This window comes from Passer domesticus, chromosome 4, assembly GCF_036417665.1.
Source record: "Passer domesticus isolate bPasDom1 chromosome 4, bPasDom1.hap1, whole genome shotgun sequence".
Taxonomy (NCBI): domain Eukaryota; kingdom Metazoa; phylum Chordata; class Aves; order Passeriformes; family Passeridae; genus Passer; species Passer domesticus.
The window spans coordinates 33,039,181-33,110,879 of NC_087477.1; the positions used below are offsets into that span (position 1 = coordinate 33,039,181).

The 71,699-nt window shown below is 41.0% G+C and overlaps 1 protein-coding gene and 1 long non-coding RNA gene across 12 annotated transcripts in view; both read left to right on the forward strand.

Annotated features, from left to right (window-relative positions):
- Window positions 1-14,094: 14,094 nt before the first annotated feature.
- LOC135298870 (melanopsin-like) lies at window positions 14,095-59,002 on the forward strand. 11 transcript variants are annotated; one of them, XM_064416967.1, is made up of 14 exons: window positions 22,194-22,314; window positions 26,064-26,216; window positions 32,748-32,836; window positions 34,250-34,667; window positions 35,786-35,925; window positions 36,700-36,842; window positions 38,561-38,694; window positions 40,167-40,370; window positions 40,807-40,978; window positions 42,810-42,965; window positions 44,044-44,151; window positions 49,578-49,752; window positions 51,986-52,135; window positions 55,462-59,002. In XM_064416967.1, exons 6-14 carry the CDS (start codon window positions 36,709-36,711, stop codon window positions 55,846-55,848), a joined length of 1,620 nt encoding a protein of 539 aa, XP_064273037.1. In that variant the 5' UTR covers window positions 22,194-22,314; window positions 26,064-26,216; window positions 32,748-32,836; window positions 34,250-34,667; window positions 35,786-35,925; window positions 36,700-36,708; the 3' UTR covers window positions 55,849-59,002. The 11 variants fall into 11 exon arrangements, with proteins under 11 accessions (XP_064273033.1, XP_064273037.1, XP_064273034.1 ...); XM_064416964.1 differs by having other exon boundaries at window positions 35,786-35,917; XM_064416965.1 differs by having other exon boundaries at window positions 34,492-34,667; window positions 35,786-35,917.
- A 7,013-nt stretch (window positions 59,003-66,015) lies between these two features.
- The window catches only part of LOC135298875 (uncharacterized), a 7,159-nt gene continuing 1,475 nt past the window's right edge, over window positions 66,016-71,699 (forward strand). Inside the window, exons 1-2 of the long non-coding RNA XR_010360936.1 lie at window positions 66,016-66,776; window positions 71,089-71,303. This is a non-coding gene — a long non-coding RNA (uncharacterized LOC135298875). The remainder of the gene's footprint in view (window positions 66,777-71,088; window positions 71,304-71,699) is intronic.

A 71,699-nucleotide genomic window follows, 5' to 3' on the forward strand; every position in this document is an offset into this window, starting at 1 on the left:
ATCACAATGGAAACCAGAACTGGTAAATCCAACATAAATTCACAAAGGGAATGCTTGTATTCTTTGTCCAGATGACAAAACATAGCCAGTTCCACAGCCAGCCCACCTCTGAAACTCACTGTGTCCCCAGTGTATTGATATGGTGAAGGAGGTTAGAGGAACTATAATATATATTAAGAAACACTATTTAAAATACCAGATGACAAATTAACTTGTCTAGCTAAAATACTGGATTCTTTTGATTAAGGAGAAATTTGCATGAAGGATTAATGCCAATAGACTGAGGTAGTTCTTGGAACTTATTGCACAGACAAGAGGAAGAAGGAGTAAATCTTTGTGCACCAGAAACATATTTGAACTCAAAAACAGGGAAGCTGGAGTGTAGAAGTCATTACAAGATGAACAGAATAGAAAATTGCCATGAATTTATGAGCAAGAAAATTATTTACTTGTTCTTTTGTGCTTAAAGAGAAAGGAACTTCGCATGTTCAGCTTCTCAAATAAAAATAATCTCACATTTGGATTGCTAACTGTTGTTCTCCTCCCTGAATTAAACAATAGTCTAAGTTGTTTAAGCAGATGTTACTTAGGTGTTGTTTGTCTAAATTTCTACTGGCAATGGAAAAAGTAAAGTAGGTATGTTAGAGAGGTTTAGTCTCCTCTGTTCTTTGCTCCTTTCATCTCTGGGGTGGTTTCTGAAGCTCTTACACGAGTGCAGCTCCACCCCTGTTCTGCCAGATGATGTTACTGTGCTGTGCGTGAGCCACACGCAGCACGAGGTGACACTTCTGTCTAGCTGGGGCTCTCAGGGACTTCAGCTGACATGTGCTGCCCTGACCCACAGTGCAATCCTTGGCCTCAGCCTTTCCTTCACAGCCTTTTCTGGGGGGATGCTGTGTTCAGTCCTGCAGGCATGTCTTCAAGGGTGCTTGCTTCCAGAGGCTTGAAGCTCGGGGTGCAATCCCCAGGTAACTGTGTGTGGTAGACAGCTGAAATCCTAGTTTGCCCACAGAAAGCAAAGAAGCACAGAGCTAGGGGCAGAGACCTGGAGGCCATTTCTAAAGGTAGTTGTAAATATTTTACTTTTTGATCTCTGTCTTGTGCTTCTCTGAAGCAGTTGCAGGGCCAGAGAATAAAGCAGTGTCTTTTGTTTAGTGGTTTAAAGTGCAGCAGAAGGGAATGGGAGCTAACATTTGGTTGATGTTAGACAGATGTAAACTACAAAATTCATTAAAAATTAACAACTGGCCACGATTAGAATGAAAATCAATTGGGGGAAGTTCTTCAGGGAGAGAAACAGGGATTGCCTTTGGCTTTTTCTCAAGTGCCAGATGCCTAAAATAGCCACGGCAGCATGTTCTGGAAGGGTGATCTGGATCAAAATGCAGTTCTCAGCAGCAGTGGTGCTCCAGTGCTCCAACTCTGATAACCAAACATAGTGGTCAATATGAAAGAGCAGAGCAAAACTGCACTGTCTCTTCAAATTGCTTCTGTAGAGACAAAATGGAAAAAAATACTGTCTTTTCTAGTAATATGCTCGTTTTAGCTTTGGGGAGATATTTGGAGGTGTTATTAAGCGTGTGAAACATTGGGTAGACAAGATGTGTCCATCAGCAACAAGCAACCAGAGGCATTTACTCATAATTGGTGCAGTTTCCAAAGTGGCAGCGATGGCACTGAGCAAAGTGTCATAGCTGGTGGAAGTCTCTTCAGGGTAAAATGAACTAATCTAAAACCAGTTGAATTTCTATTTTCTACCAGTGCAAAATTATTCATCAACTTCAGTGATTTGAGATTTAATTCATGTGGAGACCCGAGCTTACTCTGTCAGGAGTCCTGGGTTTGCCTTCTTTTCTTCTCAACATAAGAGAAAATAATGTAAAATGCTTTCCAGAGATGGGACTTCCAAGGTTAACATGTACTTTTATTGCTTCATCAAGGGAAGCCTGAAATGAGCACGATTCCTGTGTGGTGAGTTGTTCCTAAAAGGTTTCTGGTTTTGAGTTCTTGGTACTCTGTCAATCATGATATTGTGAAAACATTTATTTCTGCCCGCCCTCCTCTTTCCAGTGTTTTTTTTCAGGAGATACAGATGGCATAACAGTCTCTGAGATATATTAAAACTTTCAAACAGCCACTGTTCCTTCAACTATATATTCTTGTCCTTTTCTGTAGACTTTTCGGAGTTAAAGTTAGTAGAGAGCCTCCAGCTTTTGACAGATGCTGCCATTTAACTGACTTCATCCTTCCAGCAAATGTTCACTGTGACACTGTAAAGGGTCTACACATATTTTGTCATTACATTTATAGAACTTTGTGTTCTTGTTGATTTCAAAATACAGAAAGTCTTAGTGATAAACTGCAGCGGTATTTGCAGAGCAGTTCCCCTTTCCTGTTTGCTGTAAGTAGCATTAAATGACTTAGAGGATGAGAGAAGTACAATTGCATTTCAACAGAAAAGTTCTGTGTTTGGGTGTGAATGCTTTGCTAGCAGAATGGAAAACAGAACAAAAATTGCAACTGCACTGAGTAAAAAGAACAAGCTCTATCCTATTGTAGGCTTTGATATTTTTGTTATTGTCTAATGCAGAAAGGAAAAAAATCTTTGGATGCTAAAGTACTTGTTTTGAACATATTTTGGACTATTCTGTCTATCCTCATAAATTGTAGGAAGATATAACTTGCTTGAACTACAAGTTTTTTATGTTTGTCCAAAATACTTGCTGTAATCTTAAGGCTTTTGCAACATCATCTTTATCAGTAAGTGTTTTTCTTAGCAAATGTAGATAATTTTTTTCCAAGAGTTTTAAGTACCTGTGTAAGTTGTCCTTTTCTCCATGATGGTTTTTTTATTTTACTGTTTTTATAAATAAGATTATTTCTTACCTGCAAATTGTTCTGATGCTGTGACCTATGTAGTGATATTTTACTGCTGGCACATCATTTGACACTTTGTATGCCAAGCATCAAAATTGTGAGTGTACAGCAGCCCATGAGCAATAGAGAGTCCCCCCAGTAGGCACTGTTAAATAATCACTGTACTTCTGCAAGGGCGCAATGAGAATCTGATAAGAGGTAAATTGAGACAGGAAAGTGAGACAAGATAATGTATCCATAGCTTTCCTGTTCCATTGTGGAGCTTTTCTGGGAGTCATCATGAAATGATTCACTTGTCCAGACAATGCTCCCTTTTTGTTTCCACTGATTCTCAGAGGAAGACAGGAGCAACCTGAAGGATCTGGCTGGGTTGTTGGGGTGGGGTTGAATGTCAGATGTAGGTCTGCATCAGCCTGCTTTTGTACCCAAAGGTAAAGCAGAGGTATTGATGCAACCCCAGACATTACACTGTCAGTCTGACAGGTTGCCTGTAGGCAGTTTCTTATTTTTTAATAATTTCATGACCTGTCTGAATGAGTGATCAGGGAGGTTTTGCTCAACCAGGTAGTCTCCTGAATTTCTTAGAAGTAACTTAAGCCAACCTTGTCTAACAGCCCTCTTGCTCTCCCTGGTGATCTACACATAGCAAGGGCTGCTGCTTTCCCCTCACACAGCAGTGGCAGCAGCTCAGACAGATCCCCACTGGAAGGGGGTGGTTGGAGTTGCAGAGTCACAGTGAAAGCTGAGGCATTTGAGAGACTGTGTGCATGCAGGGTTGCAGACTTGTTGTATGCCTGAGAGGGAGACCCAGAGCTCAGGTACTGCTGAGTCCTTTCAGGTCACATTTCCCTTTTATCCTGTCCTCCATTGCTGTGTTTCCCAACAGGAGAGGATGCTGTCACACTTCCTTCTGTGCCTTGTGTGAAAAGTGTTGAATCTTCTCAAGTGATGAACACTCTCTCTTTATCATTGCAAAATATGGGCAGAAAACATTACCAAATGTGTTCACCACACTGTGTACATCTCCTCCTCTGTATTAAAATACTCCCTGTTTTGAAATTTCTACTTTTGATAAGATTTTGCTAACCTTACTAAGTCCCTTTCACTTTTTAAACCTGCCTGTAAACAGGCTTCCAGTAATACACTGCTGTTGTTCCTCTAAAGAAATAACAAAATCACTGGAGAGTTCTGACTTTTTAACCACAATATTAAAGAAATGAAAGTAGCTTTGTGTTCTTGATGTATCATACTTTGCAAATTTTTGAAAGGTGGTGCGTTAGTAGTTGAAGTAGAGGAAATAGCTGAAATTAAATATATAAATTCATTTCAGAAAGTTGCTATAAAAGCAAGAGGAGCTCTGTTGTTTGCTTACACTTATTACTGCTGATCTCTTACCATAATCAAACATTATTCTCATGACAAAGGAGATCAGAGGAGTCCACAGATTATGAAATCAAGCTAGTGAGGTAAGGATCCCTCTTTTCGGAGTTGTCTGTGGAGGTTTCTATCCCCAGTAGAAGCTGAAAAGTGACATTTCTCGTTCCAGCCTGAGATGGATCAGTTAGCTTCTGATACAAAGGCCTTTAGGGACCCGACTTGAGACACAGTGCAGTCCTCTGGAGTAAAAGTACGGTAAGAGTTTACCTGGAAGTTGCTGTATGTGCAGGTTAGTGTTTGAAAGCAAGGTAAAATTTTGTCATCTTCAGAAAAGGTTGTTGATTTAGTTACTCAGTGGCTCAGGAATGCATTTATTTGCATTCTTAGGGGGGGAAATTAAGGGAACAGATTTTAGTTCACATTCTCAAAGTGTAGCACAGTTTATACTTTCTCACAAGATTTATTTTGCATAGATTCTTCTACTCCTGAGCAGAGAACTGAACTGAAAGCCATCACAGGCAATGCAAGGATTATCTCTTTTAGCATCCTGGATGGAGGATTTGGCCTTTGTATGACTTTGGTTGCAAACACTTCAGCTGACCACTAAAGCAGATGACATGTTTGTTCCATTGCTGAAGCTATCTTTGACCTCATTTTCTCATGTTATCCCCAACTAGAGGGTAATTGATTTGAACTATTTGGCATTACTTGTACCCAGTGAAAACTACAGACCAACCAAAAATGATGTGACTTGTGCAGGAATGTAGCACTAAAAAATTACATTTATAGTGTTGCTGCTGCAGGTTATGGTGTTGATGATAGAGTAGCTCAGGTTGGAAGGGATCTGTTGAGATCTGCTAGTCAAGTCAGTCTGCTTGAGCAGGCCTGTGTCCAGTTGGGTTTTTAAAAGCTCCAAACCTGTTTCTGTGTTTTACCACCTTTAGATTTTAAATGGTGTATCCTTGATGGAATACTGAGAATGGAATTTCATGTGCTTTGCTGTATATCCACTGTTTCTTCTCCAGGCTGACCAGTCCCAGCTCTTTCATCCTCTCCACACGACAGGTGTTCCAGTCCCTTAGATACTTTTGCTACCTTGGTCTGGTCCCGCTCCAGTAAGTCCATGTCTTTCTCAGACTGGGTTGCCCAGAACCGTGACTGGGGCTGGTGAAGGTACACTCACACTCACTGGAAGCAACAATGTTAAATTGTTTGTGGACTTGTGCTGTTCTCTGGGCAAAGTTGGAATACCTAAGTAAATTATGCCAATGTTGGACTTATTATAGGAGGATGTTGTGCAATTTCCTTTTCTGTAGCACTTGATATGAGCTCTCAGCATGAGACTTTTGAATGCTACACAACAGAAATGTGGAAACAATATGGCCTCATCATGATTAAGTTGGATTTAAACCACTTATTCCTACATTACATCCTTGCAGTGCCAAATGGTGATGTTAATTTTTCATAAATTAAATAGAGAAGACAGTTCATCAATGTTAAACTCACTGGCATTGTGACTCATATTTTCTCCTCTTCCCTGTTGGGGCACAGTCCTGAAAGTGGCCTTTTCTCTTGGTTTGAAATTGATGACTCTCTTCCCAGTCACAGGATGGGAGAGTTATTTAGTGAGTCCCGAATTCCTGAATCACTCTTTGATTCCAAAATAGTGAGGGCAGGAGTCTGGAAACAAAGTTTCACCTTATTATGGGTGATACACATGAGGAAATGTGATTCTCAGATTATGAGTGCTGTATATATTCAGTGTGATGAAAGTTCATTAAAGTGGTGTCGTAAATAGATTTACCAGAAGAAACATTTTAACTTATTTCTAGCAGTAAGTATTGATCAAGCAAAGAGATCAAAGAGTGCTGAGTAAGTAATCTAGCTATGTTAGACCTCTATACCTCAGAGAAATATTGGAAATTGATATTTAAAAAAAAATTTCTTCTAATAGCACATAGATTTTTAAAAAATAGAAACTTAAAATATCCCTCCTAACTCAATGGAAGCTATCAGTAATTTGGTGAGTCCAAATGTTTACTTATCCTCATTCCAGAAAAATAGTTTTCCTCTTGCAGAAGCTAAGGACCTGCCAAATTGGCTTATCTAGCCTCAGATGTTCAGAGCAAGACCAGTTCTTTCAGACTGTGTTTTCCAGTGCTTCCCATCTGGCATTTACTACACCGTTCCTACCTCCCACTACCAACATATCACTCCAACATGGTAGGTAGGGCTTTAATCAACATGCCAAACATGCCAGGCCCCTTGGAGAGTCAGGGTGTGAGCTGGTGTCCCTCGAGAGCAGGCTGGCAGCACTCAGGCACTGCAGTGTGCTCCTCACACGGACAGGGACATATCTGCTGCAGGAGGTTTTCCTCCACATGACCTCAGCTTACACTTGGGGTTTTCAGTGGTCTGACGGGTTGGATTAAGGCAATTTCTCTCAGGTAAGCAGTGCACGTAAATGCAGCTTCTGGGGCCTTGTGCTAACACTGAACAACAGAGTAATAGTGAAGAAGTTACAAGAAATGGAGCGTTTATGTCAGGACCACTTTCCAGGAATGGCTAGAAATGAGGTCCTGACCAACAGACACAGACTTATCAGGGAGGAGGTGAAACACTGTGGACTTCAGCAGCTTCTGTGTAAAAGACAGAGGAACACCTAAAACATAAGACACTGTAAGCTGATTTGAGACTAATATTTCTGCCTTGAATACTTGAGTTCTGGGTAAATATTACTTGGCTTTTTGAAAAGCAGCCAGTCACTTGGAGTTCCAGCCATTCCCCTGATTAGCAGGAGAGTGCTTGCCAGACTAAAGCCAGGTCTGTGGGGCTGATCAGATTGACTGGCAGGAGATGTCCTGCCTGACAAAGGCAGTGGGGTGCCTTTGGGAGTGCCCAGGTGTGGTTGGATGTGCCCTGTACACAGGCAGGGCTTTAGGACTCAAAAAAACATTTTATGTGTTTTGAAATTATTCAACCATCAAAAGCTGCCATCATATCAAGTAAACAGGATAATAATGTGAGAGGAGATATAAATCTACTCTGAATTAAAAGGGGGAAAATGTCATTCTGTAGGCAGCAAGCTATTCCATATCTGCCTCTTTTAAGTCCTGGCGAATGTTCTTTGAAAGAATTATTGGCAGTCAGCATCAAGAGTGGGATACTGTGCTCTGGGTGGAGCTCAGCTCTGAGTGCAGCTTCTACAGATTGGGTATGAATAAAGAATGGTTTCAAAATAGCTGCAAGACAGGCTTCTGTCAATCATTGACACCTTTGTCACCAATTATTTGCAAAAGTATGGCAAGGTTAATGTCATTGTGCCACTGCTAAATAGTGTTTATAAATCACAGAAGAAGAGAACATGACAGGTTATCAAGGAATGAGTGTAAGGAATATTGAATAAACCTATACATAATTAAATCCAGGATTAAATAAAAAAAAAATTTGTTATAGGTGCACTTAATCAGGAAGGCTAAGACAAACTACTCTTTGGAATATGTCCATGGCAACTGGGACAAAAGTTAATATAAAAAGAGAAAAGCAGTTTTCCAGCCCACATCTCTTGCAATACTCTCTGCAGGGGGAAAGATATATGCATATTTTTGGAGGGTTGAATCTTAACAACTTCTTTCCCTCATTGCTAATGTTATAATCCTATTTGTCTGAAATTAATGTTTCTAATTATAGATTCATGGAGCTGCATCTCAAATTCATCATGGCTAAGTGTTTTACTGAATCTAGATGTAAATGAAAAGCTTGATAGAATAAACTGTAAATAACTTCCTTTAAAATCACCCTCATTAGGAAACTTATGCTTGAGTGAATGATTCCATTTTCCGTAAACATCCACTCACATTTATGAGTTGCATGGAAAATGAAATCATTATTGCACAGCCACAAAAGGACCTCATCATGGCCTAACTTTTCCACATGTCCAGCATGTTCTAATGTCTGCATTCATTAATTTGGTGCTTCATGCTTAGTTTCAGTTTCCAGAATACCTCACTGCTTCTGCTTTCAGCTCTGAGGAGACTGAGCTCTTGTGCTGGGAAGTGCTTGTGCACTGGCAAAAGGTGATGCTGAGGATGGATTTGTGGATGGCACTTGTCTCCTTGTCACAGGTCGTGAAGGCCCTGTGAAAGCAGGGCTTTTAGGCACTCAGGAAAGGCCCCCTGGCCGGTACAATTGATCACACTGCTTTGGATGGTCTGGTGAACTCATTCATGGCATTGGTTTACATGTGCTGCATCTCTTAAAAATAATGTTATTTTCCATTCTTACTGTGTGTGGCTAATACAAAATATCCTGTGCCTGCTATCTTTTGAATATCAACACAATATATTCCATAAGAAGTACATAAAATAACTAGGCAATGAAACAATTAATTGATTTTATAATGAAGCATGAAATCAAATAGACTTTGAGACAGAGTTGAGAGAAGCTGGTGTCTGATCTGATTAAGATCAATGTTATTTTCCGCTTGTTGGAGCCCAGGGGCCACTGGTGAAGTCATTTGGTCTTAGCTTAGTGGTCATAGAGCAGTTGACAGGTTTGACTTAGTGGTACATGAGTGACAGCTCAGTCTTAGTAGGGTCATCAGTGCAACAGGGATGTGGTTGCTTTCATGTGGCCAGATTTATATCGTGGGGAGGAAAATGGGACCACAAATAATTCAATGGGTTCTCTACCTTTTGATCACATAAAAAGCTTTTGCTGAGCTGGAGTGGGGAATTCATTGTTCCTTTGAGGTTAAGCTTTGTAGAAATGTTAGACATCAGTAGAGTCATGCATTTCTTGTGTTTAAATAATTACTGTGAACACCAGGTCCAAAGAAATTCAAGATGCTCAGCTGCTTTTGCTCTGTGGCGTGGCTTGGTTTTGGTGCTCTCCATGGTGCTTTCCATGCAATCATCAGCCTGGGAAAGATGAATTTAAGAGGGCAAGACTTCTCTGTCAGGGGGATGTTTTGCACCCACTTGGCTCCCCATAGACTTATGTTTGCACAATCAGGATGTAGTTGATAAATGTCTTTAAAAGACGTCTTTGATTTGTAGCCCAATAAGGACATCTCAGCTCCAGAAAACTGCGTTCAAATAATTGAGTAGTGGCCTAGGTAAGGAAACGTTCTTTACCTTAAAGTACAAGCAGAAAACATTAATAGAAGAATTTCTAGGAGAGTTATAATTGCACTCACCTGTTGCATGATACAGAAATCTCTCAGATTGAAGGGGACTATTATGAGAGCTTTGCAGGATTTAGAATTTACCCCTGTAGAAGGAAGTGTGGTATTTGCACAAAGAGCTTTGCTGATATAAATCCTCATGTTTCAAGGTTTTTTCCTGGGAATCAAAGTTCTAAAAGCCCAGGAATTTACCAATGTAGAAGCATTTTCAACATCAGCAAGATATTTTAATTCTTCAAAGTTCATAAAACACACATGACTTGAATTACTGAAAGGCACTTTTTAACTTCTCTACTCACACAGATTTTCCCATTTTCAGTGCCTTGGAGGGGTGGCCAAGGGGAAAAGCATTCTTTCAGAAAAAAAAAATCTTACAGCTATTCCTTTCTTGCCAATAATTTTCCAATTAATCTCCTTATTTTCTGTAACTCCCACTAAGTAGTAGAAGCAGAGAAATACTTGTGATGTCATCACTGGATGAGAATGGGAATCAGTATATTGTCTCTGGGTCAGAGGGAAAGGTAGTTTTCCAGTTTGTTAACTGCTAGGAATTAAGTCATGTCAGACAGCTCAGGAAAATGAATTACACTAATTTCTGTACAAGCCAACCTGAAATAAAACAGGGGGTTTGTTTTTTTAAAAAATATTCTAGTCTACTACAGTAAACTTCCCATAAAATCTGTGCTTTCCTGGAAAATCAAGAGCTCTTGTTAGTTCTGTGTGGTATATTGAAGATGTATTCAGTCCTTTGCTCAGTTCTTGATTTTAGCAAAACTTTGAATGTTGATTATATTAATACATCTCTGCAATATCACACTGATAGTTTTTTTCATTGCATTGCTAACTAAAGTTAGCAATATATCTATATATATTTATAACTAGTAAGCAGGATAAAATGCTTTGATTTTTTTTCCAGGATAGGAAATATGAAAATAAGCAACAGGTTAAGTAAAGGAAGTATCTGTCAGTACATTTTAGAAGACCGCTTGAGGGAGTTCTTAAGTGGGTAAGTGAAAGTGAAATCGTTTTCACACAATCAAATATGGTTGCAAAAATTAATCCATTTAAATAATTTCTAGCATGTTAATACCTGTGTATATACATTAAACTTATAGTGATTTACCAGCAGTATTTTAATGTGAGGCTAGATGGCATTTTGGCAGTGGGAGACAAGACTGTGACACTGACAGTGGGATGTAAACTACTGCAGGAGCCCCTCTGCTAAGGGAGGATATCTGTTAGCTAGCTAAGCATAATTTCTGAAGGGTGGATCATAGGGTGAGTAAGGTGTCAATTCCATTGTGAAATGTCCCTCTGGAATAGCGGCACTATTTTAAGGCCAAAATGTGGCAAACACTTTACTATGGGAGAAGCCAGCACTCCATAACTCATTGTCTCCACTTTTCACAGGTTTATCAAATTTCAGCAGTTCTCCATAGCCCAGTGAAATCAACAGAGATCCATTTTATTCAGCTGAGTCTTGCTGCTTTGTGTTCTTGTTTTGAGCTATAGGTGAGTGCAAAGTAGTAGGTGAGTGTAACACCATTTTATGAATATAAAACCATTTCATGCTAGACCAGACAAACAGCACTAGCTTTGTTGGCAGACTTTCCTTGTTCTTTATACTAAGCAAGAATCCTGAGGCTTTGAAGCATCATGTAAATCTGTTAGCTAATATAGGCTAGCAGATTTTGAGAAATCTGGCTTTTACTACAAGTTTAGAATGCTGTTCCAGTTGCTGAGAAGTCAGAAATCTTGGTAATAAAGACTCTTGGGAAACTGATCCATCAGTTTTACAAGTTTACAGTGCTGCTGGAAAAGGGCCAGCACTGTACCAACTGGTCCCTGAAATAGAATGAAATATGTCTGTATTACAAGTGTACAGTGCTGCTGGAAAAGGGCCAGCACTGTAACAACTGGACCCTGGACAGGAATGAAATATTTCTCTATTACCTCATATAGCTTGCAACACCGTGGTAGCTGAGTAACTTGCAAGTGTTACTGCATTCATCCTTGCAGTATCTGAATAATCCAGGGCAAGGCAAGTACAAGCAGCTATAAAAATATTTGCACCTCTCTTTTGTGAGCAAGGTTTCCACCACTACTAGCCCAGCAGAGGAATATCCTGAAAAGCTTCCCTTTCCTTAAAGTTGTAAGCAATTTTTTTGCTTTAGTTAACATAAAATTTTATGTATGGATACTTCTTTGGTTTAATCAAATTTACTTTCATTCTGCAAAAGGTACAAAATAAATCTATATGGTAAACTTACAGATTCCATAAATTTATGGAAACTATTGGTCACTTTTTGGGAATACTTTGCTTTCTATAAAATATGGAGGACATGCACTAGCTAGCATGCTCACCCTCAGAAATTCTGCTTTTATACTTCTCTCTAAAATCTACCAAACATCCTTTCCTCCAGACCAGTGAAGGTTTAGTAGAGTGTTTTTTAACTTCAATTAACCTTAAGCAAGAAATGTATCTTTTAGTTTAGGCATCCAAAAACCATAGTTTTGGAAATTAGATCTAAATCTCAGGCTACGTTTCCTGTGTACATATGTCTCATACTTGGGTGCCAAAAGTTTTTTGCAAGATATTTTTGGAGCAGCGTTTGTAAAACTAGAATTAGGAGTTTGCTGACACCTTGGTTGTTAAGGGTGCTGAATAATTATGAATCATCACAATTTTCTAAATCAAAAAGTAGTTTTACATATTCAGAGTTTTGACTGTAGTAAATCTTGTGATGAGACAACTGTTAATATAGATCAGTGGCTGTAATTGTTGCACCAAAAAGGAAAGGAAAAGATGCTTTCAACTCCTCTTCTTTAACTTGAATTCTGCTTTTCAGTCCTCACTGAGATGAGATGTATGATATGACTCAGAATGACCATGTTCAGAAGAATATGATATCAATTCAACCTTATGTTTCCTGTGCAGAGGTGACCACTTCGATTAGGTGGTTGTAGAGAAGCTGTGGGATCAGATAAGAGGTTACAAAATTCTCTGGAGAAAGCACAAGGCTCTCTAGGTAACACAGAGTCAGTGGTGATCAGGAAGCAGAGAAACAGTAATGCCAGGAAGTGGATGTAGAAATCATTATACGTGCCAAAACTGTTAAGACTTATAATTAGTACTAGCAGTAAGTTATACAGCTATCATCAGATCACAAGGAAATAGTGACAGCAAATTTAACAAGATGTTTATGTAGTTAATCCTTTGATTGATGTTTTGTTTTAAAGTGCTACAATGGTAATGAACATGTCATGCCTTCAGTGGGGTCAGTTCAGTGAAATAAGAACAAGTTGGTGCATGGCTAAAGTGGAGGCTGCACAGTTTTGCCCGGTGCCGCCCTGTGCATCATGCCATGTTCCTGTTACACCAAACCAGGGTCAGGGAGTCTGAAGCAAGAGGTGCTAGAAAGAAACAAGAAAAGGGAGAAGATACAGCCCCAGCTGCGGAGGGCAGATTTTGGCCTATTCAGGATGCTGATTCATGTGCCCAGATGACCTAGAAAGCCAATGGCATCCTGGCCTGTACCAGGAACTATCAGCAGGATCAGGAAAGTGATTCCTCCCCTGCTGTCAGCACTGGTGAGGTCTCATGTCCTGTGCCCAGTTCAAGGTGCCTCCATTCAGGAAGGACATTGAGGTGCTGGAGCATCTCCCAGGAATGGCAACAAATCTGGTGAAGAGTCTGGAGCACAAGTGCTACCAGGAGTGACTGAGGGAGCTGGGGGTGTTTAGCCCGTAGAAGAGGAGGCTCAAAGGTGACCCTATCACTCTGTACAACTCCCTGAAAGGAGGGTGTAGCCAGGTGGCCATTGGTCTCTTATCTTAGGCATCCAGTGACAGGACAAGAGGACACAGTCTTCAGCCATGCCAGGAGATGTTTAGGTTAGATATAAGGAAGAAATTCTTAACAGGAAGGGTGATTAGACATTAGAATCGGCTACCCGGGGGACAGGGGAGTCACCATCCCTGGAGGTGTTTAAGGAATGACTGGATGTGGTACTTGGTGCCATGGTCTAATTGACAAGGTAGCATTTGTTAGACTTGATAATCGCAAAGGTTTTTTCCAATCTGACTGATTCTGTGACTCACAGATTACAGCTCTGTGTTGGGAAGACTTTTAAAAAGTGAACCGAGTGAAGGACATAGAACAAGAAGGGCCAATTCTCTCAAAGTAAAGGCCAAATTTTGGTGATTCATGCCCAGAAATATCTCTGCCTAGAAAATAAAATAAAGGTGTTTTTTAATGCATGTGTGAAAATCAGTGTTGTAAATCAACTTCTGTTCTCGCTATCCTAACACAAATAGATGAGCCAAATTGAAGTTTGTGATATAACAGTAGAAGTTGGTTCCATGACTTAAGAAAAGTGATTTTTTTACTCAGAACTAAAGGCTGAAAGAGGAACTGGCAGAAGGAATAATAAAACTGTATTTGTATCAACAGCTTTTGCTGAAAAGCAACTTAATATTTCTCCTGTGTATTACACCAAATCCAAATTTGCCAACATTCAGCTCTGCAAGTCTGAGATGGATGAAGTGACTTTTGGATTTAATTTTTTAATTTAATAATAACAAAACAACTATGGCAAATCTTGCCATTCGAGCACAGGAACTTTTACCTCCATGACTTCTAAAGCTACACTCTCTCTGTGATGCTGAATGAGGTATCTCATCTGATTCCTCAGCATTAGCTGCTTGTTCTGGCAGAGCTGTAACACTGAACTTAATGGTGTAGCTGGAAAAATACTGCAATTCTAAACATACCTGAAAGCTCACAAACCTATTCTCTGCCTGACAGAATCTGCTACAGGCTGCTTTGATTCCTCTGAAGCAAATTGGGTTACTTGTTTCCAGTTAAATGGTTCTAATGATTCCTTGAATGTCATTATGCCATTCTGACTCATGGAGCTGGCAAGAGAGAATGGATGATCTAACTAGATTTTTGTTCTGTCTCTGAATTTTTGGTTTATCACTGTTCTACTCCTTGGTTTTCATCCATAAATAAGTTTGGATAGAAGCATAGCTGTTGCTAAAGTGTATAAACTTCAAAGTCACGTCCCTTGTTACCAGAGTGTAGCTCTGACAAAGAAACATTAATTCCTAGTCTTTGTGTCATTTGGAAAAAAGGTGGGAAGAATATTTAGAACTATTGGGAAAAGCTTAACAAGAATAAGGAAACTCAAGAATTTATTTAATACTGTTTATCTGTTGTAATATACAACTATATTTCATGAGTTTAACTGTAGCAAAGCTTACTTTACAATCTAACACCTCTTTGCTTCTGAAAGAATGAAAAAATGCTTTTTTTCTGTAGGCCAGCCTTCTCCTGAGCTGAGCAAATGGATGGAGAGTTCAAAATTGCAGCTGCCAGAATAAATGATCAGTAATGGTACAGTTCACTTCAGCAACAAGGACTGTTCCCTATATTAGGAAATATTTTTTGATTGTAATTAATTTTTATGAAAGTGTACACATGTGTGCACACATGTGCAGGCACTCCCAGAAACTGAGTGTGTGATCTGACCTGTCTATAGTTCTAATGTCAAATTTTCTGTAGTATTTCTAAATAAAATTATGGTTAAAAAAAAACCCAGAACAAAACAACCCTCTCTATATCAAGTGTTTAGGAGAAATACAAAACCTCTTTCAGTCATACATTAAATGGTCCCTTAACTTGTCCTATGTAATTTACCTGACAAAAACGTCCTTTTATCCTGCTATTTTAATATTTTTTTTCTGTCTGATTCTCTGCCCTGAAGTTTTGAGCAGAAGTTTTGGGGGAAAGGATCCATTCCTGAAAGTTCCTAGAGCAGATTGCTGTTTTTACATTCTGTGTACAGATTTACATCACTTACTATATCTCTGGGGGGAAAAAAAAAACAAACTCATTTCAAAGCTTTCCTTTGTTAATGATTTCTAGACTGAGCAAAACTTTGTTTCCCTTTCAGGAAACATGTACATTTGTGTTGTGGTTTCTGTGAGGAATGTGGGAAAGAAGCTACTTGTGGGAGTACCTGTTGCAAAGGGAAGGGGGACACCAGGTGGTCAAAGAAGCCCAGACTCCTGAGTCCCTCTCCAGCTTCCTTTGTGGTGCCTATCAAGTCTCCTCATTTGTATGCCCTGCTCTCAGACAAAGGGGTTTTGTCTGAAATGTTTCATTTTAGTGAAGTGCGGGGTTTTTTTTTAATAATACTTGTTTTGATGAGGAATGTAAGTGCCTCCTGATGGCTTCTGTAGCAGATGGGAGAGGGATTACAGAACTCATGTGGCATTAGACCAGGAAAGCTGAGAAATTATCTCAGTCTGAAAGAGAGGGAATTTTAGACCAGAGAATGTTTGGTGAAGGGAAGAACAGGGTTTTTATTAACGGGTTTTTTAATTATTATTATTATTTCTTCTGGAGGAAAACCAAGTGAATGTAAGTATTAAATATTTTTCTGAGTTATTGTTTTCAAATAGTGTTTCCTTCTTTTATTCCAGAAGAGAATTGAAATTTTTGAAGATAAAAAGTTAGAGAAGATCCCGTTTGAATGAAAGATTAGACAATTTATGTTTATTTTTCTTTACTTTTAGCAGCTGCATTTGAAAACCAGTCAGATTCACATGTGTGATTGTTATCCAGAAGGTATTAGTGATGGCTTCTTTTTCTATCAGAGATGAAATTCAAGTTTCTTCTCACCTCAGAATGAATGTAATACTACACATCTAATTCAGTTACTGGAATTGCTTCTGTTTTTTGAGGTAAGAATCAACAGTGATTTTGGTATTTGTCTGAGTCTTGGGGATATTCAAGTCAAGACTCAAGCTAAATTTTTAAACAAGTTTGTAGTTCAATTTTTTTTTCTGGTTCAGACAGTGATGGGCGATGTCATATGAGGAGCAAGTCAAACCACAGGATTATTTGGCCTGAAATGGCTGAAGAAATTATGGGGGATTTTTGCATCACGGTATCTCCTGAGATCTGAAACACGTTGCTGTCTCATGCCCATCATTTCAGTGGAACCTGGATTTTAATTCTCCTGGTTTAGGAGGTGGCTGGTGGGAATGGGTCACACTGAAGGTTCCTGCAGAGCTGGAGCTGGTGTCTGATCACTGAAAGGGTGAGGGCAGGGCTGAGCTCGGAAAGGTCACACCGCACGTGCTTCCCTCACCCTGCTCTGCAAAGTGCCATGGTTGGAACAGGGCAGAGCATCACCTGGAGCACACACAGAGCCCCTGTCACTGTCAGCAGGGACCATCAGAGCCATGTTAGGGGCTGGGCTGGAGCCCCTGGAGCCAGCACTTAACAGGGCACAGCACTTTCTGCTAAGTGTTCAGGGCAGTAGCACAGCTATTGCCTAACGTGTATTCCTTCTGGATTGGAACAGTTGTCCCTCTTGCTCTTCAAGGATGTGTAGGTCATAGCTGCTTTACATCCAAGTATATTTTCCCATCCTTTGTCATATAGGAACTGAATACCTATAAGGGCTTCCTTGTTTCAGTGTCTCTTTTAAAAAGAATGTCTAAAATAGGGATCCAATACCAAATGTAGGGTTCTTTTTTTAACCTCATTATTTGTCTAAGCATTGATAGGACTGATTCATTCAGCTGCAGGATGAAATCCTCCAGGCTGGCTTTTTACACAAAAGGATTTTCTTTTAAGCACTTAAAGTGTGAAAATGTTTCTATTTATAGAAATAAGTCACCTTTGAGCAGAAATGGGAAAACTTCAATATAGAAGATAACAAAACAACAACAGAATCTGTGTGACTGTCACTGCCATGACTTTGACAGTAAAAGCTGTGACTTTTAGGGTTTTTCCATAAGCTGTTGGAGAAAACTCTGTGATTGAATGAGGCCAGAGAAAAAACTTGTGAGTTAGTAGAAAATCAGAATGTCTTTCCTGTGGAAATCATGTGGTATCATGAATTGTGCTTTTAAACTGAGTGTTTAAAGTAAAAGAGATTGTATTTTGAGTAAGTTTACAGTATTAGTGGTGTAGCAAAATGTTAATCTGAGATTCCAGTTCTAGGACAGTTCCATTCCAGTTCAAACAGCCTTTCCAGAGGGCACACAGCAGTGCTGGGAGTGGTAAATAAGAGCCCAGATCTCTGTGCCCAAGGTGAATGTCTCCCCAGAGCATTATGAAGTTGAATTCCTCCTTTAGGTCATTTGACAGTTGCATTTCTTCCCCTGCCATTTTGTGTCTCCAGCAGAGATAACATTCCTTGGCTGTGCCTTGATGCTGAGGTCCCTCTCCTTGGGAGGCAGGACCTTCAAGGGCCATGAAGATTATAAGCCATGGTTAGAAATCCTTTGGTGTACCTGAGAAAATGAATGTCTTCAAATGAGGAATGAGATTGGGTGTGGATCTCAACTAGGTTGTTCTTTCCATGGGAAGGACTCTGGATAAGGGTAAGCCTGGGATGTAAAGTTGTGTCTGAGTCCTGATAACTCATTGCTGCTGGTGGAAAAAGGGAATAGGAGGGATATCAGCCTCCATGAGGGAAGGGGCTTGGATAAGGGGATAGGAATTATGCTGAAGCCCCTGTTCATGCAGGGACCATCACCTCAGGTGCCTTCAGGTTCTCACTCTCGGGATGAAAGCAAGCAAAACTTCTCTAGTCTTGGCAGAGGTGAAGGAGAAAGAAAAGACAAATGCCCAATTAATCACTGCCATTGGCATATGCTCTGTTAGTGGGGGACGAGAAGTAAAGAGTCAAGTTTGTACAGATTTACATTTTTGCTAGTGAGTGACCTGTGCATAAGATGTGTCCTAGATAAGCATTGTTGGGTCTTCTTTATCCCTTGAAAACTGTAACTGAGAGATTTGCATTCTAATTCTGTGCTTAAGTCTGACCCATACCTTGACTGCATTCATACACTAAAGCCTAGATTATACTGTAGAAGTTCAGTATTTGAAAAACTGTTGCTTGTCCATGATAACCCTACCTGAGAAGTACTTGAATAAGGAACTTCTAGAGTTTTTCCAAGCCCTAAAATTTCTACATTTGTTTCATTCACACTCAGCTGGCCTGATCCATGCTAACACTTTGTTTTCCTTTGCAATTAAAATATTTCAGCTGCCACGTGAAATATGTGAGACTTTTTAGACTTGTCAGAAGCTCAGCAGGATGGCACTGAGTGTTTGCACAGCATCTTATAACAGTTCCAAGAACAATTCCTGGATCAATTTTCTGGATATTTTTAAACCAGTGAAAAATATGAACTGTTGAATAAATCAATTTTTCTCCTTGGCATATGATTATTTTCCCTCTTTTTATTTCACTGTGGGTTATTTGACAGCTCAAAACACATTTCCAAACACGCCTCTCTTCTCTCCCAAAATGAACATGTGACTGTGGATTACCCATCAGACTTTGACAGTCTTTTGGTCCAACAGCACATCTGGAAAGGGATTTCTATGTAACTTCTTTTCTTTTTAAAGCTAGAATGTACCAGTTCACTGGCCATGTGTTTAGCTTTCAATTAATTTTTTTTCTTTCATCCAGTTTTTGTTGTTTTGTTTATAGTTTTAAATAATCATGCTGTACTCACCTTGTTTTTTGCTCTTCAGTGATCATAGCATCAGTAGCCATAAGTGTATCATCAATAGCCATTAGTGGACAGAAAGAGGAATGAGATCCCTGATGTGATTGTGAGATAAGGGGTCTGTGAAGCTCACTCCCATCCAACTGAATCTGAAGCCTGGAGGAGCTTTTCAGTGCAATTTTCCTCCCTTTGCCATTATAGATAGTAGTCTGTAACTGAATTTAGCCTGCTTTGCTAATCTCAGTGTTCAGAGACTTCCAAGGAGCCAGTCAGGCTGTTGTCAGACCCATGTGCCTTAGGAAGGAGCATGTGTGAACAGTCTGTTGTGTGTGAAATACCTTTGACACTTTGTGTTTCCAGAAATACAGCTGCAATGAAGGAAAGATGACCTTGGTGAAGGCTTAGATCAAAGTTGACTGTTTAAATCAATTAAAAGGTGGTTGGTTTAAATTACATATAAGAAAGAAATCTTTTGCAGCGAGGGTTGGTAAAGCACTGGAATAAGTTACCCAGAGAGGTGATTAATCACCTGGAAACATTCAAGGGCCTCTGATCTAGTGGAAGATGTCCCTGCTAACTGCACCTCTAAAGGTCCCTTTGAACCTGAAGTGTTCTATGTTTTTACATTTCTCAGTGTGCAGCATTTCTTGATTGACCACCGGGTCTGTTTTTGTGCCTGGATGTTCACAGTCCATCTCTGCTCTTGCTGTGTCTGGTGAATATAACACTCAAGTGTTGCAAGGAGGGGGACTGTGAAGGCACCTCATGCTGAGGAGGCTGCCCAGAGGAGCTGGGTCATGGGAAAGCCTGCCCTGGGCAAGGCAGCTCTGCAAGACCTGTGGTAAAGTTGTCATCACCAGTGATAACTGGAGAAATACTAGCAGACTTCTTCTAACTGATCAATCCAGGGTTCAGCACTAGCTCCAGCTGTTGACAATTATCCTCTCCCTGTGGCTTTGCTGAGGTGTGGTATTTGTCACAATAGCTCCAACCTGTTAAACAGGTACTGCTTTTTGCTCCACCAGGGATGCCTTTAGTGACAGATAAAATGATTCCAGTGTATGGAGGACAAGGTCCTTCAATTTGTTAAATTTGCCAACTGCATTGGCAGCCTGAGGGATGAAAGGTGTAATAGAAATGTGAAGTGCTATTACTCATCCAAAATCACTCTACTCTCTTTTCCTAAAAAAAACACCCAACAGCCATGTATACTTCTTCACACATTTTGTTCAGTGTTTGGTCGGTTCCTTTAAATCTGCACACCAAACTGCTACCACTTAGTGACTGGATCTTGACTGTGTCTCAGGCACTTTATCTGACCTTTTGCTAGGCAGTTATTTTCCTTACCTGTTTCTCCAGTTACTTGAGCAATCTGTTTTCTGTGACTAATTTTAAGACACTGATTTTCAGTGCTTTTATCTAAACTCACAGTTAGTTTAAGCATGCAAGTGAAGTTCATAAAGCTCAGTGAGTCCAAACACTTTGGTTGTACTCATTTGATAGGTTTACTGTATTTTCCCATGTCCTAGCATTAATTACAAACAGCTGAAATAGAAAGGCCTAATGAAGAGCTAATCTTGATGTGAGAGCAGGAAAAAGAGATGTGTGGGACAGGAATTCAGTAATCCTCTGGCTGGAGGTTTAGTTGTACCTAAAACACTGTCATTCAAGCAGCCAACTTAAATTGTCAGTCAAGAACCTGTCAGTCTAAACAAGTCTGAAGCATGAAGAAGTTTGCTTTAGTTGGCATTTAACTTTTCCCTTGGTGTCCAATTCTTACCTTTAATCAGAATATGTCACAGAAGATAGGGTTCAGTTTGATCCAGCTATGTGAGGTATTGTATGTAATGGCTTGTCCTCAGAAGTTTCAGCTCCAGATTTCAGTGGGAGTGAACAACACGAGCAAAGAAAACAGTTCCTCGGAAAGAACATCTGAGCAGTTATTCAGGTCTCAGGTTTCAGAGAATGGCATTGCCAGTATTTTACTTAATTCTGTAAGGAAAGGAAAAAAGGGAGCCCTCCTCTGCATGTTAGAGGGCATGATATAGATATATAGAGATAGATAATATAGATAGTAGGGTCAGATAGATAATAGGGTTAGATAATTTCTGTTGCCTAACAGAAAATTTAAACAACACTGGAGATAAGAAACAATATTAGCCAACAAATTATAAATTATCAGGTTCTAAAACTTTCACTAATATATATAGTAGCTCCAATATTGTATTTTCCTCTGAAAAGCAATATTTATGGAAAAAGTTGTAAGGTAACCAAAAAATGTAACTGCAACAATATTGAATGTACATGTCATTTGGTGGATTTGAACTTGGAGCTTATAAAGTAAGGAAAAGAACTGAAGTTCACTCCCAAACAGATCTACAGCCAGCAGATCACAGGAATCAGGTCAACAGGTACACCTAAAAGGTAAAGCATCAAGATGCCAACGTACAACTCACTGAAAGACAGCAGCTAACAACTGGGCATCTTCAGAGCAGGGAAGCAGAACTTATCAGGTCAAATGACTGAGTGGAAATAAGGTGTGCAGCAGGGAATGAAACCCAAGGATGAAGTAATAATGACCAACAAACAGTACTGGTGTCTAAATTATGCATGACAATGACACCATAATTTGACTTTTATAATACAATGCATAACACTATATTGTATTTTCAGCAAATAAGTTTGGTTTTTTTCTGTTCTGGCTGACTGTCCATTATATTCTAACATATTCTTCATGTCTTCGGATATTAAATGCCAAAGTAAACTTTGTTTTGAAATCTAGGCCTCTAGTCCAGGGATTTCAGTGTATTCTCCAGCATTTGCAGATTATCTATGTGGTATATGTTCACCATTCTTGTAAGTTTTATGTCTGTAGTTCAGTTTCTACTATCTTTAAAATCATCAGTTAAAAGGGTTAATTTGTGGGCATAAATAGTTTTAAGGTTCTCTTGAGCATCTGTGACCACTTTCATGCCCTAAATGGAAGGGACATGTAAGTTTCTTGAACTTTGTTTAAATTGTACTTTCTACCTCCTTTCTCTACTACTTTGCAACTTTTCTTCTCCAGAAAAAACTCTTTCTCACACATCCTTTCCATTCTATTTTTAAAAGGGGAACACTGAAAACAAGTATGTGGAAGATATTAATACATTGAAAATAAAAGTGATATAGAGATAGAAATTTAACTACTTTTCTGATGTCTTTCTGTCCACAGTGCAAGAAAGAAGCTCTCAAAGAACATGCCTGAAATCAGACTCCTGCTCCTTCCATCATGTTCTAGTGCCTCTGAAATACTCAGCTTTACGACCAACATGACACCCACGAGTTTCTGTGAGGTAAGAAATTCCTGTGACCTATTCACTGCTGCTCACTAAACTTTCTGTGACCATTCAAGCACCTCTGTGACAGGAAATTCTTGAGTGCTAAGCCATAATTCTGGGAATGAAGTTTTGGTAACTGCAGGCTGAGTTGCTGGGAAGTTTTATATCTTGTCTCTTGACAGCCTTGCAAGAAACCCAGCTATGGCTTGGGCATGTCGCTGCTCACTTGTGCAGCAGGGCACAGCCACCCTAACCTGGCCAAGGGGGCTCATGGGCCATGGGGATGGAGCACAGGGAAAGCTTTGCAAAGGGAAAGCTGAAGCCAAGTTTGGCCAGCCAGTAGAGGCTGGGGGAATGAGGGGTGGTGGGGGGTGCCCAGCTGCTGTTTCCAGTCCCCTAAAGAGGGGTTCCAGGGAAGGCAGAGCCAGGCTTCTTCCAGCATAACCATGAGAGGCCAGGGGCACGAGTTGCCACAAGAGAAATCCCAGGCAGTGCCCTCCATCCCAGGCTGCCTGCTCGGGACTGCAGGGCAACAGGCACAGCCTCAGGTACTGACTCTCAAAGGGTGCCCAGCCTCGGTGGTGGCACCGCAGGGGCTCCTGTGCTGCCAGGATGGGCTGGGCAGAGACAGCCAGCTGGGCTGCCCTGGAAACGAGCTCCTCTGGGTGTCCATCCTTTTAAGAAATATATGTATATATATATACATATATATATGTGTATATATATACACACATACACACATATACACATATATGTATGTATGCGTGTGTGTGTGTATATATTTATGTATTATTTTTTGAATTGTGAGGTATTTGGGTGTGGATAGGGTTTGTTTATTTGTTTGTTTCAAGTCATCTTTTTGCACTTAGAACAGCGGTGGTGTGGCCAGGGAGGGTGACTGGCAGGTCGTGTGGCTTGCTGGGGGCTATGCTGCGCTTCGATCGCTGCCGGAGCTGGCAGCCTGGCAGCCCAGGAGGGGCTTGCGAGCGGCTTTTTAAAGCCTGGGATTTCCAGCGCTCCTCAGGATGAGTCGCAGCTCGGCAGCCCTGCACAGAGCAGATGTGCGGAGGGGAGGGAAATGCTTTCGGCTGAACCCAAAAAGTACGTGCCAGGAGGAAGGCTTCAGGAAGTGGGAGCTGGGAAGGGAGGAGGGAAGGGAGCATTGCTCTTCTGCTTCGTTTTCTAAGGAATAATTTAAATGGATTGCCTCTCTTCTAGAAAGAAAATCTCACTGAAGTTGTTTTAATGTGAATTTTGATATTTATTTTCTCTGTGTGTGTGTGTATCTGTTTTCTTCGTGCAGTTTTGTTTAGATTTTTAGGACTAATTTGGAGTTTTGGCTGATGGGAGAAGTGGTTGTGCAAGGGGTTGATGTAGCAGGAGGTTGCTTATGATGATATTTGTTGCATCATCAAGAGATGACTGATTAAGCCTTATTGGATCTGATCCATAATAGCAGGAACATTTTTATGAGAAAGGAAATATAAATGAAGTCCTAAAGCAGATTTCAGAGCTGTTATCCTTTTGTGGAGCCGATTAATAGAATGTAGTGACCTAAATGAAGTGCTGTAGAAAGGCTTGTCAATAGTTTATACATTAAGCTAGGATTATTTGAACACATTCATAATGAAATGAGGATTTTCTTGTGCATTACAAATTAGTTATGGTGATTTGAGGCAAAAGACTGAGATAAGTCAGCAAGCTAAATAGAAAGAATTTGTGTACCTCTGTCCTCATAGAGCCCCATCCCTGTATATCTTGACCTTACACCATTACAATATTTTGTAGAGATTTTAGTACAGAAGATTTACTGCTAAATCTTTGCGAACTTGTGTGGACTTAGTTTTATTAGGCAGCCCAGCCCTGGCATTCAAAGAAGTCTACCAAGAATATTTGTTTCATGTCTGAAGAGTGGAAGAGAAGAGGTTATGTGAATGTTGTGGGAGAAACTCCAGCCTGGGAGGGAAGCTGTGGATTTTGTTTCATTGCAACAGGTCTTGGAATAAGTGAGACAAAAAGTTGGGGCAAGCTTTTTACAGAGTCATTTAAAGTAATAAATAAGTGCCAAGTGAAAAGGAATTTGAACATGTAACTCATAACTCCAAATTATTTACCAATATTGTGTTTTGGCACTGCTAAAGTTCTTAATTTTCAGTTTGTCTTTTTAATCCCATCTTTACCACAGTGACCCTTTTTGCTGTTAAATTTTCTCTAAAGTTTCTGAGGAAATACAAGTTTTGTTCCCTGTCATTATATACTCACCAAATTTTCAACTAATTCACATCCTATATTGCTTTCTCTTTCCACAAACTTAACTGTGCAAAATCATCTGTATTTGCAACTAAGTAAATTGATCAAGGGATCTAAAGTTGAAATTTGGTTGACTTTGTTTGGCTGCCTTGAGATGTTGCAAATTATCCCCCCCTAGGACGTCCTGTGTTTCCACTGCCCTGCGGTGCCAGCCTGGAGAGAGAGGGTGGCTGCTGAAGATGATCTGCTGAGTCCAGCAGGCCCTGGCTAAGCAATTGGGAAGCAGAATTCAGTGCACAGACAGGAGGGCAGAGACGTGTGTCTGCATATTATTGCAGGTGGTTAAGTGAGGCTGGTCACACTCCTAAACCCCCAGGGCATGACAAAGCAGTGTTACTGCATGAGATGATTCAGCCTTTGGTATCAATGTACCCAAGAGATTTTCACAGTTATGCAAACTTAATAGAAGCACGGAGCTGCAAGACATTGCAGCTGCAATACGAGTTAAACTCTCTCAGTCCTGAAAAGCAGGAAATCTTAGTGTATAGTGCAAGGGAATTTAAGTAGCTCCTCATAATGCAGCTGAGAGGAAGCACCAGGCTGACTTGCATAAATTGATTGCAGGCTGCTAGACACTCTTTTAAATTCAGCCACCCTAGTGAAGGTTTAAATAAAAAGATATTGCTCAGACTTCACATGCAGCTTTGGTAGGCACTGGGACTTGAAAGTGTGCTTGGCAGGTAAATAAGCCAGCAGTCAGAAATGCCTGGTACAGACGGTAGTCAGTACCTGAACATGTGATGGGGCACATGCAGAATGCAGGGCATGGTTCAAGGATACAGCCTGGGGCTACTGTGCAGCTGGATCACCCTGTGTGCCTGGGTCAGCCTGTTACAGCGAGGGCTGAGTTGGGAGATACCAGCTGATCCTGCTGACAACAGCCCGGGGAATGGTATCAGCAGCTTTGTTTGACAGCTTTTGCTAAGTTCAAATGTATCCTAAGCAGAAAGCCCAAGAAATAGGGAGATGGACTGTTCTGATTTTTGCTGGTCCTTCTGGACTCACTGCCACCAGCACAGCTGTGCTGCCAGTGAAATGACTGAGTAGGTGAAACCAAGCCCTCGCTGGCTGCATGATATAAAGGGCAACATTTATACAGCTCCAGTTAATCTAAACCTCCTAAAGCAACAGGGAAGAGCTCACTTTGTGCTTTGCAAAGTTAGCAATGCCTAAAAAAAGACTTGATTTCAGGGGAGAATGAAAATGGTTTGGATTTGAATTTTAAAAAAGTACCAAGTACTTTCATAGAACTTTCTGCAACCAATAATATCGTGCTCAATAAATTACTTGCCTTTTGTTCAGAAAGAAAAATATGCATAGTTTCTTATACACCTGATATCTTTTGCTACAAGTGCAAGATACTCAAATGATGTGCAAGTACTCAAATGATGTAATTGACTTTAATATGAAAGGGTTAGCATGGCTTAGAAACATGCAGTGTTGTCATCGTGCAGTCGCTGCCATAAGAGGTCCCTCGCTCCGTGGTGCTGCAGAGACCATTGCACCCCAGTTGAGTGATAGCAAATGAAGGTGACTTCAGGAGCACCAGGGAGACTCTTAGTGGATCAATGCTGGCACTTTGGAAAACTCCAGTGGCACTGCTGTAGGTAAGTCCCAGTCAGTTACTCTTCAAGCAGGTGGTGAGGGAAGGCAGTGTGGCTAGAATGCTGGAGGGCTGCAAGATCTGCAGTGTTTGCCATCTCTCCTCCACAGCACAGGAGGTAGCAGTCTGATGGTGTCCTGGGTAATGCTTCAAAAAAACTTAAACCCATTTGTAACAGAATTATTTTGTATTTAGAATCAGTACTTCTCAAATTGCTTTGCACTCTGTCATTAGCTCAGTGTTTGGTACAACAAAACTAGTAGCAACAAACTTTTGCTCAAGTTCAATGCAATTTTGCAACTAATAGTAACTATTTGTGTTCAGTGGGCTTTTACTCCTGGAGAAAACTCAAATATCTCTCTTACCCCCACAGCTGTTGTGGGGAAATTGTTCCTTTAGCTGTTTTTCCATTGAGAGATGCTCTTTGATGCAATGCTTTTCCAGGGTGTGAACTCACACAGGTCCAGTGTGAACTCAGATCCAGTATGGACATGTGTTGAAGCAGACACACAGTGCTTTGTTAGACTTCTGTTTGTTTCTTGAGATTCTCTGATACATATTACTTGGCTGACATTTTTATATGTTTTTTAATATGAAGGTTTTTTTATATGCTTTTTAACATAAATGTTCTTTTTTGTAAATGGCACTTTTCTTCTTAAATCAGAAAAGTGAGCTGCCTTGTGCTGAGATTTTCTGTTCTGGTACTTTATCCTAATTCCAAGCTGATGTTGCAGAGAAAATGTCGGAGATGCTTCAAATGTACCCCACATCCAGAGATTATCATGAGGGTGAGAGGAAGATGATGTTTCCTAATGTAGATGAGCTAAAATTTTTGTTAGTTTTTGTAGAGTCTTGAAAAGCGGCCTGTAGAATTAAATGAAGGGACTGCATTAAAATAACTGCATCATCCCTAAAATTCTCTAAAATTAATCATAAAATACTTCAAAGGCAGATTTTCATGATGCTTGGGCACCTAACAGTGCAGATAAACCAGGGAGTATTTTCAGCACTGATGGAAAACAGTAGGTGTTTTGCCAGCAGTGCAATCAATAGCTGTGAAGTGCCTAAGACCTCTGGAAATCTTTCTTTTAATGTGGGATTTAAAGCTACAATAGCAAAAAAAGTTGCAAATGAAGTGGAGCACTTAACTGCAGCCTCCCCATGCAAGAAATATTGTCTCTGCAAAGATTATCAATTGAAAGTATCTTAAGGTTCTGGCTGTAAAACAGCATTTAGGTTTATTTGGCTCTATATGTCCCCAGTTTCCTGTGAAAGTAACAAAAGGTAGGTAGGAAGATTTTCAATTTACTGAGACAGAATACGCGTCCTCAAGTAATTGAAATCATATTTTATTTCACTTATGGCTTTAACCCTTATTTATTAACTGTGAGTTTTGAAGGTTTTATTGCTGGCATCATGGAATATTTTATGTTGGAAGAGTGGTTGTCAAGTCCTACCACCTGCTCCAAGCACAGTTCACTTCAACATTTTGACATTATGTTCATTCCCTGTGCACCTCAGGGAAGTGTCTGGCTTCTGCACACCCCACCTTCCATGCATAGAGGAATATTAAACATACACAAGCAGATATAATATGGAATAATCTTCAGTTTAGAGAGATGAGACAATTCTTTGATCTAAACAGAAAATGAATGCTACAGTGTTTATACTAACATCATACATTCCTTCCTCTTAAAAGCGTCTGTTGCCAGACTGCCAGGTGTGAGACACAGGAGATGATGGGGCTCTGGTCTGACTACTTTTAGCAGTTTTCATGTTCCCAGATGTACATGACAGGATGACCAAATGGCATCAAGAAGTTTGGTTGCCTTCCACCCTCACCCCTGCCACACATGACCAAAATTTTTTTTTGAAATATGGAAATTACCATAGCCCAATTACCTAGTTGGTGAAGAATGTCTCTAGTTTCAGGTCTTCAGCTATGACTATTTCCTGCAGAAATAAAAAATGGTGTTTTTACAAATAGTAAAAAGTAGAGATGGAAATCTACAGTTCTTTATGCCTAGGTAGTAAAATTGTAAAGAAGCTTCATTGTAATGCAGCTAAAGAAGTGTAATTCTACTATTATTATTATAATATTGTATTTTCTTCATCATTCACCACAGTTCTTTATAGGTGAAGAAGTCTAGAGCAGAGAATCCAGCAGGAACCAAATGACTATATTGGTGAAAATTATTAGCTGTTTGTATTTTAAAAAGTAACATTAGAAACACCGTATGGGACTAGTAGAAGTTGTTAACATCTTGCCTTGGCTGATTTATTGGGATGTGCTTTCATTTTGTAATCAGCCTTTGAAAAGTCAGTGTCAGCTGGTGGGATTTTTTCCCACAGTCCTTAAAAATAAGAACAGCATTTCATGGGATCTATTTTAACTGCAGGGCACTTTTCTCAGAGCAGTTTCCATGCCCAAACCTTCCAGTAGCAGTTGAGTGGGTCTCCCCAAGAAGCTGAATAGTGGAATGAAAAGACTACTAATGTCTAGACAAGGTGCATAAGCACAGAGGTGGCTGGTGAAGGATGTGCTTTCAGCTGTCAATAGTAAGGAAGAATTTTTTTTAAATTAAAATACAGAAATTCAGCTGAACAGAAGCCAGAGTATATGTTGAAATCTCTGAAACCACTGGCAGAGATCAGAATTTCAGTGTGTTGCCAACAGCTGTGGACAGGCAGACATTTCACCATGTACTTCTGTTAAATCCAGTAATGTGAGCCTCACTTGGGAGCTGAGCTCGTGCTGCTGGGGCTGATGGAGTGGGAGAGGGAGTGTTCCAGGTGGACCATGGGTGCTGTGGCATTGCCTTGTCAGTAGTGGCAGCTGATGAAATGGCTTTTGACCCCTGGTGGGCGGGCTGGAGCAGCAGCATCCTGGTATGAGACATCTGTGGCTGATGAAAGGGGAACAGCCATCACCTGGTAGCCTGGGATGAGTGAAACAGAGCAAGATGAGCTACAGGAGCTCAAAGGAGGCAGAGCAGGGAGAGAGCCCAATTTATCCCCAAAGGTTACAAAGAAAAGTGAGTTCAAAACACTCACCACGGGGTGGCAAACATAGAATAATGAGATTTCTTTTTTAGGTGAACTTTGTATGATTATTAAAGAACTCCAGTCAGCAGCAGGATGCTCACAAGGAGAAAAATAATGTATGAAAATATGCTACATAATAAGACTAAAACAAATATTTGCTGATGATGACTGCTAAATTTCTTATATTGAAGGACTTAACCAGCATATCATGTTCTGACCATCCATGTTTTCAACTAACATGCTCCAAGGCTATAAAATAAATATATGTCCTGAGATTTCTGCCTACTGCTTTGTTGTTGCACTGTGCTAGCAGTCATCTGTTCCCTCGTGGCCAAACAAATATGCCCTGAGCTGTGATAGTCCAGCTAATTTTGATGCAGTGTCAGCATTGATTAGATTTGTTCAGTGTGCTGCCTGCCCGAGCGTGTGCAGCTTGGGCTGTGATTTGAGGTGCATTTGGACAGAGCATCAGATAGTTCTGATGTCATTTATGGCCAAGGGGACAATATGGTGAGTGTCTCAGGGGTCACATTAAGGAACTGTCTGTGCTGGCATGCAAGCCTGTGAGAGATGATAGTGGAAAGATGGACTGAGCCCCCAACTCAATTGAGTGTGAGCAGCTTCTGGTAGTGGGTTCCTATTTGCTTGTTTTTCAAAAATTTGTAATTCATGGTAGAATTTGGTTCTTTTATGCTTAAGACTAGAACTGGATGCATTTAAATAGAACATAAAATTTGTGTAGCGGAAAATGTTGTGAAGACCTTGTTCATGTTACCTGTCTGGATTATACAAGTGCACTAATACTGGAACAGAAATGTTCTCAGGAAACATGCCTTTGGTGCCTTGGCTTAAAATTTTCAAGTCTTGAAATTAAAGTCCATTGCCTCAAGGTTTGATTTTAGTGGCATGGATTCAGGAAAGGAAACCAAGTGCTAGTGATTTGGCAGGTCTTTCCCACAAAGTAAGGCTGGGCTGTGCAGGCATGCTCCATAAAAACACTTATAGAACATTGGGTAATCCCTCATGTTTCCCAATCCCTGCCCAAGCCATGGAGAGAGCACACGAGCTGGAACACAAGTCTGTTTTTCAGCTGGGCAGATATTTGGGGTTGGATTTTTTTTCTTTTGTGCTCTGACAAACAAATATGTCTTTTATCACTGATTTCAGTAGTGTAGCTGAAGATGTACATAGAAAGCAATGTCTCTGTGCTTTCCAGAAAAGGCTCTACATTTTAAAGTTCTTTTAGTCAGTCTCTAGAGAGAAGAAAATATGCTCTTTGAGAGCTTTGTAACTAGCAGACAGATATTTAAAATTAAATTAAGTCTCATTGTTTCCTACTGATTGCTATGTTATCATTTTAATATAACATAATATCATCAATTTAGAAAACATCTGCATTATTAATATCTATTGCTTTTACTGACTCATTAGGCTGGATATGCAAAAATCTGACTATACCTGCTTTAAGTATCTATCTGATTTATTCTTGTATTGAGAACTTGATGAAGTTTTGATGGTTTTGGAGTTTTTGGGAGGGGGGGGTCAAGGTTTATTTCTGCTATCCCCAGCCATGCCTCATTAGATTGCTTACAAGAAGCTGAAGCACAGATATTAAGGGTCTGAAAGCATCTCATCAAAGCAGAGGCTAAACATGAGATCTTAAGGATATAAATGAGTCCTGAAATCCAGTGCTTTTTTGTAACTGGCCAAAAGCCCAGAAGCAAATTGCTGGAATGGAATCAACTAGATACGTTCTTTATTGTAGGAAAAAATTCTCAAGGTTTTCCCAAACATTTATGATGACAGTCTGTGTGAACACGTGCCTGGTCTGGGCAGATGCCTGACTTTGCTCCTTGCCCTGTTATACACAGGCAGTTTCTGTTCTTCTTTGTGACTTTTGGATGGACTGCATGGAAGTCACATGCATTGAAGTCCACTTGCTAAACCAATTTTCATTTTGATGAAATGCATGCTGTAAATGTGTTTGAGTGCTCCTGGTTTTGGCATGTGAACTGACTTGAACAAGTGTGGAAGAGGAGTGTCACCCAGAGGCTGATAAGGAAAGCAACTTCTCCACATGTGGATGATCACAGTTTGATTTGACTTTCTGAGAACCAAATTAATCTGACATTACTGTGTGGTATTGGAACAAAGTACTGTCATCTAGAACAATCAAAGTTGTTGTCTTGATTTTGTTTGAGGTTTTTTTAAAAGCCCAAAGATATTAACAATATTTTCTAAAAATCTTCATTTTAAATACGTCATTTTTTGTAAAATATCTGAGGATCACTAGTTTTATTATAGACTTTGCACAGCAATGACTTTCTGTTTGCTGCTTCAGGAGTTCCTATGTACAAGATATTTCATTAAGCCCCAACTTTTGTTGTAATTTCAAACCAGATGGTGCTTCATACTGAAATTACCTGGATTATATGGACTATCAGTGAAATGATAAGGAACTTGGCAAGTACTATCTGCTAGCTAGCACGCTCAGATTTCTCCAATCTCAGCTAACATACATAACATTGTTTAGTATTTTTCTTTAAAATTTTCAGGTGTGACAGCATAGACAAGATTTTGAACAGCAAATCAAACTTCTGTGTTGTGAATCAGCAGTTCAACATAGGGAGGCTGCTATGTTGTTAATTTATTCCCTTGTTAGTGCACATTAATCCTCCATGTAAGCAAGCCCTTCCTTAAGCTCATTTCAGTGTAAATCATTTCCACAAGATGAGCTTGCACCCGTGAGCAAAACCAGAGGGTGAACAAAGCTTTGGATAATCTTACATCCACCTAATGCAAATCATACAACCATTTCAGTCAATTTTCTACCTCTACCCATTGAGGGGGGACCTGCTCTTGTCCTCTTTTTTTAACAACAATTTTTTTTCTTCTGTGTATAATTAATCTTGTCTCCTTTATTCATCTTAGCATCTGAAAAGCAGAAACAGATGGTTGTAATCATTTAGCCGTCATTTTATCACTAAAAATCAAATTACAAAAGCTTTCCTAGAATGACTTTCCTCATCTGTTTCATGTTTTGCATCTTTATTTTGGGAGAAAGTTTATTTTTCTATCTGGTGCCTGCTTCTTTTGCCAGATAGTTGAGGGACAGCTGTTAATTGTTTACTGTCCATTTGCCTGAAGATCTGTTAGCTACACTGCCAGGAAAGCCCTCCAAGCAGCCACGTAGGTGACAGTGTTTTGATGTTGTAGTCACTTCATATATAAGGGTAAGACCACATCATAATTTATGTGAGTTGTGAAGTCCTCCAACAGCTCATAGAGTCAAAATGCAAAATATTGTAGCATTAATTCAGAAGGAGTCAGAGCGAGCACAGGCTTGGCAAGTATGGCAGAAGCTGGCCCCAGTGCAATTACTGGCATCTTCATGGGCTGCTTGTTTACATTTGAATTTTTGACCTAAACAATCAGGTCATTCTGGATGGTGCCTTTGAAATGCTCACTCAGGAAATACATGTGTCTTCAGCAGAGTGCTCAGGATCCTGTCCCAGGACCAAAATATGGAAGGAGGCAAAGCGAGTCTGGGGGATAAATGAACCAGTGAACTCATTTCAAGTAAGCACTTGAAAACTTGGTTCACCCATTAAATATTCAGTATATTAATTGAGTAAAATTGAATGTTAATGGAATAATTAACATAATTATCATTATGTTAAATCACATCCTTAAAGAGAAGGAGCAAGACTAACTCTTATACAGAACAGGCTTTTCACTCTACATTGCAAGGCTGTGATGATACTGAGCATCCATAAATACAGTTGAGATAGGTGTGTTGAATCCAGGTCAGCTGTACATCACCATAACAGTATGAAACAGCTGAAGGAGAACTTCTCCCAATGCATCTTTTAATTTTTTAAACTTTTCTTTTTCAGTTACATTCTCAAGAGGTCTAAATTTGGAGTTAATAAAATAGAAGTAATCAGGCTAAAGTATCAAGTCAAAGTATTGCACAGTATATCTTGGTGACATGAGATGGATATAAAATCTGTTCTTTACCAAGCCTAAAAGGCAGGACCTTCTCCACAGCACAAACTAATCTTTTGCTGATTCATGGCAGCTGTCATTGACCATTTGATACATAATTTTGGTGCTAAGGGGGGCCAATATGGACATAACACAGTAAGACTCATCAGTGTCTGTAGTGAATGCAACCCGCTCTATGTAGCTGCCATCCTGCTTACCAAGTTATCTGGAAAGATTTGTAATAGTTATTTGAGTTTTCTTGGGTTAAAACACCCATAGTAGCCTGGGATATTCTTCTATAGTTTCATTTTATTCTTACTAGTTTTGGAAAACTAAAAGTACAAAAAAGAAATACATAGAGTAGTAACAGCTTTTGAGAAGATATGCAAAAAAACCAACTTCTCCTTAAAGCTCATCCCCAAGCTTGTAATTTCTTTTTTATATTTCTAGCTCTCACCTTTATATGGTAAAATATTTACATTGACAAATATTTATCTTGTTAATTAAAACTGCTAAAAGGCCAGTTTCTCAGAGTTGATGCTGTAAGAAAAGAGAAAAAGCCTAAATTTAATTAATATCCTAAAACCTTAGTCATAGTGCTACTTGCCTCCAGCTGGATATTATGCTGTCTGGAAGATGGGTCTGTATTAGAAAAGCAGCATTTGTTCACCATAGTGGATTTTTAATTCTTAACCTTAAGAGTATTTGAATCTTTAAATTTAAATTTTTCTACTGTGAAAATATGCCAAATTGCTGAAATACATTATGTGAGTAAAATGAGGTATTTATTCTCCTTGATAAGCCTCCAACTATTTGTACTGGTTTAGCCTGTATTATTTAGAAATTTTCCACCAGTTTAATGAAATTATTTTTCATCCAAGTTAGGTTTTCTGTTGAAATATATCTATACCCACACACATAGATATGCACATTTTTCCTCTCAGATTCAAAGGACAGTGTTATAAATGGCTCTCGGTCTTTGTCATCTTGCCCCATTTAATTCAGCTTGGCTGCCTGCCACATCCTGCTCTCTCAGGGAAACACCAGCAGAGGGAATGAGTAGCTGTCTTTCCATTCAGATCTGAAAGCTATCTGACTGCTGTTAACATTGGAGCAGAAGTGGCCATGGTATTTCATGGACTCCCCGGAGGAAAGATCCAAAGCCTGTGTAATCTGAACATCCCTCACTTTAACTTCTCACTGAGATGGAAGGCTCTGTGTAATCCCTGCTATTTATTGCTTTCCAGATTCCACTCTGTAAGCATCAATAGTTTATATTTCATCCAGTATTGCCAGCAAACTGTAAGCTGAGTTAACAAATGTCATGCGAGATGTTTTTCAGCTTCTGACACAGCTCACCACACGCAAATGAGTAAATGAGGCCAAAATGTTCTAGTCAGCTTCTCTTCAGCACAGAGATAAGGTGAGACACCTTTGGGTGTGAAATTTGTAGTCTGTTTCTCAAATGAATTTCTGCAACAGTGAATTCCCATATGTTAAGTAAAACATAAATCATATGACAGGCAAGTACTGCTTGCCCTGAATTACATTTATATAATAGCCCTCTATATAATAAACCTCTAGGTAGAAGCAAATCCTTGGCATGCCTAACAGATAAGCTGGAAAATAAGAAAAAAAATGAAGCCTTTTCCTTTCTCCCCAGTTTAGCTTCTTTGGTATGCATTACCAGAAATGTGGCAGGGTTACAATTCAGTGCACACACACACAGAGCAGAGATTATTGGGTTTGAGAGAGAAGGAGAGGCATTACCATGCTTAACTTGCATGCCCAGGCAGCCCTGCTCTGAGAGCACAGTGCCTGGTGCCACCAAACAGCCGTGACTGCTTTCTTTGCTGGACCACCTCACTGTGCTCTGCCTGCTCTAACACAACCTCTCACACCTTTCTCAAGGTTAAATCCTACACAGGGTGGCATTTTTTATTGCTGCCTAAGCACTGGAAATAACAGTCCCACTGCCCTGGTGCAACCAGCACCAGCAGATGCTCTCTTCCATTTCTTCCTACGTTTTGAGCGATGTGATCTCTGTGTATGGTGAAGTGCCATACAGGCAGTAGCCATCCTGTCAAGGGTAGAATCTGTCAGACAACTGAGAAGGCTTGAAAGCACCTTCCTGCTTTGAAGCCATAGTTTTTGTGCTTTTTACTACATCACTCCAGTCCAGGGAGCTTTGCTGTCAGCATTTCTGCCCCAGACCTGCTGCTGTGTGGATGCTCAGGATGTGCAGTGCACTTCACAATGCCCTCCCTATTGCCAAATGCAGCCTCCCCAGGGCGTGCCCCAGGAGGGTTGCAGAGCTGGGGGGATAATGCCCTCAACTAGGACGTTGTACAGGGAGGGTGCTGTACTCTGTGCACTTCACAGATGAGTGAGGAATACAAGGCAGAAAGGAGAAGCAGCAGTACAGGAGATTAGGAGGTAGCTACGGGAAAGAAAGGGTGTACTCATCATTTTTAAAATGGCTGCTTAAATACTACAAGTGGTTGTCATCACGTAGTTATATTAACCTGTTCTGTCACCCAGCTCCTCTCTCACAGGTCAAAATCAGCCTTATCACACACTCCACACATTGCTGAGTTGTGCAGTGGAGAAGGGATGAAGTGAAGCAGGTGCCCAGCTGTGGGAAGGTGTCACACCTTTGACTCAGCTCTCCAGGTCTGTTTGTAAGTGTGAGGCTTAGCTGCTTGTGACTTGGTAAATAAGAATCTCCACAAGGCAATTTGAACTCTTCTCATTGCTAATGCTAATGTGAACTGAGTGAATTAGCTGTAGGCTGCCTTGCTGCTGAATGTAGCCAGTGGTAAATCTGAATTTGATTTTTAAAAAAAAATTACAGAGGGAACCTATTCATGTGATGAAGATAGGGCAGTGAAAAAGGTGTCAAGACTATTTAATGTATGTTTTCTTACACAGGCAGTGCTAGTGCTGCTATTATACCTCTCATCTCCCCCCTTTTGCATGGAGAATTCCCAGGTTTTGTAGCACCGAGTTAGTGTACAATGAACCTGGGGAGACCCAGGGCATTTAATGTTTGTAAGAGCGGGATTTGATGCCATTGTTCCTGGAAAAACCAAACTGTGACAACTATTTCTTGCTGTCAGTCTGTGTTGTCAGCCAGCTCTGTGCCCCAGAGTGCAGCAGTTAGCCAGATCGAGTTTTATGCTCATGCTTCTTTGCCTTTTTCACATCATCATAACTTCCTTAGTTGTCTTTTCCAGTCTGCTTTCTCTGTTGCTCTTGTCTTAAGATAAATGTCTACTGTCAAAATTAGGAAAGTTACCTGAGGGAAACTTGATTACAGGGAATGTGAAAAGAACTCAAGAGTGTATTTCATTTGCACGAGCTGTGGAAGTGAATACCAGCTGCCTGAGCATGTGTTCCATGGACTAAGGGTCCCAAATGGGCTAACCTTTCCTTTTCCTCTGTTTTCCATTCAGGGTTTGAACATGAGTACCCAGCCACATTCTGTGACCAAGGCAGAGATCCCTAGCCATGTTCTTTACACCGTAGGAACGTGTGTGCTCATTATTGGCTCCATCGGCATCATCGGAAACCTCCTAGTCCTCTACGCATTTTACAGGTACAAAAATTCCTTTTGTGGTTGATCTGAGTTTCACCTATACCCATGTGCAGACTTCTGCATTGCTTTCCATGTGGGTTAAATCTAATGGCAATAAATGTGGGGGGAAAGAGAGGAGAAGGCAACCCTACACAGATGAAAACACATCCATGTGCGTATTGATAACCTCAGTGTAAATTCCTGGTCGTTTAAAGAATCAAAATGAGAAAATAATACCTTGTTCTATAAACAATTTCCAATTGAAAGTTTAAAGAATGGTTTAATGCTTCTAGTGACAGAAACCACAGTCTTGCAGCTGCAGACTTCTTCACTTACCCTGTAGCATTTGCACAAATGTTTGACAAACAGTGACACTCTTCCCAGGAGCCCAGCGGTCCTGAAAGGACCAAGAATGCAACCTGCTACATGAAATGAGCTCATGCCACCAGTGTATTTCCTACTTCAGGCAGATCATAGGATTTCTGTCAGTTTTTGTGCTCTCTTGGCAGAGTAATAGGCCGCCAAAGCTACTGCAGCTACAGTATGCAAAAATCTCATGGAAAAAAGAAACATCTGTCCTCTGTCCCACAATGTGATGATGGATTTCAAAATCCTCTGCATTCACTACTTGCTGTCATTATGCATGGTGATGCAGCAAGGCCTTACAATGCTAGAGACCCCAGTGGGGTCATGAACCAAGCATTAGTTTCCTATTCCTAAATGGTTAGGACAATTAAATTAGTTATTTTGACTAACCAGCTTCTAATATGATTTAGAGAAAATTAATTCCCCGCAACTGTAGATAACTTCATGACTTTTTAAAATTAAATACAAGCTTTGTATTTGTCTTGAAATGTGTGTGGTTTAACTGGTGTAATAAAAGCATTCAATTGTCAAAGTAGGAATATCTGCACAGGCAGATTAGCACCTGGGAATGTATGAACTCTGCTCTCTCTCTTACCTTGTTTTTGCTGACAGTTATGAGACCCAAGGATTTACTAGAATTGCAGCAGCACTGAGATGTCTTTCTCACTTTCTTTTTCAGTATTTATCAGCAGGAGGAAAGAAATTCATGTTAGCTGCAAATATTGATATTGCAAAGCACATCAGAAATGTCTCAGTTGTTTTCCTTGGATAAGCTTTGCTTGCAGACCTCTGCTTTCACACTCCTTGTTGTGGTGTTTAATGTTGCCTCCTCATCTGCAACTGGTTTCATTCTCTGTTATGAGATATATATAAGCAAAAGCAAATCTCTTTCTCCAAATCTGTGGGCTCTGCTTATGCTGTAGCACTTTGCAAAAGGTCACTTAGCTAGTGGTGTGTCAGGCCAACTGTGTCAGCACACCACCTCAGGTCAGCAGTTATTAAAGTACCACCAGAAGCCGATCCTTTGGCTCTGTAACTTTCTTCAGATCTTCCTCATGTGCAGTGCAAGGCACAATCAATATCACAGCACTCCTAGGGAACTGCTCTTCTGAACAAATCCATATTTATCAAGACAGCTGAAACTCTCCTTAGCTTGAAGAGGAAACAATCTATTTTATGGCTCCTGGTCTTTTCAATCATTTTGAAATGACTACAGCTGTAGCTGCAGTAATTGACTGATGATTAGCAATTGATTCACTGTAAGTAACCATCAATTTCAACCTGGACAGTATATATTTATGCTAGTAAGCAAAGTTATAAAGTTAACTTTCCACTTTGTCTTTTTAAAACTATGTATTTCTCATGTTTTTAAGCAACAAGAAGCTGAGGACTTCCCAAAACTACTTTATAATGAATTTAGCTGTGAGTGACTTCCTGATGTCGGCTTCTCAGGCACCCATATGCTTTGTCAACAGCTTGCACAGAGAATGGATACTTGGAGACATAGGTACTTTTCACCACTAATTCACACCTTGCCAGCTTTACGCTGCCTGCACCCTGTTTCAGCCACAACAGCCTTGGTTTGTGACATGGCTAGAGCAGCACAAGTCTCTCGAGTCACAGCCCCAGACATCGTCAGTCAGTGTGGTGTCACCTGTTTTGTATTACAGCTGTGATTCTTTTATCTTACATATTTTGGAAGGGAAGGAGTCAAGATTCACATGTAATCATGTCACCCTTTAGCTTGTAAGGGAGGTGTCATGGCTGAAAATAGGTAGAAAAGTTTCAGTAAGTTGTAAATAGTTTTTTCTATTAGATAATACTTTTATTTAGAAATGTATGTTGATATACTTTGGCACACTTCTAGGAATCTCATATTTAATTAAGAGATTTAAATAACAATAATGAGTTTGAGGACTCAGCAAATTCAAGCCTCTCTCTTTCCAACTGCAAGAAAGAAAAGATCTATGCTGAAATTAAGGCTGAAATGTGAGTATAGCAAGAACCTCAGAAGGCTCAATGCTGGTTGGTGCTCCTCATCATATTATGGATGAAAACCTGCACCCACTGGTGGCTGTACAATGGTGGAGCAAGCCCAGCGACCATGTACTGTTCAGCAGCACAGAAGGGACTCTGCCTTTATTTGAAGATACTTTTAGTAATACTTATCCCCTTTGATAAAACCAGTGAAAATTACCATGCTGTCACAAATGAAGAATTTGATCTGGGTCGAGTAGGATTTGGTCCTTGGTTGCAAGTTACTTGTATAGACAATTCTGCTTTAAGGATGGATCTGGTGGTTTTGCTGCCTGTCACTCCTGGTGGGCTCTTGTCTATAACCACATGGGGCAATGCAAGATTTCAAAAAAAGGATGATCTTTCCACACAGGTTGCTCCATTAAATTCAATGTAACTTTTCCCATCTGGTACTGCAATGCCTGAATGCAGAGGGGGTTGAGAAGTCTGTTTCAAAAAAAATGTCAGTTCTTTTAAAAAGTACTGCCATTAAATAGAGGAGTTGGAGCTATGTTTTACAGTTGGTCTCTTAGTCACCAAATTTAAACCATTTCTGCATTTTTAAGCCATATAAACCAAAGTCATTTCTTGAACCACCCATCCATCATTAACAGACAGATGTCTGCTGCAGCATGTTAAGATCAATTTATTGGGCAACAGTCCAGGAAAATATAACTGTAATTACATTGGATTTTCTTTGAGGCAGTTTTCCATTGACAAAACATTCCCAGTTGCAGCCTGCAGTGAAACAGGACTCATTTAAATACTTATATTTGTATTTTATTTATATTTATGCTTTTCTAATAAGCACTTAATAACTATGAAAATGTGAAGCTAAGAAAGTACTTCTACTGAGAGAGAAGACCTCAGCAAGTAAAAAAAACCAGGGAGATTTATTATTATGAGCTCTGAAAGCATGCCTCTTTTCAAGAAAGCCCCTGACGCTGCCATTTCCTTCTCCAGGCTGTAACTTGTATGCTTTCTGCGGGGCTCTCTTTGGGATAACCTCGATGATGACTCTGTTGGCCATCTCTGTTGACCGCTACCTGGTGATCACAAAGCCCCTGCAGTCCATCCAGTGGACGTCCAAGAGACGCACCTTGCAGATCATCGCCGCGGTGTGGCTCTACTCGCTGGGATGGAGCGTGGCTCCGCTCCTTGGCTGGAGTATGTTGTCTGCTCTCTCTCTCCTACCATTCCCTGTGTGCTCTTTTTAGTCTTGCTTGGGGTGTAAAACAATGAGTTTTCTTATCAGTGCTCGTGAGGATGCCCTGCCACCACCCGATGGTTTGTTGTTGTAGCACACATCTGCACCTACTGCACTGCACAAACCCTCTGCCCCCCTACACCCAGGGTGTGTTAAAGAAACACATCAACCAACAGATGGAGTATTAGGTGTGTACCTGAGAGTTCTGTAGTCAGGACATCCTCTCCACATGGGCACTCACTTCTCAGACTACATATATGATGTGCAGTTTGGCTGACACAGCTCTTGAAGGCCATGGATACAGGACAGAGTTTATTTTAAGTGCTTAGTAGCTGGATCAGCACCTGCTCTAACTTGGGGTGCATGTGTGAATAACATGTTCCATGTATTCCATAGGTTCCTATGTGCCTGAGGGCTTGATGATATCCTGCACATGGGACTATGTAACCTACTCCCCTGCAAACAGAAGCTACACCATGATTTTATGCTGCTGCGTGTTTTTTATCCCCCTGGCAATAATATTCCACTGCTATTTATCAATGTTCCTGGCCATAAGGCGTACTGGCAGGTAAGCAATCTAGCTGAAAGAAGTGCATATCCCTTTTTGTGTAACAGAATATTTTCTCAATTTCTTTAGCTGCAGAAAAATCTGCATCAAAAATTAGTCTGAATTGAAATTGACAGCTGCAACAGGAGAACTATTTTTTTGCCAATTTAAAACTGGAATGGATGTATGAATTTCAGAGTAGAAGTCGTCTCTGGTGGTTCTAATCTTATTCCACTGTAGTAATTAATAGTATGTCAGATACTTGGATTGAGTTATTAGTATTTCAGATTTGTACTACAAGAAACAATGTCCTTGTGTATTCCAGCAGTTTTCAGCCTCAAGGGATAATAAAAAACATGTAGCAAAAGGGGAATCATCTGCCTTTGAGCAGCTCTGTAAACAAAGCAGTCCTCATATTTTTTGACAGTTTTATTTAAGGCAGGCATCCCAAAAGCCATCACACTTCACTCAAGCATCACAACTACATGCACAATATTTGGCTATGCTTGCTCATATGTTTTTCCCAAAAATTTTTTTGGCCTGTATTTGAAATGAAAATCAGCAGGGTGCTAGATCTGTAAACTAACATCATTCTATCTGTTATTTTTCTGCTAATGAGCACATGGCTTATCTTTGGTCTGATCCAACACTAGCTGCTGCTGTGAGTCCTTCCTGCTGCTCAACTGTGTCATCAGTTCTGATGGCTTTTCTCTGCTCTTGTGGGCAGGCACTTGTTGAAATCATTTGGCTTCATAAGCCTAAATTCCACTTTTAAAAGTGCATTTATATACACCTAAAATGAAGTTCTTTCTGAACACTCTTATTTTGCCTTTGTCTTGGTTTTTTATTGTGCGTTGTGTATGTATCCTTGACAGCAAGAGAAGAAATGCATCCTTAAAATAATGATGCCTTGTACACCCGTGGAGCACAGTGGACATAAGCTGTTTCTGTGCCTTTTGCAAGGCCAGGCTGGATGGAGCTTCGAGCACCCTGGTCTAGCTGAAGGTGTCTCTGGTTATGGCAGGCATATTGGAACTAGATGATTTTTAGGCTCCCTTCCAACCCAGGCCATTCTATGTTTCTTTGATTCTGTTCTATATTTACAGTGTGCCAGCAGGGACTTTGTTAATCTGCTGGCTGGTAATTAATGTATTCAGCCTGAAATGTAGCTCCATTTAGCAACACTAACATGTAAAATTTGTTATTTCTATGCTAAAGAATATAAAATGCCTAACTATGTAAAAGTTTTTAAAATAAAATACAGCGTGTTTGGTGTGAGAAGAGAATTTGATTTTTCATGACAAAAATACTAGGACTGCCTGTTCTACCTCCCACTGAAAATACTCTTTAATAAATCTGCAGGTAAGTAAAAATGTCCTTGCAAGTGTTTGGGACAGGTTTCTCAAAGCTGTCAGGGTATTCCAGCATGTGTTATCTCCTGAACTAGAATTTCTGCAAGCTGCTACTCTGTCAAAAAGGAAAATATCTAAGACTTGATTTTGCCATCCAGCTGTGCCTTTTCTTGCTCCATTTCTAAAAGCAATGGAGGGCAAGAGATACCACTTTCTGTATCTTTGCAACCTGACACCCTCCTTATGTTAGGGATGAGGACACAGCAGTCCTGTCCTGTAGTCCCTGTAGCCAGGGATCTGGCTCAGTCTCACAGGCAACCATAACACTTGTAACCACATTAATTACCTTCCAGAGTTTTTAAATATCAGAGGAGAAAAGAACAGTTGAGTGGTGAAATAAGAAATTTACTTCATTTTACATATTGCTGAGAACACGTTAGAGGTATTGCTTTTCATTGTCCTTCTGAAATATCTGAATATGTGTTTTTCCCCTCTTACAGAGATGTTCAAAAGCTGGGGTCCTGCAGCCGGAAATCCTACATCTCTCAGTCCGTAAAGAATGAGTGGAAGCTGGCAAAAATTGCTTTTGTGGTCATCATTGTGTTTGTCTTGTCCTGGTCTCCATATGCTTGTGTCACCTTGATTGCCTGGGCAGGGTAAGTGGAAGAGGAATCCAAGCAGCAGGACTTAAGCAAATAAGACTAGTACTATCATCCATATGAGGGAAATCTCCTTTTTGAATGGGTCTTAAATAATTACAACATTAGAGGTGATACTCATTCTTCACTATATCCTTGTAAATAAAGCAGAAAAGGGCTTATTTGTCTATGCATTTTGAAACTATTATGACTTTTTAGTCTTAATATTTGGTACACAATATTTTCTCTCCCATGTGATGCTTTCTTTGTATAAATTGGAGGAATTACCTCCTTTATCTCCTAATACCCTCCTTCCTTTCGTACACTGCTGTCTCCTCCACCCATTGTTCACAACACTGCTGTGTTGTCAATGCACGTTCTACTCTTCAAGGCCAGGTTGGATGGGGCCTTGAGCAAGCTCATTAGTGAAAGACGTCCTTGCCCATGGCAGAGAGGTTGGGCTAGATGATCTTTAAAGTGTCTTTCAACCCAAACCATTTTGTGATACCATGATATTAACTGAGCTTGTGCTGCACTGACATTGACTGACAGTCACACCTGATTGACTGTGGGAGCTTAAAGCCTAAAGGAAAATATTGGTTTTAAACCACTTCCAGTCCTCTCCTCCTTCTGCAATGTTCAGAACTGAGGCGCTGACACACATTACTGTGCAGCACACATGGTGCAGCTGGAAGATTTTTTAGGTTTGATTTCTCTCATCATCGTTGATTTCTATCATCATTCACTTTTCCCAGATGGCCACAAAGGGGGTTCTTTTGTTAGAGTTCTTGGTATTTTTGGGGGTTTTTTTGTCTATTGCAGAAAAAGGGAAGGTGATTTTTTGTGTTCCTAGTCATCTTAATATTACTTGCTGCATGTCTTTGATCTTTTCTAAATGAATGAAACCAAGTACATGCTGTCAAATTCAAACCTTTCATCTGAGCAAAGAAATCATTTGAATGAATCAACTTTACAGGTGTATTTCTTATAAAAAGACAATAGCACAAAACCAATTTTAAAGAGTAATATGTTTTAGTAATGTAGTATCCATGTAATCCATGGCATAGCTGTGTGTAATGTTTTTGCTTTGTTTTAGTCGAGGCAACAGCCTAACACCATATTCCAAATCTGTGCCAGCAGTTATTGCCAAAGCTTCTGCAATCTACAACCCCATCATATATGCAATAATTCACCCAAGATACAGGTACAGTAAATGCATAGGTATGTGTATAACTGTACATGAAAATGTGGATCTTTTACACAGAACAAACTACCCTCGTTCCTTCAGCCTCACCCTGTGCACTGCATGTTCCATGTTCCTGTGCTGACCAGGCCATGATGGGCTCCCAGTGGTCACACCCATCTGGTACATGGCAGCTCCTGATATGGCCTGGGGAGTGGCCAAAAGAGAACAGTCCCTCCCTTCACCTTTCCTCTCCCTCAGAGCCCTGCTCTGCCCTGTGGAGCTGTACAACACCATGACTGACAGGAGGAGAAAATGATGCTCAGGTCACCTTTCATCATACCAGAGACAGCCACTACAGAGCACTCTCTAGAGAAAAGTCCCAACCAGCAACACTCAAAAAATCACATCCTTACCAATTTAAGCAGCTCTATATACCTATGTTTAAGGTTTGGTTTGCTGAAGCATTTTTTCACAAAAAAATTTTTGGGACACTGGCAGCAAAAAATACTTTATTATACCAAAGGGATATACTTTTAACAGAACTGCTATCCAGCATACCTGTAGAATTTTTTGCAAGCCTTTCAAAGCATAGCTACCACAAAGTGATGCTGTATTGAAAGTTCTGAGAAAACACAGGGATGCCATGGTGGTAAATGTGATAAATGTATAAATACCACTAGATGGCAGGGTTAGTCATTGGTATGAGTCTTGTTTCGCCCAAGAGGTGGAAAAGCTGGTAAATTCAACTCAGACTCAGGATCTGGAAATTGAGTTCATTGTTTAGGATGTCTGATGCATGACAGTGTGGTTGTAAGAAAAGTGAAGCTTTTTCAGAAGGCTGGTCAAAAGATGCCCCAAAAGGGTGAAAACCTTTCACACTATGATTCTATAGAATCACAGAATGCTTTGGGTTGGAAGGGACTTTAAGTATCATCAAGTTCTCACCACCTACCATGGGCAGCGACACCTTCCACAAGACCAGGTTGTGCAAAACCTCATCCAACCTGGCCTTGAACACTTCCAGGGATGGGACATCCACAGCATCTTTGGGCAGCCTGTTCCTGTGCCTCACCAGCACCACAGTAAATTTCTTCCTAATATCCAATGTAAACCTTCCCTCTTTCAATTTAAAGCCATTCCCCCTTGTCCTATCCCTACATGCCCTTTCCTGTAGCCCTCATTCAGGTAATGCTGTAAAAGGCACTACCTTACAGCTGAAAGTGCAGTAAGGCCTGTCCAGAGCCTTCTCTTTTTCTGGCTGAGCAGCCCAACTCCCTCAGCCTATCTGCAGAGGAGAGGTGCTCCAGCCCTCTGATCATCTGTGTGGCCCTCCTCTGGACATGCTCCAAGAGGTCCATGTCTTTCCTATGCTGGGGATCCCAGAGCTGATGCAGCGCTGCAGGTGGGGTCTCCCCAGAGCAGAGCAGAGGGGCAGAATCCCCTCCCTCCCCTGCTGCCCACACTGCTTTGGATGCAGGACATGATCCAGGACACGTTTGGCTTTCTGGGCTGTGAGTGCACATTACCAGATCATGTCCAGCCTCTCACCCATCAGCACAGCACCCCCAAGTCCTTCTGGGCAGGGCTGCTCCCAGTCCATCCTCTGCCCAGCCTGTGTTTGTGCTTGGGATTGCCCTGACCCACACACAGCACCCTGCACTTGGCCTTGTTGAACTTCCTGATGTTCCTGTGGGCTCCCCTCTCCAGCCTGTCCAGGTCTCTCTGGATGCCATCCCTCCCCTCAGTGTGGCAGCCACACCACACAGCTTGGTGTCATCACCAACCTGCTGAGGGTGCTCCCAATCCCACTGTCCCAGTCACTGACAGTGGTGTTCCACAGGGCTGGTCCCAGCACCCACCCCTGAGGTCACCACTCTCACTGAGCTCCACCTGGACACTGAGCCACTGACCACAGCTCTGAGTGTGACCACCCAGACAACTCCTTATCCACTGAGTGGCTGGTCTGTCAAATCCCTGCTTCTCCATTTTGGAGACATATTTTGTTTGAAAATGGCTGCTATCATAACTAACACCTTTTTTGCATCCTCCAAAAACCATCTAAGTTTTTTGCAGTCAGCAGAGCATTTTAATTTAGAGTAGGAGAATGCCTAGTTTCTGATGGGTTTCAGGAGTTGAATAAGAAGCTTTGCATGGCTGGCTGATGTGTTTAGTATCCATTATTTGTTTCTGAACCAAAGTTATTGTGTTCCGTTTATTATTTTTGCAAGGAACAGGTTGCCCAGAGAAGCTGTGGATCCTTCCTTGGAAGTGTTCAAGGCCAGGTTGGACAGGGCTTTGAGCAATCTGGTCTCTAGTGGAAGGTGTGCCTCCCCATGGCATCAGGCTTGGAACTGGTTGGTGTTTAAGGCTCCTTCAAGATCCCTTCCAACCCACACCATCCTATGGCTCTGTGACAGTGAACTGCTTCAGTCATTCTTTTTCCTATCAGCATTGGCTTCTTAAGACTGTTAAGAAAAAGACTGGAGTCCTCAACAAGCTGTCAGACATTTTCTTTATAAGTATCTTGTTTTTATCTTGTTTTATTTTTTCCCCACTTTCTAGACTTATCTACAAGAGAAATTGTTGTGGATTTGGGAAGACATTTCATGCACTTGGGAGCAATCCAGTCAGGAAAAAAAGTAATGTTGGGTCCCTTGTGATGAATCAAGAATGCAGTTTCAAAACTGAAAAAACCCTACAGTATACTAATAAGTCAGTTGGTAAAAATATGTTGGCAGGACCAATTTTGCTTAAACAGTGAATAATGAATATGTATGCTAAAGTTATTGTTTCTGGATAATTTCCAAATCTTCTAATTATTCACATTATGCCTTGAAAGTAATTTATTCAAGCACAGATAAATGGGCCAGTCTGTTCAGGCCAAAGGGTTAAGGTCTTGAGCAAGGGATCATTAGTCATTTTATATTGGAACTACTGAACCAAATTACATCTAAGTTATTTTCCAAATCTTTCTAGAAAGAGGCATCCAGAAATCAGGATCAAACGTGTTCAAATTCACTTCAATCCACTAGCAAAACAAGATGCTTTTTTGCACTGAGAATTCCTGACACTGCACATCTTAAAATCCCAACAAAAGCAAGCCTTTTTGTGGGGTTTCCTTAACTTAAACAACAGAGAAAAAAAAGTACATTACAGTGAATGTAGCTGAAAATGTAACAGTGACCTTTGTGCTAGCACTTGGCTTCTAAGAACTGATTTGAGAGTTTGTTATATTCCTCCTCACTTACCCACCCCCCTGCCCACTCATTCCCTACCAGCAGAAAGGAGAATAACACCTCTCCTTAACAGGACTCACAGGAGCAAACGAATGTAAGTGAGGAATGTACTCAAAGTTTTAATTTGTGAAATGCTTTTTTGCGGGGAAGAAAGCTTTCACATCTTTAACAACTTTTGTGTTATCTCTATGTTCCACAATAACTCTAACACATTGCTGTGTTAGAGTTATTGCAAAAACTCCCTTACGTTTTGGAAGTTTTAGGTTTTGGAATCATTCTTTCATAGCAAACAGGAAATTCTGCAACTCCATGTTTCCAGCTGGCTCCCAAGCAAAGCAGAACTGCACAAAAAATATTGGTTCAAAACTCCTACATCATAAATAATGAATAATCACAAATAACTTTGAGTTGCAGTATTTTTTTAGAAGTTGTTTGCAATTACTATATTACTCCTATGATATGAGAGTCGCTTTAGGTGACTCTTATTTCAGATTATAATATCATTAAATAAGTACCTCAGTTTATGCCTTTTAAATCACACATACAATATTAAAACTCCCTTCAAAATCTGTACTTTCATCCCAAACAGCAAAATGTCCCTCATTGCTCCTCCCAAATATTAGTAAAATAGAAAATCTCGTCCCTCGAGACATTCAGAAATGTTCATATGTTTTCCTTGAAAATTCACCATCAGACATCTATTTCCTGAATCTCCATCATTAGGAGACCTCTGCACCAAATCCCATTTAATAAATGGGATGGTGTGTTTTACACAAACTTGAATTTGTCAGAGGGGAGTAGTTCAGCTTAGCTGGGGAAAAAAGCTGGCAGCTGCTCTTCAGCACCAGACTGAGGTCTTCAGCCTGAAAGCAAATTTCTAGGGGCTTGGCATTTTCTCGTGTCCTGTAAACCCTTTCTCAGGACTTGTTATTTTGTGCACAACATTAACCATCTTTTTTCACTCAGCACCATGGAAGCAGCCTTCTGCCCCAAGCAGTTCAGAGGGCTCTGCCTGGTCACTGACAGGCATTGTGGCAGGATCAGGAATGATGGTGCAGGCAGCTTTTTCAGTCCTCATCTCCAGAGCAGATGCAGAGCTGCAGTTCACTTGCCTTTGAAATTACAGAAGAAAGAGATGCAGAACTATTCAGAGTGTTGATGATGCCAGATTTTGAGGTTTGGTAGTGGTGGGTTTCTTTTTTTGATTACAAGCAAGTGACCTCATTTCATAATGCCAGAATCATGTCTGTGAAATTTTAGCATGAGTGATCTTTTGTGAGAACAGAAATAATGATTTAAAATGTCCGGGTTATTCAATAAACTTGGTAACTATAGAAGCAAAAGATTTTACAATATACATCTGCTTGACTTGCATCTCGGTGTAAAGTCAATGTACTGACATCCCCCAGTGGTCTGTGGTCCCCTGGATCAGTTCCTTGTCATATGCCTTGCTGCTGCCTCACTTCTTGACTTGTTAATTTAGTTTTTTGTCCCCATTAGCTTCATCTGTTGGGCTGAACTAATGGATTGGGAGGTGCTGGGGAGGTTTTACACCAAGTGAAGCGTTCTGACTAGCATTGCCCTGGGAGGAGAAAGACCAGCTGGCATTGCCCAGGGGAGGCTCTTGAACACCTGCTCCATGCAAGGCCACAGTTGGGGTCAGGAGAAATACACTGACACAATCATGACTGATTATTATTTAATGAATGAGGCAGATTTGGGGTCTAGACCATCCTTCTCCTCAATGCTTATACAGTGTTAATTTTCAAGAGGAGTTTACAGTAGCAGTCATGACACAAATAATTAGCAATATCTGATTCTTCTGGCCCTCTTCCTCTTCCTTGTTTCCACTCATTCTGTGCTTTTGCACAGGCTAATACCAACTAGCCTGAAATTTTCTGGGTTAAAATTTTAAATAAACCATATGCAATCATACTTTTCAAGGTATTTTCAATTCTTATCACCTATGCATCTCTTCTGTGTGTGTTTCGACACAAGGCCCAGAAGAACCTGTTATTTTCTTTTCAGCCTGTTGAGCTGTTTGCACCAGCTACCATGCTGCTTGCATGCAGTCTTTAAGACCCCTTAATCAAAACAGAAGCTGTGTTGAGGTGATGGAAAGAGACAGCATTTTCACCACATGAATTTCAAAGCCATCTCTTCAGTGTGACAGGTTTGGCTTTTTTTTTCTTCTCATATTTTCCTCAGAAAAACCATCCACAAAGCTGTTCCCTGCTTGAGGTTCCTGATACGAATATCGAAGAATGACCTCCTGAGGGGATCCATAAATGAGTCATCGTTCAGGACCTCTCTCTACAGCCACCACTCTCTTGCTGGCAGGACCAAGAGCACTTGTGTTTCCTCCGTTTCTACTGGAGAAGCTGTAAGTCTTGTCTTGTTTCCATGAAAGAAAGTGAGTATAACATTTCTCAGACTCTAAATAAGCAACACTATAAATACACATTCAAAATTAGAGAACAGAAAAGGGAAGGAGGAGAGTGTAGCTAAATGTTTTGGTCATGTAAGGTAATTTCTGCAAAGCTGGAAGTTCATGCATGATGATTTATGATCAGAAAAACCATTCAGGCCAGCATATCTGTGTGGTTCTGATGCCTGCTGGGACCAAGGTTGTTCAGATTAAGTCTTTAATGTGAACTAAAAAGAGCCATTGTCAGACACTCCATGTCACAAACTACTGGCTATCTTAGATGGCTCGATGGCCTGGAGGACAAGAAAACAATCTTCCATCCAAAGTTTTATAACTTATCCAAAAGCTCTCTTATTATTTTAGAATAAGTCCATTTTCTGTAAGATGCGAAATTTTTTACTTCTTTACCTGGATTTTAACCATGAGGAGAGAAAGGCTCCTGCCCCTAGAGCATGGTGGGGTGTTTTGTAGGAACATACCCCAAGCATCAATAAGGCTGGTGACTGAGTGAGATAGAAACAAAAGAATCCCTTGAGACTCTTCAAGCCTCTCTCAGTCACAAGAAGCTGTCTTTGCCTGCAGAGGTGCTGGGAAGGTGGCTCCTCAGGGAGCGGCAGCCACGGCAAAGTCTGGGCAGGGGCTGGCCCTCCTGGGGCCCTGTGCTGCTCCTCCTCAGTCTGGGCATCAGAAACCTCCCAGAGCGACAGCTGCCACCAGTAACCTCTCACAAAATTATAAATCCTAGGTGTACCTTTTATACCTTTATGTATAAAAACCTAATTTTTCTCCCATTACTCCTTTGTTTGATGCCAAATGAGGTAATTTCAGCTGCATCATCTTGATCCAAGAAGCTTTCTGTTATTCACTGTTGGTCACTACTCAGTTTTGGTTTGTTCATGTTAGCAGGTTATTTCATGTATTTCTATGTGGGTGCTGCTTAAATAGACAGGATAATGATGGTAAGAGGCTTCAGCTTTTGGCACAGCTTTGGCTTAGGAGTCTCATTTAAAACCCTTGCTGTTAGCAGTGCACAGCACTGTGCTGTGCTGAGTTTGATGCAGCCAAAGGCAATTGTCCTTTGGGGCAACTGACAGCTCAGTGCAGCTGTAGAGGTTTTAGCTGAAACAGCAGCTGCTGAAATAAAAGCTAAGCTTGATGACTTTGGCATGATAGCAGGACTGACTGAAATTTTGGAAGGCTCCAATAAAACTTTGATGGGCAAGAAATGACACCAGGAACACTGTAAAAGATGCAGCTGTTGCCACCAACATTTTTTCTGTGTGTTGTCTACATGTTAGTGAAAGGAACAGACATATTTGTGGTTTGCATCAAGGAACATTTCATCGAAGGAGTTTTATTCAACAGGTGAGGGGAAATGAACAGGGGCCTGCACATAGATATATGAGCAAGGTGATGCAGAGGAATTATGCATATCTTCCCCTTTGTGTGGAGCTCTGTCTGCCTGTTTGGCCTCTGTCTATCCATATCTAAAAGCTGGTGTTGGAGTGGAATGATCTCATCATTGATACTCAAAAAATCACCACAAAGTAGGGGATGACAGATGGCCTCACCCCAAGCCTGCAAATGGAACAGCACTTTTGCAATGTCCCAGTTGTCCTTCTTTACTGACATACTCTTAGAAAATTAGAGCAAAGCCCACCCACTGTCTCCCATGCACTAAAGAGGGTTTGTAGAATCAGCAAGCTCATGCAGATTGAGAAGCCCCTGGTGTTCTGGATATTTTGCTGGCATGTATGCAAACATGGTTTTGGATTTGTCCATGTCCAGGGTTTTGTATCAGCTGGTGATCACACAGAATGTCACATGACATATTAAACAGATTGATTGTATTGGCTTCCATCTTTAGATGGAATTCAGATGCTCTGCAGGTATAAGTGTAGCATAAGCAATGAGATCAAAAAAGGGTGAAAAACATCTTGGTGAAAAGAGTTTAAATAAATTTTCAATATTTCCAAGTTGGTTTTATTTTTGGTCAGCAAGAAAAATAGTCCAGGATAAGTGACAAGACTGAAAATAAAGCCTCTCCCCAGGGGAGTTTTGAGTGTGAGACCTATGTTATAACAGCTTTAATTTTCTGAATGTGCATGGGTTTTGCTAGAGTTTGAGAACTTACAAGAATTTCAGAAAGGATGCAACTGTCTGAAATCCTTTGTCAATTTGTGATTAGACCTGGAGCAATGTGGAGCTCGACCCTGTGGAGCCAGCTCAAGAGAAACTGCAGCCTCGCCGAAGTCATTCTTTCTCCATGAGTCTGAAACAAGAGAAGAGAGACCTGCTCCCAAAGACCTGCAGCTACGATGCAGTCAGTGCCCAAAAGGTATAGAAAAAACTGTGAGCTGAGGACTCTCCATTTTAGTGCTAATGTTGCTGCAGTACATCCTCTCTGGAATGATAATTCAGCCTTTATGCCCATCTATTTCATCTGTGGGCTTTATTTATACTGATTCCAACATCGTCTTTCTCCTTGCTGTTATTTATTTTCTTCCTTTCTTTTTTTTCCTTTTTTTTTTTTTTTTTTTTGTGTGTGACAAATGAGAGTGCCGATAATGCCTAATTAACTTTTTTCACTGATATTTGTCTGTTTTTGGAAAGCCAGCTGTGCCTATAGCTCTGAAGCTGCATTAAGGCATAGTCAATAGCATCAGATCTAAGAAGATGTGTTCTTTGCCTCTTTGCCTGTTTATCTACCCAAGCTTTGGTTCCTTCCATCATGGTCCTTGTGTCCATACTGAGGAAGTCTCCTTTTAGAGTAAATTCAAGTCTGCAAAACAGAGTTTGACATGATAGAAGCCACCCTTTTCCTTCTTTGCAGTGTACATTAAAATGCTTTATTTTTGTTGAGGTGGAAGATGAGAAAGAAACTCCCATTTCTCCCTAAGGGTGGGAGAGTCTGGCAGCTGCCACCCTTCCCTCACTGACAGAGGAGATGGTGAGTACTCAGTGCATCCTCTGTGGATGCATCTCCCTCGTTGGCCAAATCACTGAGGTTTGGTGTCCTGTTGTTGAGGAACACCCCATTCCCTGATGGGAGCAGTAGGGCACCCATGAGTCAGCTTCTGCCAGATTGTAACACCAGTTTCCAAATGAGTTCTTGTATGGGTGGCACAGTGTCAGGCATACACCAGTGCTGCCTTTTCAGGGAAAGACTGATGTGGCTTACAATTCCCTATCTGTGGCTGGATTGAGTAGCACCCCCTTTTTTGATGAAGGCACCCTTTCATGGGGTTACTCTAGTACATGTGGAGGAACACCCACACCTTGGGCATCTACAGTATCTGCTTCTGTCACCTGTGCTCCCTTCCAGATCTGATGACAATTCTCTAGAGACAGCATAGTTTAAAGCAGAAACTGCTCTGAAAATTTCCAGCCACCCAATGACCCAGTTCCTGCATGTCTCTGTCCTGTCTTCTTTTACGTGTGTCATTAAGATCAAGTCCTGAGAAACCTTGTTCTTTTCCTGTAACTGTTGTGATCAGTATTGGAGGAAAACAGCAGCTTTAAATGTGGTGTCAGGCAACATGGGCTCAAATCTACTACTTAGTTCTGCTGCCTTCTGTCAGCAGCCAAGTGTGTCCAAGATTGTAGCCAAGTGGCAAAGGATATTGTCTTCAGGTTCTGGAGAATCACTGGCTTTCGGTCTCATGAGGAAGGAGAAGGGAAGTAAATCTCGGGTGGTCTGCATAAACAGTTCAGTACTAAAAGAAATATATCTGTATCTGGAATTTAGCAAATGTGTAACCCGCAAGAAGGCTCATGTGCTATACTTTGCCTTTGAAAGACATCTCTTGAATTATTTCGATAAATAACCCTTTAGACTTTCAGTGGCATTCACTGAACTATGAGGAGTTTATTTACATTGAATGTTCAAGCCTCATTTGCTTTTCTGACTGTTTTCAGCAGAGGCTCCTGTGTGTTGTGGAGATCCTTTGTGTGTTCATTGCAGCTCAGTGCAATGCATCACTGTTCATACTATCAGAGTAAATATTTATTTGTCAAGCTCAGTTAGAGTGTTTCACAATGAGACCACCCAGTTATCTTCAAACAAAACCACAAAAAAAAAAACCACCCCAACAAACCCCAAAGAAGCACCAATGCATTTTTTTAATATTTATTTTAAGGTTTTAATAGCATTACTGGATCGTCTTTGACTGAATTACAATTAGAGTACTTTCAAAAAACCTCAGTTGTGGACAAGCCAGCCAGTGTCTCAGGCTTGGTGCATTCCAAAGCATAAAAATGCATGTGACTGTTTTCTGTGCTGCCACAAAGATATGATCCAGCCCCATGACTTCAGTTATGACAGTAACAAATTTGATGTAGGCTGACACCTGGAAATTTAACATGGCAGTGAAGAGGCTTTTCTGGAAGTATTAAAATGTGGGTTTGGGTACTTGATTTCAAAGGAGAGTGGTCAAATGTCCCCTCTGCATCCAGGTTTTGTTTCAAGGGAATTACCTGATGTGAAAGCTATTAAAAAAACTTCTAAGTGGGTCTTGTGCCCACCAAGCCACATCCAAAAGAAATCTATCCTGTTGCAGTGGAAACAGCACTTGAAATAGGGAGGAGTGGTTTTGGAGTTGGATTTTTTCATTCTATTATTACCTTTGATATGGAAGAATGGACTTTTCTTCTCTGTCACACTGATTTAAACCACATTTTTTAGCACAGTGTGCTTCTCTCCACTTGGTAGGTAGAGCAGCTGGAGAAGTCATTATCAGTGGGGATTTGTGAATGATTCCTGCTTGTGGAGTAGAATGACACAAAACTATGGGAATTCACAGAGTAATGAAGTAAAACCTGCACTTTACTTTAAATGTTGGTTTTCCCTAGAAAGGAGGGACTTCCAGCTTATCTCTCCATTTGACACAGTGTTTTTTTCACCTTGATTGTAATTTTTTTTAAAGAAGCCAAAACTGATTTCTTATGCCTTCCCTTGCCTGTGTATTTGAATATTAACAGGCACTTTCAAAGCTTACTTTGTTGACTCTGAATTTGCATACTGTGCACAAGACTTATGGAAAGAACACAGAGGCCATGCCATCAGAGCCAAGTTAGAAATCAGAATTCTCTAAAATAGGCAGATAAGAAATTGTTTGCGAAGTGAGTATTTATTGCTTCTTTCTTGGAGGAAGCACTTTCCAGTGTGTGAATTCAAGGCCACCAACTTCCCTGAGGTAGTAACAGGAGCCATTTGGAGAGAGACAAAGATTGTCACAAGGTTTACAAAATGTTAGGAAAATAAAGAATGAAGTGTAATTGGCTCTTTTCTGAGATTTCTTCCATGAGAAGAGAGAGAAGTGCAATAGTCTAGTACCCTGACAACCTGAGATGTGTTAAAAATTAAATAATACCATTATTTAATGATGAAATAAGTTAGATACAAGTATGAGCTTTTGTTTTCTTCTTTTTTTTCTTTTCAGTCTCTGCTGATATTTGAGTATGTCTTCTTTTGCTCCATTTAACATTCTGCTTTCCAAGCAGTACATGTTAGCACATCATGATTTTCCTTCAAGTTAATGATTCAAGTATTTAGAAAATTGGCTTGGTGCCTCAAATATTGACTAGTGGCAATGAATATTTCAAATACTGTTGTCCACAGCCACATGGTGTCTGACAATGCTAAATCTTATGTCTCCACTCCAGGTTTCACTCTCCTCCAGCTGTTTGGAAAAGGTGCTTGGGCAGCCTGTCCTACCCAGTCCCTCTGCAGCACTCACGACCAGTTCCCTGAGAGCAACTTCTCTGCCTGTCAGATTGAATAGCAGCAGTGTCACCAGTGGAGACTCAAGTACCTCCCATATGGCAGCTCAGGGAAGTCAAGCGAATGGAGTTGTGGATTCTCTCATTAGCAATGCAGTCCCTCGCATCATCATCATTCCTACCTCAGAGACCAATCTGTTTCGGGAAGAACTGGAAGAGGAAGAGACTGAATTATTCCAATTTCACGACAAAAAGGGAAATCTGCTGGATTTGGAGGGGCTTAGTTCATCCATGGAGTTCCTTGAAGCTGTTGAGAAATTTCTATCATAACTTTGTCAAAAGAAAATTTTCTGGTAATTATTTTCTTGGCATCTTCTCCACTTAATTATACCAAATAACTGAAGCCTTGTAGGTTAGATCATCAGATTTTTTTTGTATGTTTATATAGTAGTCACTAGGCAGCCTTCAGATTTATCTTTGTCCAAACCAGCTCAGGCATGGAAACAGGCTTTCTTTCAGATTGTGCTGCAGGAAATGAGCAGTGGAAAATCTGGCAGTACGATCAAGTGGCATTGGTCAAGGAGGCCGCCTGATCTGTTGCCACTGATGGGGGTGCCAGCAGAAGGAGAAACGACTGACTGAGAGCAGGGTCAGCTGCTGAATGCTTCTGCTATCTGCACATGGAACAGCATTCCTGTTTTGGCAGCTCTGCTCTGGACAGTGATGGGAAGCACCGCAAGACCACAGCTTCCAGCAGCCCCAGCAGTAAGGCAGATGGCTACGTGACCTCAACTAGAGTTTAATCAAATAATTCTCAGCATTGTTTTTGCTGTGTTTTATTTTTAAATAGGCAGAGTGCTGAACATAAGGAAAGAAACTGGTGGTTTTTCACTGGGAAGTGACTGGTTCCCAGCTTCCAATCCTCTGAAGTTTAGTGATAGAAATCTGGATTTTACCTCAGCATTAGCATGGTCACCTAAATGTCAAAATGCAAGGTGCTATGTGCTAAAACATACAGTACTGTAGAAGCATTCAGAGTACCTTCAGATTCACAGTCCTGATTAAATATTAATGAGTCTGTGATTGAAAGGGTGAATGCTCACAGCTGGCTTGAGAAGTCATTGACAAAAATAAAGCCTTGGCTGCTGTATATCACTTGTCTGTTCAGAGGAGGTTCTTCTCATCTCCTCTAAAACAAACCAGCAGATGTCTTTTACAGGTCACTTACCAGAGGCCTTCAAATTGGGTAAAACATCATCTTGGGGTGAGAACCACACGGTACTGTGGTGGTTGCTACAGGATCTGCACTTAGATCATTATCTGTGGTTACTAATTGTGCTCATTTTATCTGTGCTTCACATTATGGCTCAGGCTCACAGGACTCTCCTAGCATTTTATTCGTAACTGCACTCTTCCTTTTTTTACTCATTTTCCCATTTTTCCAGGTCTTCCCTTTCAGTCTCTGAGTTTCAAAGATAGACAACAAGCTGAACTACATTGTTCTTCACATAATATCAATATATATTAGTAGAAATCAGGTGCTCCTCTGGATATAATTGTGGAAATATTTGGTCCAGGGAGACTAATAGCATTCAGACATTCAACAAGAGAGTGAAAGTTTATGTTCATAGTCTCAGTTTATTTCCTTGGCTGTATCCTAGATTGTGCAGAGAACAGTGAGAGAATTTCCAGGTTTTGTGTATTGCACTGCCTGATCTCGGGAAGTAATTTCTCTTTGCCCATTTTCCTGATGCAAAAACCAGATGGGAAGCATAGAAGTGCTTTTAATTACTTTTTTTCATTACAAAAAAAGGCAACACAAATCTTGTTTTCAACAAGCTAGACAGGAACACCACTAAAGAACCAATTAAAACCCAGAGCAGCACAAGAGAATGAAGAATGCCTCCAAACTTGCACACCTGAGGCTCTGCAAGGTGCTAGACCTTTGCAGGGACTGAGACACTTGCTTTTGATATAGACTGTGCAATTTTTAGAAAAAGAGAAAAAAGGGCACTGGTGTGTTACAGAGTCAGTTGCTGTGGCAGGCTGCCTAAAGCAGTGCTGACACTCTTAACGCTGCCATTCTTTGAGGTGCTCTGCTGGCTAGAGACCCTCATACCTCCTTACTGTGGAAAGCAGGGAAGAAATAGGGGGTGGAGCCCCATCATGCAAATGACTGCCTGTGTGTAGCCCTGGTGTGCGGTGCTGGGGACCAAGGCTCAGCTGGGGCAGCACCAGGCTGTGGTTCCTGCAGCCAGGCTGCCGAAGCCCGTGCCCGCTGCGTGCCGAGTTTTCTGACGGGCACAGGAATCATGCCAAGGTCATCTACAATGAGCTCAGCAATTCCAAGGGCAGTTCCTCCATTTGAGGACTGGCACAGTGAGCAGACAGTGCAGGACAGCTGCCGGGGACTGGGACAGGGACGTGCTCACTTGCAGTTCCACAGTGTCAGGTTTTCATCCACTGCATAGTTTTGGCCGCAATGAGTAATCAAATGTTAATTATGTATTATGTTCATGGGAAATGGAGCAGGCTTAGTCCTAGGCTAAACATACTGTCCTGCCATCTTGGATTCTTGTCCTTTTTTTTTGCTGAACCTGCCCTCTCTGATTTTTTTTTTTCCTGCACCAACTGTGCAGTCAGTGACCCTACTATTTCTTGCATTTAATATCCTCAGCTACTGTATCTTTTTTCTTCTTGAGCCAGATGTTAGGAAGCAAGTGTTCTTTCAAGGCTTCCAAGCCTTAGACCTGACTTGTACTGTTGTAATTACTCCAAATAATAATAGAAAATGCATATAGTGTTCCATGTTAAAAAACATGTTCTGGAGTAGCTTTTGCACTCAGATTATGACAGACTTATACTGGGAAGACCGTAGGCAGGGTATTGCCATAGGTTTTGGCAGGATGAAGAATGGAAGACCTGAAGTCATAGCCAACAAATTCCTCCATATCTGAAGTTTTGCATTCTACCTGTTAGCCTACAAGATGGCTCTCCAGTCATCTCTTGTATGTGTTTGGTTCTATTACTGTGGTGGTGCTGTGAGTGTGTCTCAGAAAATTAGCAGGCTTGAGGTATGTGCAAACAGTGTTTCACTTTTATGCCGTTAGTGTCATAGATTGTTGGTACCATTGCTTCAGAAGCTGCTAGAAAGATTACTGCTTGTCTAAACAGATGCAGGCTAAAATACTAAATGTATTTTAGTACATATGGTATAATGGTAGAGAGATAAAACCTAAAGTTGCATGAAATATCAGATAGACTTACTGCAGTCACTGTGAGACTTGTGCAGAAACATCAGTCACAGAGTAAATTAGTCTCAAATTGAATTATACAATGCAGGAGAATTTTGCAAGCGTCTCTGTTGCCACATTAGAATAGATGGCACATAAAAATGTACACTAATTAATGTTGCTTCCCGTTTCACAAAGGAATGTATTTCTTCACTTAAATGGAATAAAAATTTCTTAGGAGTTAAACTGAATTATCCATTGTTTGTTTTTCTTATTTAATAATTATTTTTGGAACCAGGAGGAGGAATAAAAAAAGTTGAGTTAAAGCTTTTGAAACCTGTGCTCTGATCCAGTTAATAGTAAGATAATATGTATATATGACTTTATTTTCAAGTCATTTAGGCTGCTCAGGTGCAAGCATTCACCTGCTTGAGTGCATAACGTCTAAATTTAGAGTTCACTGGCTGCATAAAATCTGAAGTTGCACAGCTACTTTTGAAATACAATGACTTCAGCTGGGATGGCAGGTGAACAAAATTGAAAAAAATGAGCCGAAGTCAATACATCAAAATTGTGATAGCAGACTTTGATCTTTGACCTAAATCTGAATGGAAGTTAATGAATAATTGTTTGTTTCTGCTAAAACTCTGTGCAGCACAATTATAGGATGTGTTCCAACTTTCATGAATAACAGAAAATCCAGACCACAAGTGTAAACACTTTCTTTTTTCATGGGCAATGGTATTTTTTAATATTTAATGGTTAGATAAAGTTTTCAAATAAGAAAATTTACCTACTTGAATCTTAATGAATCTTGCAGCTTTGGGCTGGTATGAAACATGACGTAATACCACATTCTTCCAGAAAGCTCACTCATTTCCCAGACATCCACCCATTTCCCTCCTTTCAGGAGACACACCTGAACAAGAAACTTTTGGCACCAACATCTAACTTTATTTGGTTTTAATCACATTTTTTGGGTATATTTCAAACCATCCTGGATTTGTTCTGCTTTATTTGCCGAGGCCTTGTTTCCTCTGCTCTTCTGTGTTTAAACCAGACAGTAATTTTTCTCTCTAGTTTAAAATTAAAAAACAGCAGTAGAAAGTGGCACTGCCGTAAGGATGCCATTTTTGCCCTCATGGCAGCAGCAGCAGGAACAATCATAACACCAGGCCAACACCAGAACCCTCACAGGAGGACAGGAGCACCCCACAAAGGTAGGGATGGCACCTACAGGCTGCAGTGACAGGCAGGGGATGGGGGCTGAGGTTACACACCAGGGTTTGGGGTCACAGGACACTGCAGCAGGTCTGGGTACAGGCAGGGCAGAGAGCTGGGGACCAGGTCAGGGCCCAGAGCCAGGGTACAGGCTCCAGAGCCAGGGGTCAAAATCTGGGGGCCAAGGATAAGGGGTAAAGGGTAAGGGTTGTGATGCCAAGTGCCAAAGGTCAGGGATCAGAGGGCAAAGGTTGGGGGTCAGGGCTTGTGATGGGATGTGCAAAAATGGGAAAATACTGCACAGTAAATACCCTCTTTTTAAATTTTCTTACCTCCCCCCCAGCCCTTGGGGTTTTTTTGTGTTTTGGTTTTTTTTGTTGTTGTTGTTGTTGTTCCATCTGCTCTTTGCTACTTCTCTGTGCAGGTTATCCTTGATATTTTTTGTCTGGTTCTTTCACAAATACATGAAAGCAAAGCAAGTTAGTGGGGAGATGAAAACTTGGGTACATATTACACAGCAGACTCCTTTCTCACATAGGAGTAATCAAAACTGCCCCCAATGCTTGTGTTCAGCAAGTGCATGGACCAGGTGACAGCAGGATGAAGCCTGGCAAGGTGGAAGCAGCCAAGATGCATCTCCTGGTTCATCTCAACACAAGCTGATGGTCAGTTCTTCTTCTGCACCTCATCCAGAGTCTCAGTCTATAATCAGTGTTCTGTCTGCACCTTGAATGGACAAGTATTTAGGTGAAAAGTTTGGTGCTGGAATGCCTTTGTTGTACCTGTCACTTTTACCCATGTATTAACATACACAACGGCTTCTACGGCTTACTAAGAGTTCAAATGTCTGTCCATGCATTTTATTTGCTTTATGGTGTGTCTGCATTGCGCTCTGGTTGTACTTGTTAGTGCTACAGGTTGTAGCAGGACATGAAAAACTAACTGCAAAATGTCAAAGTCAGGTGTAAATCCATTGTTACTAATTCTCTCCTCTGCCAGCACAAGGGGATGACTGCATGCCAGCAATCCTGGTGCCAATATTTCATGGTAAAATCACCAGAGAGAAAATTTCTGTAGGCATTATTGTGTTATACAATATATTTACTTTTTTACTCTGAAGCATTTTTCCTCTGTATTCCTAGTTATGTATCATGTAGGCATTTTTATTTAAAAGGTCAGGTGTATTCTTCACCTTAAAGCAAAGCTCCAGAAGACCCTTGTCATCTTCAGGACCTTGTTCTGGACTGAACCAGCCAAAGACTGATCAGGCAATAGGAGGTGAGGTGATGGACTGCTGCTGTTATCAGTGGTGCATGGTCCTTGGGGTGATGCATCCCAGTCCTTTCCCTCCATGCCGAGGAGCAGAACTGTTCTCCTGGACCAGCCAGACGTGTGCTAGTGGGTGCCACATGAAACTGGTATTTTCCACACATTTATAGGGAGCTCAGTGTGAGTAGATTTTCATGGGGACAGCAAAAGGTGTCTCACTAGTTTCTCCTTGCCAAATTTCTGGTTCCTTTCCACTGCAAGCAGGTGGCAAATCTCTTCAAAGGAACAGATGGATGTATTTAACATTAACAACTAATTTTCCACAGGCGTGTTCTTGGAAATAAATGTTCCCTATTTCCTGAGGTGGAGAAAAAAAAATCCAGCCCAGAGCAGACTACAAGTGTGGAAAATGTGAACACGCTGGAGTTGGGTAAAGCAAACTAAGACAGCAGCTTAGAGTGGAAGCTGTTGATCCACCAGAAGCAACAGAAGGGCTAAATTCCATCTTCATCAAAGATACAAAAAAGCTGTATCCAAGCAATTAATACAACCAGGTCTTTTTGCCTAACCCCATCTGTGGACAATCCAACAGAAGTGAGGTCAGAGTCATCTGCAACATTTTCATGCTTGGGTCGCTGTGACCGTCTGAGCACCAGCATGTGGAGAAAATGGGATGAAAAGTTTCTCTTACAGGACCAAACTTCATTCACCTTGTTAAATGCAGCAGAAAAAGACCAAGGGGGATCTGACTACTCTTTTTGCACATCCGGGATGAAAAATAGGATATTCGAGTGAAGTGTCACTGACAGACATCAGAGGCCAGTCTCAGACACTGATTGCCCCAGCAGAATAATAATAAATTCCTTAAAAGTGCAAATACCTACAGAAACAAATCCTGCTATTTAAAAATGTCTTGAGGTGGTTTTAAACAGGCTGACATTGTTTTAAGTCTCAGTGCTTGTGTGACTGTCAGGAGAGTATGCAAAGCAGGAGTCCTGCTGAAGAAACGCAGTAAATTTCCTGACAATGCACAGCCATTGAACAAGGAACTGCTTCTGATTTGCTGAGGAGGAAAATTGCCAAGAGACCAGTAGGATCTCTGTTATCCTTTTTGTAAACTTTAGTGGAAAAATTGCATGTCCCCTAAGGTATTTTGTAATGTGGAAATAACTTGAACTTCAGCTGCCTGGCTGGGCTGAGCCTGCGTTGTGCTATATTTTCTTCCTTGCTGTCATGCTACCTAAAAGCCACACACTTTTCTGGGGCTGGGAATTGAGGTGGTGTGGCCTTTTCCTCCTGGCACCAAATTGTCTTTCCATCACAGTATAGTTTAAAACCTTATTTTGCTGCATCAGAGCCCAGCAGCAAGTGTTGAACTCCCTGACAAGCCCCTGGGGCTCTCGCCTATGTGCCTTATCCCCCCAGACTTCAGTCTGCCAGATGTGCAGGTCTGAGAGGCCAAGAGAAATGGGCAAGTGAAAAAAAGACTTCTATGCTTTTTCAGGGTTTTACTATCTTGTCTATTTGGGGAGTGACTGAAGTCTTCTCTTCTCTCTTCTTCTCTTCTCTTCTCTTCTCTTCTCTTCTCTTCTCTTCTCTTCTCTTCTCTTCTCTTCTCTTCTCTTCTCTTCTCTTCTCTTCTCTTCTCTTCTCTTCTCTTCTCTTCTCTTCTCTTCTCTTCTCTCCTCTCCTCTCCTCTCCTCTCCTCTCCTCTCCTCTCCTCTCCTCTCCTCTCCTCTCCTCTCCTCTCCTCTCCTCTCCTCTCCTCTCCTCTCCTCTCCTCTCCTCTCCTCTCCTCTCCTCTCCTCTCCTCCTTTTTTTTAAGCTTGTTTCTCCAGCCTGAATAGATAGAAACAAGATTTTTTTTTTTTTTGCACAGAAAAATGGAAGCCCCCCCCCAACCATACATACTCAGACCAAGGGTCCAGTTGAGTCAATATCTTGTCTCCAACAGTGACCAGCAATAAGTAACCACAAAGAGAAGCAAAAAAGGCACCAATACTTTCCTGCTCTGGTCTCCCAGAACTTCTGGCAATTCTATGCCAGAAATGGTATTTAATAAGATTTCACAGACCTCTTTTCTTCCATGGATTCATGAAATTGCTCCTGAGACACATGTGAAAGCCAAATTATGAAAACATCCCACAGGCTCTGCAGTTCAGTTGTGATTTATACAAAACAGAGCCTCCCTTTGCTTGCAATTTCATTCAGTGCCCTCCAGTTCTTGCAGGATGGGGGAGAATGGATGATTATTACTTTGTGGGCACCTTCCTTGGAGTCCTCTGAGTCTGCACCACCTCCACTCATCATCTTCTCTCACAGGTGAGTGTTCCACTCCGTCCACCTGAATCCAGGAGCTCCATCCACTTGGCACAGAAGCAGAGGGAAACCACTGCACACCTTGGGTGAACTGCAAAGCTGCTCTGGCTGCTCGTCCCAGGAGGACATCCTGTGTCATTTGCCCTCGTCCTTGCCCCAGACACCCTGCTCTGGACCCTTCTCTCCTCCTCTCCCAGAGTATCCCTGCTCTTATGACAGCATTCCTTTGCAGCTGTGCAAAAATCTGAAAGACTTGGAGTAGAAATGTGACGTGTTTGCAGTTACAGAGTGTTCACAAAATATTTACAGACTTTATTTAAGCACCTGGCAAGCACTGTGAGGAACAACTTATCAACAGGCTGTCTCTCAGATCTTCTGAGGGGCAAGAAAATGTTAATTATCTTCATTTAACATAAGCAGAGGCTGGGATAAAGTGTGGGCAGACAGTAGCACTGTTGCCTCCTCTCTCCAGCCCAAACCCAGACATTTCACGCTCCCTGAATGCAGGATGTGGTCAAAATCACTGAAATATCTGGGTTTCAACTCTATGTATTACATCAGAAATATAAAACAATCCCCTAGATCCAAGCAATGCAACAACTGAAATTTTGGATCCCAAATGGGGACCAAATTTTGCCACTTAATATTTGTATCTGTGTAATATGGTGAATTTCAATGACAGCTTCAAGTGAAAAAGCTGTAATTGTCACCAAAACATATGCCTGGGACCTTCTCCAGGAATAATGAATAAATAGCAGGTACTGAATTAATATTATCCTCACACCTTAGTCTGGCCTGCCTTATGGAAGTAACCAGAAAATAATATAAACATTGTATTTCTAAGGACAAGGTTTCCAAGTCTTCTCTCTCGCAGAATGTAACTTTTTAATAAGCAATTTGGATGAAGTGTTGCCCACGTTTCTATTCCAGCCTACAGGATGTTTCCTTTTATGCTTAGTAACGGAAATATCTCATCTCAGTATTATCAAGCCCTGGGAATGACAGTGAAAGTCCCAGCACCTTGTGAGTGTCCCATATGGAAAAAAAACCCCTATTATAAAAATACTCTTAGGAAATCAATATTATTCTTATATCGCCTTTGAAGGGAAAGCCCATGGGAGCTCGGAGGGCTCTCCCAAACACAAGTGAGTCAGGTCTTTCCTCACACAGGCTGGAAGGAGAGAAAGGCAGGGGGAAGCTGCTCTATTTTTAGCTGCCTGAGACACGCAGACCTCATGGTGATGGGGAGCTGATAATTACATAAGAAGTCATACCCAGCTTTGCTATTTAGGTCTATCTGGCCTCTTCCTTATCTCGAGTGCCGTACTAGCAGTTCCCGCTCCGAGTATCCGTAACGTAAATACAACGTCTTTTCCTGGAATCCATGCCATGAAGTAATGGGCTATTTTACAGCAGCTCTTTTCCACAACCTGTTCTTTCTGGCTAATGATTACAGCTAGGCACTGCTGCCGTGGCTATACTGGTATCACAGCATCTGCTCTAGCCCCACCAGAAAGCTGTGAGCTGAGTAAAAGAGGGTCATTTACCTTTACTGGGGAGGAGGACTTGTGTTTGAACAGACTTCCAAACTTTGTAGTCGTTCCCTCCACCCTGCTGCTGCCATCCCTCTTGAGGAAAAGTGTTTTACATAAAAATGCACCTAAAAAAAACCCCCTTTCAGTCACTACCTTCAGTTCCTGTAGCTGGATGTATCCTGGGTGCTTTCGCATGGCTGTGGCCCAAAATGCACCCACCCTGTGGCTGTCTGCAAGGGCAGCCAGGGAGGGCCTAGAGTTTAGTTGCTTCTTTTCCACATGAAGGGTCTTTCAGATATTTCTTCAGTTCCTCGCGATTAATTTAGGGATTTTTGTGTCATGCCTGAATACCTGTGTCCCACTGGACCCCTCTCTATGTCTCCACGCCTGCTTCATGGGTTATTTTGCCAGTAAAAATGTTTTTTTTTTCCCCAGTTCCACCAGCAGCCAAAGAGGCAGGCAGTGGAAGCAAGGAGGTTTATAGGTAATGGGCAAGGGAAGCTGTAAAGCCCTTTAGTGGCAATGTATTGGGAAAAGCCACGTATGCTACTGCAATTTGAAGCAGTGATAGTTTTTACAAATATAACCTTTTATTCTCCTGCTGCTCCAAAGCACTGAGAGGAAACAAGTCCATTAAAAAGGAGGCCGTGGCCTGCAGCTCCCGGAATGTCCTGTGCCACATGCCACAGGGGTGTTCTTGGATTTCAGGTGTGCAGAGGCTATATCCAGCTCCCGGGCAGCAGGGTGAATGGAAACACTTCTCCTCACATTATTAACACAGGGCTAGATTCCAGCTGTCTAAAGGCAACCAATTGGTTGAGAGTTTGGGGAGAAACCAGAAATGCTGGCAGCAAAGGTTTCTGTCATATTACACATGAACAGTGCTAGAATTTAAAAAAAAAAAAAAAAAAAAAACAAAACCAAAAAAACCCCGAGGGGGATGAAAGGTCTCTCTATTTTTGTATAGCAGAGTGAAAGTATTGGGTATCTGTGGCAATATTTAGTCCAAAGGAAAGTGTAATTGAATCCAAGTGACATAATGAGAAAGTGTCTGGCAAAGCCTTGTCCAGGGAAAAGTAGCAGGGACCATTGCCATCTAAAATTTAATTTTCTAGATGAATACGCAATGGAACTGAAAGCTCTGGTGTAGCTAAAAGCTATTGTACAGTAGAAGCACACTGTTTTGTGGGAAAAGACAGAGGTGTTGGCGTTTTAAAGAAGGAAATGTATGGCCCAAAGAAGTGAGAGAGAACATTTTAGTGTTGTGGCTGAAAGTTGGAATATTTGCCCAGAACAGAGCAGCGAGCAGGAACACAGTAGGGAAGAAGTGCAGGTTGACAGGAGGCAGGATGAAAACTCCCTAAAACTGGCACAGCAGGGTAACTTGGAAAATAATACCCAGTTTCTTTCGGTCTTTCAGACACTCTTCTCCTTAGCTTTGCTACCATGGCAGGTGTCTCAAGTTAACATCAGGCACCACCTGAGTGCTTTGTCTTCCCCTTATAAATTGGGCCTGTGAGGGGACTCCTGCAAAGACAGAGCTGTAAGACTGGGAATGGGTTTTCTCCCTCTCTGAGAGCCTGAAGGAAGTAAACAAGGGAATGCTTCTGTGTGAACAAAATAAGATCGGTCAAGCAAGAAATCCTTCAAATACACTGCAAAGAAGAATTCCAAAGAACAGGTAAATTTGAGGGGGCAGATGATGTGATTGCAGCCATCATCTCTGCAGCAGTTTAAGGATGTGTCTGCTAATGTGGCCTTTACATGCTGCACATTTATATCTACATGTCTGATGGATGCAAGGGGGAAGAATCTGTTGGAGGGACTGATTTCTCCCCAGTGCTCTGTCTGGCTGAGCAGCCTGCTGTAGGTAATTTTACTGTGGCTGCTGGTTGTTACAGCCCCACTGGCCCTGGTAGCCCAGGCAGAAAAATTAACTATTAATAATAGTTACTTGTTTTTCCACTAATTGCTTTCAGTGTCTTTTGTGGGAGAGAAGGCAACTTGCCATTGGTTGTGTTCAGAGATACATGGGAGTTTATTAAGAGCTATGTGCTAATTGAAGAGCAAGCGGGCTTCTAAAACCGGGCATTTTTGAGGTGGTGCTTGTCTCTCTATTTGTAGTTTCACATGCTCTGACCTGCAGGAGAAATGCAAAGTGAGCACAAACAAGGAAAAGTGAAAATCAAATTGCTGGTTTGGCACTGGCCTCTTTAAAAATGTATCTCATTTTTAAAAAAGAAAAAAAAAATATATACATATGAAAGCACATTGCCCAAAAAGAAACAATGCTTCCTTGGGGATTGCTGGAACCCCTTTTTTTTCCATTTTTAAGTGGTAAACGTTGTCCCAAGACCCAATCCCTGACCCCCCCCCCCCCCCATCCCATCTGTTACCTAAAGCTGAGAGATGGAAAGACTGGAGGTCAAAGTTTGAGTTCAGCTTCCTGTGAGAAAGCAGAGCTGAGATTCCTTAAATATGTTAAAGCTTTACTTTAAATGGATTGCTTGTCTCTCAGTTGTTACTTCTAAAGGAAGTATTTACATCTTTAAATGCATTCTTTCTTGTTTTTCATGCTTACTTCACTAAGGGTAACAGTTAGCTGCATCTCTGGCTTGGCAGTACTCCTTTTTTCATTTTTCTTTTTGCCGTTTTTCAATGTTTTCCTAAACATAGCCAAATTTTGAAAAGCTGCAGCATAACAAAGCAAACTGATGGAAAAGGATCTCTGAGTGTAGCAGAGTGAAGGGAGTGAGCAGAAAGAAAGAGTACAACAGGAAATCCAGGCTTCTCCACTTTGATGGAAAAAAAAAAAAACCCAAAGTTGAAAAATCTGTTCAGAACAGTTTTCTGCATTTAGGTGTTTTGTGTAAAAAAAAATTGAATAAAAGAAAAAAAAAATTGTTGCCCATCTGTGTCCAGCTCTGGTTCTGCTCCATGAAATCTTAGCTGCCCTCAGAGTTTGACCAAGACCAAATTGAAAGATAGACTTAAAATGCTGATAGCTTTGCATGATTTGAGCAGCTGAACTGAGCTGCTTGGTTATGTTTTTGCAATATTTTATATACAGCATTGAATTCTCAATGGCTATTTGCCTAATGGAAAAGAAAATGGAGAACACATGGACCAGATTAATAGGGAAAATATTGGACTTTTTTCCTTTTTTTTCCTGGTGGCTTGCTTTCACCTATTTTGATGGAATTATTAATGATTTATGTTGCCATGCAATATTTATAGCTGGTAGCCTGATGCTTTAAGTTGGACTAAAGTGAAAGAACAATGGGCATTTCAAGTGTATGGCAGTTTTGGGCAGGGAAGTGAGCTAAGGAAAAACAGTAGAGGGAAACAGTCACTAAAATTGTGCCTAAAGTTCACTTTTCTCTACAATAAGCAGTGTAGTATCCCCTTCTCCTTCCTCTCCTATCTGGGAAGAGAGATCCTGGAGTCTCTCCCTTTAGGAGAGGGGCTTCAGGGCATCTGGCTGCCAAAGGGGAGCTGGACATTGAAGGGAAAGGAGCTCTGGAGGGAGGCATTTAGTGATTTAAGTGGCAAAAATAGAAAAGCTACACTGAACCTTTCAGCTTTTGTTTGCTCAGCTATGGAAAGACAGAGCTTGACTCCTGTGTTGTTAATTGCCATTGACAGATAAACCAGAAAGAACCAACCTAGCTGAGTTATTTGTGTTCTTTTTTTCCAGTTCACTTGAACTGGAAATCAGGGAGATGCAATAAATAGAAAGCCATGAGGTTATCATTCACAGAGCCACTTTTCCTCATAGAACTGTGCTTTAAATCAGCAGGACTGTCAGCCCTCTGACACGGCCAGGCTGTAAATACTCAGTCATTGCTTCATTTGGGGTGCAGGGGGGTGGTGAGAAAGGAATCACCAAAAGCTTTCCCAGAAATATGCTGTCCTGAGGATTCATTTGTTGAATAGAGGCTGTGCCAACGCATTTCTCTGCCAGCCTTGTTCCTCTATTGAATTCTCTGCTGATTTATTCTCACTATCTGCATTCCCATGTGTGAATACTGTACCTTTCTCCATTTGGTTTCAGTATCTGTAGACTGAGGCTGAATTTTTCAGGATTCTGTGTGCAACAGGGCATGGCAAACGCAACTTTGTCCTCTTCGCTTTTCAGTTTCAGTGTTTAGTGCTCTTAAGCTTTAAAAACATGTTATGGGTGTTTTTTGGATTTCTTTGCTTAAAGAAAATAATAAGAAGGTTTTAAAACTTTACCCACTGTCTGTAACTCTGCAGGAATTAGTCTGGATACTGGCCTTTTGCAATACATGTGACTGGTCCTGATTGTTCGGGTTAGTATCTGAGGATTAAGAGATTTGGGAAAACTCATTCACTCTTTCATTCTTTCATGATCCTCTCAGATGCTTTGGCTGATTTTCTGCCTGCCCAGAATAGGGAGATGGAAACAAAGATGTGGGACTCTTTACACCAGCCAGGAAAACCTTCCACTTGTCACTTGGCAGGAAACAACAGGATTTCTGTATGATGGACTTGCTCCCACTCCATATTTTTCCTAGCTGTAATTTTGGACTTCATATTGCATACATTGATGCTGAGCCCTTTATATCAGATGAAAAGTCTGACACCAATTTTTTCTCCCACTGTGCCATTGTACAGATGCTAAATAGGAATGGCTGTGTCAGGAAACACAGTTGTCTATCTGCTGCTAAAAGCAGTCACTGTTAAATTCATTAGAGCTGCTTTTTCAAACTGGTAAAAAGAGAAGTTTCTGTTCTTAGGGTCATTATACACCCACAGCCAGAAGCCCATTTCTTCTGCTGAAGATCAGTATAAAGCACTTCTTGCACCTCCAGTGGTTTTCATTAGCAGAGCCGGTGGGAGGAGAGGCCCCCTGGGTATCCCTCGGAGGAGCCTTCTCTCCTGGGATATAGGAAAACACTAGGTGTCATCAGTGAGGTTTCCTTTCCCATTGGAGAACCTACAGCCAAGGCTGTCGATAGACCAGCTTCCCAGGATCCATCCTCCCAGGATCCTGATGCATTTTTATCGGAAAGCCAGGAAGAGTCTCTGAAATCCCTGTCTCAGACAAGTCTAGGCAAGGCTTCAGGTTGTCCAGTAAAAATCATGTCAGGATTAGGCTTGGTTTTTAAGGCTACTTTTTAAAGCCTGCTTTTATGAAGAATGAAAACATTATTAAAATACCAAATGAAATAGAATTTTTTTTTGTCTTTCAGTTATCAGTTAGATCTTACTGAGGACTTTTTTTCTCTTTGCTCTTGCTTTTTCTCTTCCTCTTTGCACAAATCTCTCCCCACAGTGTCTCTAAAATAAAATGGGAATCACTTTCTTGTTTAGAGAGGCCGTTTTCTGCTGTTGAGACATGAGCAGCAGTGTACCAGGTGCACAGGCTCCTAGAGAAACTTTCCTCAAAGAGGACAGGGAAGTCACTACAAATTATTTTTATATTAAACAAAAAAGTCCCCCAAACATAAGAATTACAAGAACAGAGAAAAATGTAAGAGGCTGAAGCTGCTCCAACAACTTTCAAAGAGGCTAAAACTCCTCAGACAGGGAAAAAAAAAAATCTGCTTTTGCCTCTGCTATGACTTCACTGTCCTCTACTGAGTCCTCCAAGCCTTGGAGAATAAAAGGGTCTTGTTCTGACCAAAATGAGATAGAATCATTGTCTAGAATAATAATTTTTTTTTTTAAATAGCCATCTCCTTTTCTCTTCCTCCCAGTCATTTTCAATTTACAAGGATGGAGGTGGCAGCCAGAAAGAGGCAAACCCCAAAAATAGAGAATCCATTTTATCTACTTCCACTTCTCTTCCTAGACATATGTGAATTATTAACGCTAAAGAGAAGAATTTTTTCCTATATATTTTAGGTAGCTAGAATTTTTATATTCTTTTTTGAGATCTACTCTTGGAGCTGGTGGGAATGAGGGAGTTTCATCTGTTTGTGTTTAGGGAATAAACTTGCCACTGATGCTCCACATCTTCCATTCAGTTCTTGCAGGTGACAGCTGTAATGGCACTAGAGACTTGCCAATCCTGGCACCCACACAGTCTAGCCATAATTTTGGCTCGTGAACCTCTACAACATCACATTTCATAAACGAGTGTTCAGACTGCAAAAACCATTTTGCCTCCCTTGCCAGTTTTGGCAATACCTCAGACTCCTGCTATAAAAGAAGTGTGGCTCAAGTGGTAGCAGCTATAAAGGTAAGATGTATACTTAAGATAAAATCTAATTTATCATCTATGAAATTAAAGCAGACCCTTTTCACAGAGTCTAAAAAGTAGATGTATGGCCAAGTCCAGATCGCCTTTGCTGACTGATGCAAATCCTGGATTAGACAGGAAGAATACACTTATCCTTTGGAAAAAAAAGAAAAGAAAATCAGGAAATTGTGATGCTTAAGGAATTAGCTATAAGCAGAGAAGATAGCAGCATCTGTGGGAGAGAATGCTGCCATAAATAGTAAAGTGTGACTTAAAGAGTTGGAAATTGTGAAATAGCTTTCTTTTACCATTAAGTGGAGAAAGAGGTTTTGAGTCAGCCCCATCAGGAGAAAAACTGTTACGTAAAAAAGCACTAGCTGACGTGATCCTGAGTCA

Bases quoted from the DNA above. Each gene is read 5' to 3' on its own strand.
- LOC135298870 (XM_064416963.1), top strand. From the start codon at position 22,219: ATGCCTGAAATCAGACTCCTGCTCCTTCCATCATGTTCTAGTGCCTCT. The intron at 36,843-38,560 runs GTACAAAAATTC...CATGTTTTTAAG, and splicing joins GTCCTCTACGCATTTTACAG to CAACAAGAAGCTGAGGACTT. The intron at 42,966-44,043 runs GTAAGTGGAAGA...GCTTTGTTTTAG, and splicing joins ACCTTGATTGCCTGGGCAGG to TCGAGGCAACAGCCTAACAC.